We start from the raw sequence: 55,152 nt of genomic DNA on the forward strand, positions 1-55,152 counted from the left end.
ATGGGAATTATTTACAAAAGAGATAGATTGATGTATTATGAAAAGGAGAAAATGGGAAGATAATTATATAAGGATGGAGAGCGAAAGCGCAAACCAGAACAAACAATTACAACATAGAAAAGTTGAGAAGGAAGAAAGTTATATGTAGGAGAAATGGTAATGGGGAAGAAAAAGAAAAGAGAGAGAGAGAGAGAAAAGAAAAAGTACAATGGAGCAAAACAGAACAAAACGAGTTTGCTAATAAATGAAGAAATGTTGGTAAGGTAAGGGCCAACCTGGAAAAGAGAAGAAGACAAGAAATTAAGCATGTGACATAATATATGAGAGTAAAAATGAACACTTCAGCTTCAAAATGGTGCAGGTTATTATTTAGTTTAGATGTTGCGTGATAGTTTTAAAAACATCAAAATTCTCTTAGACTACTGTCAGCCGACACGTGCAAATTTTTCTTTTTCCTTTTCAGTTGTACGAGTTGGAGATACTATAGCCTCCATTATTGGCAGCTAGCTTTTTCCTTTTTGGTAGCCGGCTTATTCGTCGCCAGTTTTAAGGGGCGAATCGAGACCAAACGAACGTCAATGAATGAAAACAACTCTCGCTCATCTCAGGGAAGGAAAAAAAAAGACTTGGAACCATTGATACTTTCTTAGGCCGAAAGTATTTTGAAGGTATTGAACTGGCGTGGAAATATCTGGGGATTCAGTGTTATTTTGAGAAGCCATTATGATCGTAATGAGTGATGTGAAAATTTGTGACATTATGATTATTTGACCGGCCGATGAGGTGATCTGAGCCTGAGCTAAAGTTGCATGACTTGTTGACGTTTATAATGTGTTGTGTGCAAGTACCGGTACAGTAGAATGCGATTTTATTTGACTGACTCGGCTCAGCTCACGAGTTGCCAGTGCAGTGTAGGCTAATGCTACAGAATGAGAATGAAGAAAAATACTGTGTTTTATTGATAAGAAGATTGAAAAATAGCCCAGTCAGTGTTATATTGCATAGATCTATGCTAAGCTTGAGCTGGCATTGTTGAATGGTGGATAAATAGCTTTCATTACTTCGTTCACAGACATTGCCATTGCATTGGCATTGCTGGGAGGGGGGGGGGGGGGGGAGCTAGTAGGGGATAACCTGGCCAGACTTGCTGAGAGATGTCAGATATGTGTGTGTACTGGGGGGAGGTGAATGTCGTTGGATCAGATCGGTTTTTGGAATTTGCTGACATTTTCCCAAGAACATGGATCAGAAATTCTTACTGTGCCCTGTGGGCATCTCAACCCCCCCCCCCCCACACACACACACAAAAAGTTTCTGTCATGTGGAAGATTCTGGTTTTACATTAGATGAACGTGACATAGATCTAAGCACAATTAACTTGTTGTTTTCTTGCCTGAGACTCTGAAAACCTCTCTTTTCCAAGTGATGTAACAGTAAAAAAATGTCTTGCATAAAAGGAGCAATTTGCCCCATAAAGAAGAGTCTTTATCTAAATCTAGGACAGGTATCGTAGGTAACCATGTTTTTATCATCAATTTATTTTCTTCACTGTTTCAGGAAGGAGCACCTAGAAGTTTGTTAATTGAGCAAATCCGAAAGAGCTCCAACAGAGGCATAATGGACACAAAGAATACCTAGTCCTTACTCCACTGATCTTACTTTATTTGAGGCAGGATAAACCCCTCTCATTCAAGATGGAGATGGCCGATAAATTCCGTCGTCCAGGAGAGACGAAGCAGCAGGCGGCTGCCCGCTTCCAGAGAGACCTACAGAGGGAGCTGTTGCCTCAGCAACGAGAATTGCGACGAGAAACCAACCACAAGGAGTTCACAAACCTTTTGAACCTACTGACCGATCCCGAGCGACCCCTAGAAGACGTGGATCATCTCGAGTGGCTACGTCTTCTCATCTCCGGTGGGAGGCCGTTCGAGGAGTTTGCCAGCGATGTCCGGGAGTTTGATGATGCAACGGCGTGCGGGTTGGTGTGGACGGCTAACTTTGTGGCGTATCGTTGCAGGACGTGCGGGATCACGCCGTGCATGTCAATCTGTGCTGATTGCTTCCATGGTGGGAATCACGAGGGCCATGACTTCAATATGTTCAGGAGTCTGGCAGGAGGAGCTTGTGACTGTGGCGATACCAGCGTTATGAAGGCATCTGGGTGAGTTCCAATTTCTTTGTGATCCTGGCTCAGGGAAAAAAATATCTAACAATATTTTCTGGGGCTACTTTTCAAGTTTGCTTGCATTAAAATTACACTCTTTAAGTTGTTTTGCATTGAACTCTATGCAAATTTAGGGGGGCTCTTTTATGACTTTCGAGGGCTCTTTTTGGCATTTCCGGGGCTAATTTGCCCCGAGTCCCGTGTATTTTTTCCCTGTCCTGGCTATATATAAAACTTAGGATTAGAGTCGGCTATTATTGATCCTTGGCCAAAATAAAGAACAGGATGTTTTTAATTGGTGTGCCAAAATTGAGGACAATTTGTCAATTCCTTCACAGACCAAAAATGAAAAATTATATCTGACAACCTGTTTGTGGTTTTGCGATGATAATTGATCATTTCTTTATGCTCTTTATAGATTCTGCAATCGCCATGGAGATGATCCTCCTGAGAGGAAGGAGGCCCCGCCCACCCTGCTTTTCATGGCTCGGGAGATCATCCCAGCGCTCCTCGGACGTCTGCTTCTACATATGAGACTAAACTATACATGCATACCAAGTAAATGATTCACTTTCATACTAAATTAAAGATAAAAGCAGTCTAGATGGTATTCTTTAGATATACATGTAAAAAGTTCAGAGCACTTCCCTTATAATCATTCTAATTAATCGCAAATCCTGCAATTGTTTGCAAACTCAAGGCTTGTTTAGATAAGCAGCAGTAAACCGCATGGTTTTTATTATTTGTTTTGTTTGCAAATGTGTGCGTAACAAGGTCCTACGCATATTCACTACGATACAGAAATATGATACAGCAAAGTTAAGCTTACCATATTACATTAACAGTGTTTTACCACGGCATATTTGAACAAGGTTTTACAATCTCCTATTGAAGTACACAGTTGCAGTTGACTTGTGATAAATGTGAATCAATCTGAAATTATAAGACAGGGCCCTGTCAGCTACAGGTTTGAAATTTTGATTTGTACAGTTTTGAAAATCAGCTACAGTTTAATATTCATTCTCAACTAAAATTATTTATGAAATATTAGTCCAAAAAAATTCCTTTGAAATGTTTCAAAATATGGTTCAGATTGCTCCAGAGTGCATCTAAGAAGTGCATCTGAGCAACAAGGGACTCTGTCCTTTGCGTGTATTTCGTACTCCTTCCATGTTTCAATTTTACATGTTTGAATTTTTTGTTTGTGGACCACTCTGTACTCATTGTATAACATGCTTTATTCTTCTTTTTTTATTTGTGTGTTTGCTTCCCTCATCTTCCCCTCACAGCAGATCGGTATATGAGAACGGGAGATGTCTTTATCTCGGCCATGAGGGAAGCAGACGCCTTCCTTGACCTCCTGCATGACCTTTGCAAAATGGGCGGGGCCATGAGACACGTACTCACCAAGGCTCTCATGGACAAAGACTTCTACGCAAAGATTCTGGAAGGTGAGTTCATTGAAATTAGGAATCCTTTACGACATATGCATAGCTGCCAACTATTCCTATTTTGGAGGAATGATTCCTATTATATGGCCTTCAAGCTGTAGTTTTGATCAGTAGATTCCTCTTTTTTCTCTGAAATATTCTGTGTGAAAAAGTATACAAAAGTCAATCTTAGTCTTTGTGAAACACACCCCAGAAGCACCATTTTTCAATCGATAATCAATATATCAAGAGATATCTTCATTTTTGGATGAAATATGTGGAAAAAGGAGAAACGTGTCAAATTTCAAGAGGCCATAGAGTTGTCATCTCAAGGCTCGTCTACATTCCTGACCCCTGTTATTGCTGAGCCTAGACTTCGGAATTATAACTTCTAGACTAAAAAAAATAACAGTAAAGTATGTTGAATAAAAAGTTGATGCCAGATACAAAAAAAAATTGTTTTTGTTTTTGTTTTTTTAAATTTAAGTCTTAGACTTAGAATCTTCCAGGGCAACTCCAGTCATGAAATACATTTGCTTTACGGTGGCCGTGGCATATGTGATTTACAAGATTTTGTACTCTTTCCCTTTGTCTAGATATACGCAGTAATCCAGGCAGCAAGACCAATGAGAGCCAAGATCTCTACAAGCATGCCCTCAACGCGCTGCCTTCACCAGATCAACATGTTGTGATTGGTGGTAAGTCAAAGTGCAATTTAAATTGGCAACACCATTTGTTTCTATAGTGGCGAACTATTCTTAATTTCCTGTACTTTCCGCACACCCAGGCTATACAGTCGGCATATTCCTGAGGGAGAGGAGATAGTGCACATATTGTGTATGAATGAGTCCAGTGATCATGATATTAACTTAGAAACATTAAAATAATCCTCCATGTTATACTTCCTGTCCGTGTATGTTGATTAAACCTTACTTTTCCATACAAAGGATTGTGAAATCTTGTCGGAAATATTTTCTTATTTTGAAAAAAAGAGAACAGATTTTGAGGTTGTTGGTTTGTTTTCAAGCTACCGCATATTCAGGTATGACTTAAGACCTTGCTCACCTAGATGATGATTTATCAAGATAACAAATTTTTTTAAAGTTTTTGTTTTTGATTTTACCAAACTTAATGATAATTATGATGATAATGGTATGTCTATTTATAAAGCGTAGCTACTTAATCAAATTATGACCGAAGGCTTGGACCACACTTCCGGAGTGTTGGCTCAGTCAATAGAGCGTCCGCCTCACAACCGGGAGGTCATGGGTTTGAACCCCGGCCGCGTCATACCAAAAGACGTTAAAAGATGGGAGTTGTTGCTACCTTGTTTGGCGTTTAACAATAAGGGATAGAGCAACGTCGATCTGGCGCTGCTCAGTGGCTGCCGGGCTCACGATCAATTGGGCAAAAAGAATTTCCGTTTCAGTTTAATGAAATTTGGAGTGGACTATTAGGATATTATTATTATTATTATTATTATCATTATCTTTTTTGTTTCTCAAACGATCTCTCGTTTTGAAAAGAGAAGTTATTTTGAGGGTTTTTGTTTTTGTTTTTCAAGCCACCACATACCCTGGTATGACCAAAGATTTGAACCATCTTACGCTTCTGGAGGAGCTCATATTCTGGACGGTGATCTATCGCTTCCCTCAGAAGATGGTCACGTTCCTACTCAACATGCTGCCTGAGAACGACTACAAGGTAAGGTCTGCTTCTTGTACGCCACAATTTTGGCGTTTATTCCAGACAAGGGGGGTGTTTCACAAAGATTCTAAGTTGGACTTAAATATTATGGAGAGCCATTTGTAGCCTTATAACGAAATATATTCAAAGGCGAAAATTGAAGTATTTTAGACTTTTCATAAATTCCACATCAAGAATATGAAATCTCCCATGATAATTGAAAATATGAATGATTTAAATCAACATTTTAATGCCTTTTAAATTAACTTTTACAAAATATTTTCAAGGATGCTAACGGCTTTCCATAACTGTTAAGTCCAAAGGGATATGTTCAACTTAGGATCTTTGTGAAACACCCTCAGACCTGATAGGACAGACTTCAAGAAGAGCTTCCAATTTCTTGGGCAGGGTTTGCTGCCCTTGGGTACAAATGGGATTAGGGACTAATGCCCTACCCAATTCAAGCACTTGTGCATTGATATTGTTTTGAACCTGGGAGCCATAATTTAAAGACCTCTGCTGTTACCACCAAGCCACTGTGTCTTCCTTAATCTTGTAGAGGTGGTGTGGTCTAGTGGATGAGTCTCTGGACTGTGAACCACAGCATACTGGATTGAATCCCTGCCACTAATGTCCTTTGGCAAGACATTAATCTATATTTGCCACACTCGACCCAGGTGAAGTTAATGGGGTACCGGTAGGAAGAAATTCATTGTATGCTTCATTTACATGTATCTTACCTGTTAGGTAGGTTAGAGTTGATTTAATAAATCCAAAGGTCTTTGAAGTGTATAGAGACATTATTAAATAGGTGGTATGCGCCATACAACAATATAATTTTATTATTAAAGGTATAGACCAGTTATGGTCATGCGATTGCATTGTGAAAAAACGTTGTGGAATCGATCAGAAAAGGTTAGTCATCTAGCATATAAGTATTGGTGTGTACTGCAAGGTTCAGGAATCATCAAAATGATAAAAAATTTAGCCCAGTCTTGGTAAAGTTACAAGCACTGTACACAGAAAGATGTATGTGGGACTACGCGATATCTATCCAGGCAGGATCGATATGATAATTTACCAAATATATCAATTAGTAGGCAGTTTCCCGGCAAAATTTGTATCATCAGGTATTAGTCAAAACATATTCTTTCTCATGATTGGTAATAAGAGCTTCCGTTTCAGTTTTTGAGAGGGGGGCATTTCCAAAACTGGTTTATACCTTTAATCTTGTTGCTGTTTTTGTTGTATCCTAGGAGCTCTTCACCAGGACGTTCGTGCAGCACTATGGCTGCATCGCCATGTTCCTTGCCGAGGAGCGAGCCCCGAACCTGCTGGCCAACCGGGTGGTCCACATCAGCGTACAGCTCTTCAGCAACGAGGACCTGGCGCTGCGCATGGCCGACGAGATGCGCCTGCTGGAGATTCTCATCAAGTGTGCCCTTAACCAGGTCATGAAGACAGCCATGACGTGCCCCATGACAGGTTTGTGGTTTAAATTGTACTTTCAAGAGATCAAGAGGTCAAATGTTGCAGAGTCATGAAAATGAAGAAAAAAAGACCTGAAAATATCTTGCTACCTTGATAACTTGATAGCAATTCACTGAATCATGGACGAAATAGGATTCAGTGGGTTTATTCATAAAATGATGAACTGATTAGATTTTTGGTGCAAGTGATCAATAGTGGTCACACACCAATCCTAATTTTTTTTTTTAAGTAGATGTTTAATTCAGGTGATAATTAAATTACTATGAGTATACGTGGAGACTCATTAGAGATGCGGTCACATTTATCTAATCTACCACTGAGAATTATCCGAGCATTCATTTTTCATTGCCTTTTTTAAATAATCTTGTTCGATTCTAGGTCAAAGAGGCAAGAGCCGGAACCGACACCAGGTGGTCAACTGCGACAACAGGATCCTGAAGGGACAATGTTACTGGCCAATCATCAGCGATCTGACCAACATCATATCGCATCGGTCAGTCGCAGAGCGGTTCTTTGGTAGTCCAGATCTTATGGCTCTGTGGGCTCGTTTTCTAAGATACTTCATGTGTAAGTGCTCCAAGGATTGATGATGATCATAATGATGATGATGACGATGATGATTATGATGATAAGGATGATGATGATGACGACAATATTGATAATGATGAGTATGATGATGATGACGACGATGATGGTGATGATGATGATGACGATGATGATGAGGATGATGATGACAATGAAGTTGACGAGGAAGATGATGATGACGATGCTAATGATGATGAGGATGATGATGATTAAGATGCTTATGATGATGAGGATGATGAAGATGATGAGGATGAGGATGATGATGGCAATGAAGTTGACGATGAGGATGATGACGATGAAGATGACGATGATGATGATAACGATGATGAAGACGACAACGATGATGATGGTGATGATGATGATGACTATGATGATGATGATGAAAATGACAACGATGATGATAATAATCATAATTGATATCTGTATACCCTGCAAAAGCAAAACTGAAAATTGACTCTGGATCACTTGCAAATAATTCAGGAAACTCTCTTGCACACTAAAGTAATGCAGTCACGATAGAATCACAAACTCTTTTCCCCATACAGGTATGAATCTGAATATCAGAGAGCTAAGCCAGCATGTTGAGTTCGAGTCCAACACATACTCCACTGCTTTCTCTGCGGAAATCGAGGCCTGTGCTGCCCCCATGTGGCAGATGACTGTCCATTGCAAAGATCTTGTGAGTAGATAATATTTAATATTGTTTTTAGTTTTTTTAGATTGGTCAGTCAAGTCATTCATATGATATTCTGACTAGTAAAGATGTTCATGCGTGGGTATATAGTCGTTCGTGAAGAAGGCAACTTGGCGATCACTACATAACACTGAGCCGACAAGTTTTACGTTCCTGTGCATACGTCCGTGTGCTGCTTGAGCAACTTTAATATGTTTTATAATTTTTTGGGTAGATCGATTGAGTGATTCATATATTTAAAATTCTGACTATCAAAATTTCTTGTATCCAGTACCGTATTTGTAATTATCTTTATGTTTCATGATCTATAAGTTCATCTTTTTATCCCCTTTTTATTTTCTATATTTATTCCCTTTTTATTTTCTATATTTATTCATCAATTTTATGTTATTACATTGCAGTGTCTTTAATGTTCTGTTAACACTTCTAAATTTAAATGAACTAGGGTGAAGTACATGTAGGATAATATTTTCCAGATTGGCTTGGTAAAAGTTGTCACTACAGATTGTTAGCCTTTAACTCTTTACATACCACACAAATAATCTCCCTATGCCTCATTGTATTAATCGGGGGATAGATATACCAAAACTTCAAGACATTTAACTTTTTTCAGCACAAGATTAATCTACCGGTGTTAAAAGATTGTCATGGAGGTAATCAAGACTAGAAATGGGTAATTTTCCAAAGCCCATGGGTTGCATAAACCGATCCTTCCGTCAATTGGTGCCTATTGTTTTGTACAAAACTGCATTGGGGCAAACAAGCGACTGTTGAGAAAGCCAAGGAGAGCAATCAAAATGTTAATTCTGGACAGGGCTTGCAATACATATATTTCCTGTGAAATTGAGATGACATGTAGAGTGTAGAAGAGTGGTCGAAAAACAGAGATGGCCACCAAGTCGCGGTTAACTACATCGCATAGAGGTGTTGTGGTCTAGTGGATAAGTCGATGGACTGTGGATCACAGTGTCTGCGGTTCGAGTCCCGCCACAGCACTAATGTACTTTGGCAAGATACTAATCTATATTTGCCACTCTCCACTCAGGTGTTAAATGGGTATCGGTAGGAAGGAATTCCTTGAATGCCGTGAGCGCCGAAATCGGCTGACTAGCAGAGCCGGGGTAATAGTTGGAGCACCTTGAGCACCAAACATGGTGGATATGACGCTATATGAATATCTGATATTATTATTATTATTATCCTGTTTATTTTCTTCTTGTTCAAACAGAAAGCCTCAAGCTACACCATGGGTATGCTGTTAGCTTGTCTGAAGGAGCTTTGTCATTGGTTGGCCGATTGCAGACTACTGAGGGAGCTACACCCCCTCCAGGTGTCCTTCCACCTGCCTCTCCTCCGATACTTCTCAAACTTCCTCAGCCAGGTCAGTAACCTCAAATAACCCATGACTCTCCTGTTGGCGGCAGCCTTTAAAGCCCCACTGCACTACTTATAGCTACTTGCGCCCTCTACAGCCAACAATGCCTAAGCGGTACTCGTTGTTTCCCCCATGATGCCCTTTTTCTTATGTTAATTGAGAGCTGATTTGATGAGATAACCACCTGCCAGTGACCTTGCAGGGAGGTCTAATTCCTCCTGGCTAAAGTAGTGCAGTGGGGCTTTAAGTCTGGCTTAAAGAGGCATAGTAGCGGATTTTCATGGGGATTTTGACAGTATTCTGGTGTTTACCATAACATATGTTGTTGGTCACCAAGAGTGGACTTCACGACAGACAAGTCTTGTGTAATCCAATGATCACCAGTATTGTCTTTCATTAAGTATCAACTTATTCACTTTGGTAGGCCATCAATCTGCAAGGCCTGGACTTTGAGAAGATCAAACTGGACAAGGGGCTCCTGACAAGACTCATGGTCTTCCCACTACAGATACAGGTAAAGCGCCCTCTGTTGTTCATTCTATTGCAACGCCAAAGGTGACATTTAGCACTGAGGGGTGTTTCACAAAACCTTCATCAGTGACAAATGACAGTTCTCGTTATAAGCTACTGAAATCCTTGCTTCTGATCAGCAGATTTGTCACTGATTTTTGTAATTTGTCACTGAAAAAAGGCTTTATGAAACACCCCCAGGTCATTCCATTGCACAGTGATTGAAACTGTCTAGAATTTATTCTAAATGGTCGATTGTATAATAAACAGGGAATAATGGTGTATACTGAAGTTTGGATTCATCAAATTGACAATCTTGTGAAAATCAAAAGCAGTAAAAATGAGTTTCAGAAAACAATATCTGCATAGTGATTGAAACTGCCTAGAATTTATTCTAAATGATTGATTGAATAATAAACGGGGAAACATTCTGTATTATAAAGTTCGGATTGATCAGGGAAGATCAAAAGCAGTGAAAATGAGTTTCAGAAAACAATATCTGCATAGTGATTGAAACTGTCTAGAATTTATTCTAAATGGTTGATTGTATGATGAACTGGGTATAATTATCTACTATGAAGTTCGGATTCATCAAATTGACAATCTTGTGAAAATCAAAAGCAGTGAAAATTAGTTTCAGAAAACAATATAGCACAATTTATATTATTGTAATCTATCATGTTCCCATCTCATCTGTAGTTGCCTTAGTACATTGATAATACAATTTTAATGAAATACATTTGGAAGATATCAATTACTTGGGGATGTAATTCTTAAAGATAAAGTTGAGTTCTGGTCATGCGATTGCATTGTGAAATAAACATTGTAGAATCGGTTCAGAAAAGGTTGATCGACTAGCATATAAGTGGTGTGTACTGCAAGGTTCTAGAATCATCAAAATGATAAGAAATTTGGCCCAGTCTTGGTAAAGTTACAAGCACTGTACACAGAAAGATGTATATGGGACTACACAAACATGTGACAATAGTATCAGTCCCGATTTGTATGATGTTACATGCCATATTTAAAATATTAAGGCATTTGAAGATCCATGCTTTCAGGGAACGTTTTTTATCTGATGTTCTTGTACACTTGCATAATGCTTGCAAATTATTTTCACCTCTTCCCAGAATTCAACCTTCTCTTTAAGGACATTTATACAAACCTTCCTTTCAAAATATAAATATGATGAATGCCCCATTTGAGGTTGAATGTAATTTGAAATTCTTTATTGTATTTTCCTTATTGTATCACTTAACAGGCCAAGCTGAGTGAGATCTTTTGTGGTATGTGGGTGCGCAATGGTGTTCAGATGAAGTGTCAAGCGATGACCTATCTGCAGTGTCACTTTTGTGCTTCCATGGGTGATCTAGATCTATACTTTCTTCAGGTAGGTATTTCTCCCAGCCCCCCACTCTGGGTTCGGAGGGACTGCATTCATGTTCCCCAAAACTCTGGTAAAGGGGTACTTTTCACGCAACAAAATCTGGTCCGTAATACACAAAAATCTGGCCCCCTTATTGACTTTACACACCAGATATAGGGGGGGGGGTGCTTTCAAAGGGAGGGAACATGCATGCGCGTACCCTTATTAACACTGAGTGGGGGGGGGGGGGGGGAGGCGGCCAGGGTCTTTCCTAGATCTTTACTTTCTTCAAGTAGGTCTTTCGTAGATGCTTTAAGACCACAACCGTAACATTTGGTGACTTTCCCGAGAATGAAACCTATGAGAGGAGAATGCAACTAAAACTTGTTCTGATATGCCTTTGTTCACAAGAAAGCACTTTGCATATCCTTGAACCAGATGGTCTCTGTATTAAGCCTATGGGGACGAGAGGATTTAGAATTCATCATGTTCAATGCTTTTTTTTGGTATCATTTGATGTCCATTCATTAAAAGTGACTTCATGCTTTGAACGATTTCTCTGTTTTATTTTCAGGTGTGTGCTTCTCTCTTAGAATCAGACTATGTAGTGGAGACCATTTTCAAGAGGTAGGTTAGAATGAGCATTTATGCAAAATTTATTCTTCTCGAAGGGGGGGGGGGGGGGTGTTATCATCAACTCACTGCCCGGCCAGCAGTAGATGGTAAGTTCAAATCCCACTGGTTCAAAGACCTTTCCTGACTTCTTTTTTTAATACACCAGTTTACAGTTGTGTGCGCCATTTTAAACAAAGCCAATGACCTAGAGGTCATGTATTTATGCGTATTAGGATTGCGCCTATGCAAATTTTGATGATATCACTGCCCTACGCGCTGCGTTGTGCGCGCACATCATCATTTGCATGGGCGCAATCTTAATTTACGCATAAATACTAGAGGTCAGAGGTTATTGGCCCCGGAACCGGGTTATTGGCCCCGTTCCGGGGCCAATGACCCGAGGTCAACTGTCTGCGCATGCGCACTGATACAACTGTAAACTGGTGTATTACAAGATCAAACATGTGATCTCTATTTACTTGGTGCAAGCCGGCGTTTTTTTACAAATTGAATAATTTGAATAATTAATATTGAAGCCCTAACAAAATTGCCTCAAAGTGCCTCAAAAAAGTTAAAAATCTTTGAGTGACCGGTTTTACCATACTCATTTTCTCCAATAGACTGTAGTGTTATCAAAACCCATAGGAAAACGAAAAATTATATTTTGATTTCAAATCATAAATATCTTGCTAATCAGACAGCTGATCGGCTTGTAAAAGTCATGGGATTCCTGACTGACCTAAAGGTTTATAATTATGATCGCAGCATGAGCTAAAACCAGGACTTTGTATCGTAATCTGAGACAATGTTACCGAGTCACTTTAATGCATCTTCTTTCAGATTTCATGTGCTTGAATGGCTAGTGGTGGACCCTAACAAACCAGCCGGTCTGCTGGATCCAGAGAGAGTCATGCCGATGTTAGAGGGCGCCCTTCAACACATCGCAATGCTCGTCAGCATCAGGACGCATCTAGGTAAGTGAAAATTTGGTTATTCTGTAAAGCTAAGGTCACAAAGGTTCGTGCGAATCTCCCTGTTTTTCCATTGTCTTCCCGAATTTCCATTGTCTGAAAATTGTTCGTACGGCGTTCGTAGCAGTTGGTAATGGCATTTGTGACCGAGGCTTTACTCTCCAAATGTCAAAAACTGTCAATTTGTTAACCAATTCAAAACTTGTCAAGACACATTTATTCAAGATTGCTTTTGATGATTAACTTGCTCTGTTCACATTGATGTGTATTTCATATGTATTGTAATTTGTAGGATTATTTGCATTGTTTTGTTTAATATATAATTGTTTATCATTGTATTTTGTTTGTTATAGTGCTTAAAAACTTTGGTGATAAGCGCTTTATAATCACCGTTTTTATTATTATTATTATTCAATCTGGTTCTATTTTGTGAGCAGTTTGAATTACAGTAAGTACACTATTAAATAATAATCAGTGTGTTTGAAATATTATGGATTTGTTAATAATCGTAACTATTTACCGGTACATCCCCAAATTTGCCATTAAATTGAAATTTTCGAGATGTGTATTACTGGATGGTAATATCAGTATCTGTTTTCTCTTTCATTTCACCCAAGTAGTTATGGTAATCCCTTTGTAAAATTTTTCTTCCAATATTGCAATAATGAAAGTCGTCATGGAGTATCCTTAATTTGATGATCTAATAGGTACCCTGGAAATATTTTTGTCATGCTTTATTTTGTCAAAGATATTGGTTTAGGGTTATGGTTAGCTATTGTGTTAGGTTTAAGGTTGAGGTTTTGAATTTGGTCAGTGTTTGAAATTGATCATGGAGTAATTGTAGCTAGAGCGTGTGATATACAACCCTTGATTTGTTTTCTCACCAGGAATGTCAGAGATCGAGCTGATGCGGGATGAGATCGTCACTCTACTTTGTATGCAGGACAGAACACATAGTCATCTACAAGATAAAATATCCTTTTCTTAGTTAACCTCAATTCAAAACACCTTCAAAATAGAGCCAGGTTGCTTTAATTTTTCTCTTTTTCCCTTTAGAGGGACATATTTTGTTTTCTGTGTTACTGGTGCATTGCTACAGTGTATGTATACATTTATTGTTGCTACATGTAATTCCAGTTACATCATTCATCTTATGATAGCATTGCACACATATCCTCTTTAATACTTTGAACTTCAAAATTAAACCATAAGGAGAATTCTTAATGTATTCAACATGCTTTATGTTTCAGCCTGACATGGTCTCAATTTAATTCCTAACTTATCAAATTGAACAATAGAAATCTAAGAGAATTAAACAAAAAAGAAGTACTAAGATTTATTTTTATCCAAGATCCACCACTGTCATCTCTGTTGATGGTATGTACTGGGGAAGTACCGGTGCTTGTAAAAAGTAAATGTACTTCAGCATAAATAGTTCATTCCCTTAACTCAGTATAAATCACATTCCAGAGAAAACCGGCCTAATCAACTCGAATGGCAGGTTTGATGATATACTGAATGAGGTTAGTGCGTTAATGGCATTCTTTAACATTTTATTCTATTATTACGAACCTTATACATGTATATATTTTCGTGCAAAAGTACACACGCTAATTGTTATGCCTACTGTACGATGCACATTGCATGCACACACGATAGCTTATTGTATTTGTGTAGAGCGTTTATTGTTGTTTCCAAATTTGCAAAATATACAATATAAAAAAACATAAGAATATCCCATGTCTAAGTCTATTGTTCTCTCTGTCTCTCCTTCTTTCTCTCTACCCCGCCCTCTCCCTCTTTCTCTCTCCCCCTCTCTCTCTACGTCTCCCTCCCTCCTTCCCTCTCTCTCTTCTTATTACCTCTTTTTATTTAATATTATGTACATAACTACTTAATCACATTTGTAAGACCCTTGCTCTTCCTCATCTTTCATCTTGCCCTATGATGTAATACTGTTTTCCAACTGCTTACCGTCTTCCTTGCAGGTTGCAGACTACAGGGATCCACAGACGGAGGTAGATGGAGTACAGCAGGGCCAGTACTCCCCCAAGCCATCCGTCTGGCAGACAGAGTTTGATCCCCTGAGGACGATGCTCAGGTCCATGCAGCGCAAAGACTTCCAGAGCTCCCTGGATAGATACACTGATCAGTAAGGTCTCAATTGTGATTATTAATAATAGTAATAATACTTGGTTCTTTTATAGCGCATAACACATTACAAGATAGCATTCTTCTATGCGCTTTGAATAGACAGGAAATGATTATATAAGAAGAAGTCATACAAATTAGAAAATCCATTTAGAAGCAAAAAAGTACATGTAGTGTTGGACGCCGAGTTCATGGTGTTGTTCTTGAGTTAAAATTGTTGTTAGAAGTAGAAGTTGTGGTGATAGTGGTGCTGGAGGTTGCAGAGTTCCCTGGATAAATACACTGATCAGTAAGATCCCGGTTGTGATTATTGTTGTCGTCCTCGAGTTGAAATGGTTGTTAGAAGTAGTAGCGGTGGTGATATTGGTGCAGGAGATTGCAGGGATAGTAACTAGTGGTGTTCCCAGCGTTGGTTGAAGAGGAAGAGGAAGATGGAAGAAAACAAGGGGGAGAGAGAGAGAGAGAAGATAAAGAGGAAGAGGACAGTAGTTGTTCTAGCTCTGTTAGTAATGTAGTTATCTTTGATTAATATGGTTTTATTCTGTCATTATGGACAAAAACCAAATCTATTTTTCCATACAGTCCTGTTCAATCAGTGAAACTACGTGAATTTGAACAAACCTGATTTAATTTCTTCCCTTCATTTCCACCCACTAGATTGAAGCAATCTGGTCGGTATAAGGGTAGCACCCACCCCTGGCCCCCTTACCAGCCCCTCAAACCAATCAAACCAATCTACCAGGGGGTCAGAAGACTTCTCCACTCCAGATCCATGCATGCTGCTATCTTCAACATCCTCCATAAAGTAAGTATGGTAGCATGCAGGGGCATAGCAACAGGGGGTAGGGGGTGTGCTCGTCAATCATTTATTAAAAGGGGGATAGTAGAAGAGGGAGAAAGAAAGGGTGAGAGGGAAAGAAAAGTAAATAAGAAATTCTAGTGCCCCTCAAAAAAAAAAAAAATATATATATATATATATACCCTTAGGGTCAGAAGGGTTTTCCTCTCCAGAACCCTGCATGCTGCTATTTGAACCATACTAGCTACAGTGGGAAAGGGCTCATGCCCCTCAAAATGAAAAGAGAGAGAGAGAGAGAGAAGGAGAAAAGAAAGGGGAAAGGGAAAGGTGAGTACAAAGGGTAATGACCCCTCCCTCCCCCTTCCCCTCCCAGCTTTATCAAGCTACAGGATTTGAGAGTGTTTTAACGCATGAAGTACAGTTTTAGATTTATTTTAAAATGTTCTTTTGATTTTCGTTTCTTTCTTATCTTGTAGGCAATCCAAGACAAGAATATAAGTGACTCTGTTCTCTGCCTGTGTGTGGCGCTGCTCAACCTTGGACTGCAGTGTTCAGCAGATTTTCAGGTAATTGAATTTTATTTAGTTTTGTACAGTGTTAACCTGTAGGAACACTAAGCCTGATATAAATCAGAATACACATGTATCGGTATTTGTAATATTGTCTCTTATGGGTAAATATATTTTAAAGACAGTCTGTCCCTTTTGCAGGCAGAAAATATATAATTATGTAAATCCTATGGTAAACAAGAGATAACACCAACTAAAAACTCCTCTTTAAAAATTAGAACTGGTAATTGCCTCTATGTGGAATTATATCAACCATTTGGAATTTTCAAAACGCGTTGCAAAAAATAGGCTTAGAAGGTAGTCTGATTTTCAGACCCTCGTGCCGCATAGTCGTACATGTAGGTACGATCACAAAATTCTAGTTGCATAATTGCAATGTCATATTGAATGAAATAGTACATTATCAAAGGAAAGATGTATTGATATATTTCTGTGCCTGAATTTGTTTAACTTGTGCAGGTTTCTGATTCAACGCCCCCTGAGAGACTGCGCACCCCCATAGGATCCGATCTCTCCTCTTGGTATGATTCATCATTCCTCGTCACCAATATGACAAGGACCATCGACAGTCTCACGATCGGCTCCGGAGACCAGCAGGAACAGAGTTCCAGCAAGGTACAGTGATATCTGCTTTAATGAGCGAACACCTGGGGAGTGTTTCACAAAGACCGAGATTGACGTTAAGTTGGACTTGACTATGGCAGGCTGTTCATGCCGCTATTTTCTCTCATCATTCGCTGGCATCGGTTTCTCAAGGGACGTACCAATCTTGGTCACAAATCTACAGAATTTACATTTTTTGATAGTTCATTATTGAAGAAAAAAATAACCTAACGATCATAATTAAGAGACCAATGGTGAGAGCAACCAGTGGCATGAACGGCCTGCCATAGTTAAGTCCAACTTAAAGTCGATCTTAGTCTTCGTGAAGCACTCCCCTAAAGAAGGACAACCTGTCTACCAAAGGCTTTGAGCTCTAAGACTTATTCTTTGATGCAGACATGTTTATTGTCTTTCAGTTGGCTCAGTCGTAAAGCATCTGCTTGTCGAACCAAAGTTCTTGGGTTCGAATCCAACCCAGACGGATGACTGAAGTGTATTTTGCCCCTCCCTTTTTTAATAGACGCAGGCTATGTTAAGTGGAAAATACTCCGTCCCTCGGATAGGAAGTTAAATGGAGGCCCTGTGTAGAGGAGAGTCACCACCTTCGCACGTTAAGAACCCACTGCACTATTTGTATAAGAGTAGGGGGAAACCCCCGGTGTAGTGGTCCACCTGCATACCCCCAATCAGTTATACCGGGAGGAGAGACCAGAGGGTTACAGCGATTCAGTTTGCTTTTCGCCTCCCAGGCACAGGTGACACCAAATTAATAATAATGCTCTATGTGCAGGATCCTGCTAGTGACCTAGTCTTTGATGCAGACACCATGCTGCAGCAGATGTTGAACCAGGAGCTCTCCTCTGTCCTGGAGACCTGGGATCAGTCCAACGCAGCAGCGGTCAGTGCGGTCACCCAAGCTGGTCAAGATGTGGAGATGGCCGAGGATGATACAGCAGACGAGGAGGAGGAGATTGAGGAAGAAGAAGAAGAAGACGAGGAGGAGGAGGAGGTGATGGTCGCACATCATTATTTTGAAGAAGGTACACTCAACTCATTTAATTAACCCATTGCTTATGGCTGGCATATTAAATCCTCTGGGAATAAAAGAGTTCAGTACTGGATGGGTGAAAAATTTAAAACAATATACTTCGCCATGAAAGTCTTTATAATTTCTGAGTTTCTTCAGAAATAATCTTAATATATCTTAATATTTATTTAATTATATATTTTTTTCCTCATCAATTTCTTGTTGCTGCCTGAAGGGGTTATTGTTCAGAGTCGCATTGTATATACATTATATTTATTCCCATTCTTATGTCTTTATTTCTTGCTAGATATGAGTGATGATGATGAGGAGGAGGAGGGGCTTGGAGCAGCTGCAGGGGGCGTTGGTCTCCCAGACAACGAGGTCCTACATGAAGGAAGTCAGAGCGTACAAAGTGCAATAGAGTCAGTCATGGAGGAGGTCATCGAGCATAGCATGGTGCATCCTGTCGATGATGACGACGATGATGATGTCGGTGGGAAAAATGTCCCAGGCACGTGTATGCCTATTCTAAGCTTCTTTTGGCATCAAGACCAGGAGGATGTTTCACAAAGATCCTAAGTTGAACTTATCTCTAATTTGGACTGAACAATTATGGAAAGCTGTTAGCATCTTTGAAAATATTTTGTGAAATTTATTTTAAAAGGCATTAAATGTTAATTCAAATCATTCTTATTTTCTATTATCAAGGAGATTTCATGTTCTTTGATGTGAAATTTATGAAAAGTCTACAATGCTAGAATTTTTGCTTTTGAATATATTTTATTTTAAGGCTACAAATGGCTCTCCATAATGTTTAAGTCCTACTTAGAGTTAAGTTTGACTCAGGATCTTTGTGAAACACCCCCTAAACAGTACGCTGGTAGGCAAAGAATATTCTGTAGTGAGGATGAATTATCAAAACAAGCTACATGTACCTGTTATCAAGTTATCAATAACAAATTATGATAATTGTTATAAGATACTGAAATCCTGGCATTTGATCGGCTGTGAGCGGATTTGTCATAGATCTATGGCAGTTGTACCATTGTATTTTTCTTCTTCATTTATTCCCCTTTCCTTCTATCTTTCCTGTTCGATCTAGGTGATTAAATAGCCAGTCATTAGAAGATGCAAATGACCAGTCAATAGCACTTAAAAGGAGTGGGTCATCAGTTTCCATGTGCAGAAGGTCATAATTCGCTGACACCAGACTTAGTGGAAATACCATTAATAGGAGTACAAATCTGCACCCAGCAAACCTGTAGGCCCATCAAGATTTACCCCCTAATCTCTCGGAGAGTCTTCGGGTGAGGGAAAAAGCAAAGCATTACATAAGGTCTAATGGTCATAAAACTGAAGGCTAACCCTGGTGATTGACAACACCCCCTAGTGGGTAAACACCCGAACGGTGTTGAATTCCCCATGAGAGCTGGCTTCTATGTGTCTTTAATTGTCATTTTCTTGTCTACCATAGGAACGAGTAAGGGCAAGGCCAGTAAACAGCCGATAACCTGGCCGTCCACCGAGGAGTCTTACAGCATACCGGTAGGTGAGAGTCTGATCTCACTACTCATTAAGCTGCATAGCAAGCAGACAGGGAGAGAGGGGTCGTACATACCCATCAGCAAGAGAACACCTGGGATGGAACAAAAGGTATTTCATCTTTATTTCAGTCTTATATTAGGAGTATCTTTATCTTTTTTGGTCTCTTGACTGTCTAATTTCTCAGTTGAGCTTGTTATATATGTCGGTGTTGCTTTCTTATTTCTCTCTCTCTCTCTCTCTCTCTCTCTCTAACTCTCTCTCCATTTCTGCCTTTCTATCTCATCTGCACTCTTGTTTCTCTCCTTCCCTTTATCACACTTCTCCCCTCCCCTTCTCTCTCTCTCTCTCTCTCTCTCTCTTTCACTTTATCTCTCTTTCCCTCTTTATATTTTTAACTTTCATTTCCTCCTTAGCTTTCCTTGTAGCAAAGTTACTGATCCATCTACATTTGCCTATGCCTTACCTTCTGTCTTGTTCTAACAAATTTGAAATATTAGACATATGTGTGAATTCATTGCCTCTACAAGACATCATTTTGTAAACAATAATTTTGAATTTATTTCCAGGACTGTTTTGGCAGTGGACCCTACTACATCCAGGCTCTTCTGGACCGGTTCTGTTCCATGAACGAGGCTCAGAGCCTGGCTGTGGAGGCTTCGTGTTACAAGCAGGACAAGGAACAGGCCCAGAGCAGTTCCAAGTCTCCTGTAGACTCGGCTGCAGAGAGGTAGGTCCTCATGAGAACACAGCTCTTTAACCCATTGGCAACTAGAGATTTTGTAAAAATGGCCTATTACTCACTGGAAGATAGCATAATATCATGATTTTGACATTGTTCTGAACAATATTAAACAAGCGCTATTTTTCTATGCAGAATCCTACTGTAGACATTGAAAGGATTACGCGCGTATATAGTTATTATCGCGGTAGACCCTATAGAACGGGTACTACAGTGCGTTCAGTGAGGTAAAGGAGGGGCGGTTTTGGGCTGTCTAGTTGCCAGTTGCCAGTTGCTACTTTACATTTGATCTATTAATTAGTACATTTATGTTTGTAGACTTCTTGTGGTCTAGTGGATAAGTCATCAGACTCCAGATCACAAGGTTCTGGTTTCATGTCCCTTCCACTTCATTCACATCCTATGGCAAGACATCAATCTACATTTTCCACTCTCAACCCAGGTTTAGTGAGTGGATATTCAGTAGCCTTTTCCCTTGAAATGAAATGTGCTTAGAAATAGTTTCTAGAGCTTAAGGCACTAAAACAATTTCCAAAGCTCTTTCGGAGCATGCACAAATGTTATACCATAATGTGAAATATGCTATACAAGAATAGATTATATATTGTCAAATTATTGACATTTTGTTTGAATTCCTTTTTGTAGTGACAGGACAGTGGTATGATATATACTATAGAAAAGTTATAATGTACATGTATCATGGTGTGTGACAATGTACAGTATAGACATTTGTGAATATAGTCAAAAGAAAAGTAGTAACTTCTAGGCTCATGGCAACACAAATTTTGACCACGTTTTCTTTTCTTCTCTCTTTTCATTGGCATTGCAGGAGAAAAAAGGCTCAGGAAGCTCAGAAAAAACTTGTTGCAAATTTTGCATCCCAGCAAAAGAGGTTTTTGGAGAAGACCCTCGAAAAACAAGGTATAGAACCTGTCAATGTATCTGTTTGACTTCTGATGTGCACACTGTGCTTTATTAGTTTGTCACTATATTTGATTTATCAAGTTGCGTTTAGAAATCACTTTAGACTTTCACCAGTAATCACCTTCACCAAAGATTTACCGGTATATATACATCCCATTAACATCTTTTTGTGTACAGTGCTTGTAACTTTACCAAGACTAGGCAAATTTCTTAGCATTTTGATGATTCCAGAACCTTGCAGTACACACCAATACTTCTGCTCGATTCCACATCGTTCTTTCACAATGCAATCGCATGACCATAACTCAATTTTAACTTTCTTTTCTTCTCTGCAATTTCAGATGATGATGAGAGCATGGATCAGCATGATCCTGGCAAGAGTGCAGCTGAAGCTACTACCTCAGAGATAGAATATGAGTGTGTGATATGTGGACAAACAAGCCCTTCAACAGCAACTAAACCAATCGGACAAGTGGTACTCATGCAAGCAACTAATGGTAAGTGATGATGGTATGGTGATGGTAACGGTGGTAGTAGGGTTAGTGGTGACGATGGTAGTTGCGTTGATGTTGATGATGGTTGTGTCAGTGATAATGGTGGTGGTTGTGTTTGTGGTGGTGGCAGTAGTATTAGGGGTGAAGATGGTGGTTGCGTTGATGTTGATTGTGGTTGTGTCATTAATGATGGTGGTGGTGGTGGCAAACAAGCCCTTCAACAGCAACTAAACCAATCGGACAAGTGGTACTCATGCAAGCAATTAATGGTAAGTGATGATGGTATGGTGGTGATAACGGTGGTGGTAGTATTAGTGGTGACGATGGTGGTTGCGTTGGTGTTGATTGTGTCAGTGATAATGGTTGTGGTTGTGTTTGTGGTGGTGGCAGTAGTATTAGTGGTGACGATGGTGGTTGATGTTGATGATGATTGTGGTTGTGGTGGTGGCAGTGGTGGTGACAGAAGCTGTAGTGGTAGTTGTGGTGATTCTGGGTCTCCCTCTCGGTCTAGTTCCTTCCACTCTTCCCTCCAACACATCCCTTAAGAAGCTTTGGTATTTGACTTTTCTCTCCTTGACTAATCCTACCAGTGTAATTTGTTTACGACCTGTCGTACTAGGCCATAGATGCCTCAATGATCAGAGGATCCCACTACCTACCTGTACGACACCTCTCTGACTACATTGATGTTGATGATGGTGGTGGTATTAGTAGTCATAAGCTTGTGTCACCTCCTTGACCCTTGTTATGAGAAGATGTCTTTGCTTCCATTTGTCCTGCAGTACTAGGCCATAGATGCCTCAATGATCAGAGGATCCCGCTACCTGTAGGAGAGGACACCTCTCTGACTAGCATGGGGAGATGCTGGAGAGAGGAGATGCAGAGGCTTTCGACGCTCCTTGACAGCTTTGGAAAGGTGAAAAAAAGATAAATTATTCAAATTTATGACTTGTATATTGAGCACTAAAGATACATGTGTAGGTATGTAATGAGTGCTATTGCAAGTAGTTTACTTTAATGTGATGTTTAATTTGTCAGTTTATGACATCCATTGGACTTGTAGAGTCATAACCAAAATGTGAAATCTTTCTGCAATGTCCATATTCTGACAAATATTGAATGCTGATGTGGCAAGTTTATTTTAATAGCTCAGTTGTTAAAGCATCTGCCTGTCGAACCAAAGATCATGGGATCAAATCCAACCCAGATGGATGACTGAAGCCTTCGTTGTGTGTTAACGCGCCCCTCCCGTTTCATAGACGCAAGCTATCTTAAGTGAAAAACACTCCGTCCTTCGGATAGGATGTTAAATGGAGGCCCTGTGTGGAGGAGAGTCACAACCTTTGCATGTTGGAAACCAACTGCACTATTCATATGAAACCCAAGTGTAGTGGTCCACCTGTACACCCCCAATCAGTTATACCGGAAGGAGAATCCTGAGGGTTACATTGATATAGATCGCTTTTCGCCTCCCAGGCACAGGTGACACCAACATAATAATGATAATATCTAAAGCTAATATTTTGATTCTCATGACATTATTTGAGTTTTCAAAAAAATTATATATTTATATGCATCAGTATACATAGTGGAGGAGTTTAACATCACTATTTTGAATGTTGGTTTAACCACCTAGAATGTTTATCTGCTTTACAGGAGAGATCATGGGAAGCAGCTGGTACTGGCTGGGAGGGCGGGGTCCACATCCAGACGTGTGGGCACTCACTTCATCTAGACTGTCACCAAGCATACCTCACATCACTCAGGGTAAGTATATCCATTCCTCTTTCACTTGACCCCTTCCTCCTTGCCCCCCCCCCCCCACCTCGTGCGATCCTAGTAAAGGTGACCTAATAGGGGGTAGGGTCCATATGTAGACATGTTGACTCTCCCTTCATCTAGACTGTCACCAGGCATACCTTTCTTTATTTTATCTCTTTCATCTTGCCCTCAACTTGGCTCAAATGAATAGATACTCCGCAATTGAAGAAAAACAGTACTCGATATTCTATTACGGCTTTAACCCAGCTTGAAAACTCTAAAGTGCATATAGATAATACTACTATGTGAATAGATAATTATTGATGGGCTGTGTTTTCCCCTTCCCTCAGGGTCATAACTACCAAGCGCACGATCTGGACGTACGAAGGCGAGGAGAGTTCCAGTGCCCTTTATGTCGGCAGCTGGCCAACTCTGTCCTGCCGTTCATCCCTATCAGACCCTCCAAGGTCACTTCGCTGGAGCGGAAGAAGACGTCCCTGAACCGAGTCACCCATATTCTGAGTGGAAAAACACCCCGGTCAGATCCAATGGTAAGTCTGAATTTTAATAAATTTGGTAGGATGAATTAGACACCTTTGTCATAGGAAGCTACTATCTACCAATCTACTACAATACCATAAAGTTTTGCGAGCTTACATGAATTGTTGAACAGCCAAATGTCTATGTATCAAATAATTTGATACATAAACTGTAAAATGAAACAGTTTTATGTGCATTAAACTTCCACAAATTTGTTGAGTGGTCCAAATTCATGCCTCAAACTGATAGATATATAACACTGAAGTTTAACAGTTTGTGGAAGTTTCTTGCCACTAAAATGGCTGCTGGTAACAGTTCGTTAAAGTTTCAAGTCACAAAAGTTTCTGGTTTTGCACTATGTGAAGGTCAATTGTTACCATGGTGAAATGTCGGGAAGAGCTGAGGACAACATGGTCAATTAATTTCTATTTCTAGTGACCTTAATCTGCCGAACATTGAACCTGAAAATTACCTCTTATCTGGGAGTCAGTGAGCTAATTGATATTGTTAGGATGCATGTGTTCTCTCCCATTTGAAGATATTGAATGGTTATTATGCCGGGGTAATGATATGATTTCAGGGCTCTCAGGGAGAACAGTATGTATACTAATGAGGCTACCCTGGGTAAACAAGACATATTATTATTATTATTATTATTATTATTATTATTATTATTATGTTGTCACTTTTTTTATAGTTTTCTGTTGAGATGAGTCCAGAGCAGAGTGGTGCTATCCAGACGTTCATCAATGATGTTTGGAGAGAGAATGAATGTGACGACCTGGAGGATATGAAGGCAAGCCCTGATGGACTCTACCCAAGAATCTGCTCAATAGCAAGGTAAAGATCTTAAAGGCATCGTTTAACAATGTTAAATCTGAGATGCACGGCCCTACATGTTATCAATGTCTGTGTTATGGTGTAATTGAAGCCCTTAAAAAATTGCACTTCAAAATTATCATGAAGTGCCTCAAAAAAGTTTTAAAATCTTTGAGTGACCGGTTTTACCATACTCATTTTCCCAATAGACTGTAGTGTTATAAAAACTGTTAGGAAAGCGAAAAATTAAATTTAAATATCCAATCATAAATATCTTGATAATCAGACAGGCGATAGGCTTGTAAAAGTCATGGGATTCCTGACTGACGTACAGGTTTATAATCATGATTGCAGCATGAGCTAAATTCGAATTTTGTTTCAAAATCTGAGGTAATGTTACAGAGTCACTTTAACTTCAGTCAACCCTCAACCATGTCGCTAATGCCTGTTCTATGCGAGGCATCATTTCAATTGAGTTATTCCTTCTGCCAGTCAAGCATATGAAGGCTTTATCATGCCAAGATGCAAGTAATTCAGCACCATGGTTTTTCACTGTTCATTTTGCTATTTTGTCATTATGGAACCTTGCATGGCATGTCAAAGGCCACACCAGTTGCTGATGCACAGTCCTACGTCGGGCAATCTCCTGTCCCTATTCATGTATCTCTCTCCCTCTCTCTTTCTCTTCCTCTCCCTATTCATCTCTCTTCCCCCTTCTCTCTCACACCCTCTCTCTCTCTCTCTCTCTCTCTCTCTCTCTCCCCCCCCCCCCCCCCCTTTCTCACCCTCTCTATCTCTCTTCCTCTCCAGGTTCATCTCTCCCCCCTCTCTCTCTCTCACCCTCTCTCACTCTCACCCTCTCTCTCTTTTGCCAACCCTCCCCTATCCCCTCCCCTCTTCCCTTGCTCCTCTTGCAGTCTCCCCTTCTTTCTCTTCCTTCCCTCCACTCTTTCCTTAGCTGATAAACATAATAAATGTTTCCTTCTTTTCTCTTCAGAATCAACCTAGAATTGGAGATAGTGTCTGCAGGGGGCAATCTGCTCAACCACGCTAACACAGCACAGAAACGCAGCTGCATCAGTAAGTTCATTTCAAAGTCAGTTGTATTCTATACCTGGAGCACCAAATACAGTCAAACCTGCTTTAGTGACCACCTGTCTACAAAGGCCACATTTGTTGTTTCCCTTGAAAATGGGTTTCTCATTGAATCATGTACTAAATGAACCTGTCTACAAAGGCCTTTTTTTTGTTTCCCTTGGGCGATCGCTATAGATAGATTTGACTGTATATACATTACTGGTAACTTAAACTTCAGCAGAGGTGTTTCAATATTCCCAATAATCTTTTTGATATTTTTCCAAGCATTGATCACCCTATACATTGTGCAGAACATATTACATCTTATTTGAATTTTGCCCTTTGAATAATTGTGTGACAAATATGTCACAGGATATTAGTAAGACCTTGACATCTTCCACGAAGTACATTCATTAGCAAACACATGTCCAACTTAAGAGTTAAGTTTGACTTAGGATCTTTGTGAAACACCCCCCTAATGGGCCACAATTATCACCCCAGCTTTAGCTTGGCTGCCAATCCCGTGCTCTAGCATTTCAAGGAATTAATTTCTGCCAGGAACCCATTTACATCACCTGGGTCGAGTGTGGCAAATGAAGATTAACGTCTTGCCAAAGGACATTAGTGCCGCGGCAGGACTCAAACCGCAGACCTTATGAGCCAACAGTCTGGTGACGTATCCACTGGACCACGACACCTCTACAATGTGACAAAACAATCTACCAATCATTATGGTTTCCTAAATAATTTTGCTCGTATGAATGGAGCTGAAAGCGGTCTTTGTTTTAACATTGTAGAACCATTGCTACGGATACTAGACATACATGCAAGGCAGCTCACGAGAGGGGCACACGTCGCTAAGATGTGGACTAAGCTGGTCACTGGAGCATATGCAAATGTGTAAGTATAAATCATTCATTCTCTGACAAGTTCCACATATAATTATAATGAATGAATTTGTTATGGTGCCTTACCACTCAGAAGTAATAGAGTATTCCACTCCACCCTGAGTATTACAGCCAGTCTCCAATCGCTTCATTTACATGTACAGTCCGACCTGCTTTAGTGACCACGGGTATAGAAAGACCACATTTTTTTGTTTCCTTTGCAACATGTACTAAAGGAACCTGTACATAAAGACCACCTGTTTATAGATACCACTTTTCTTGTCCCCCTTGGGTGGTCTTTATAGACCGGTTTTACATGTATTAGGAGGAGCAGGGAAGGGAGCTTTGTTCATGTTTATGTCGCATTTTGATATATTTTCAAATATTTCTTCTTTTTATGGGGGGAGATAGAGAATAATGTAATTATATGCTCTTGTTAGTAAAAAACAAGAGATCTGCTTGCATAGGATATGACAGAGTTACCAATTAATCTTCGCAATGGGGTCCAAATTAATTTAAAAACTAATCTGGTTATATTTCGAATATGACAGATTTTAAAAGCAATCACTTTCATGGGGGGGGGGGGGAGATATAGAATAAGGACATATTATACACCTTTTAGTACAAAACAAGAGATCTGCTTGCAGAGGAAATGACAGAGTAACCAATACGGTAAGTCTTTGAAATGGGGTCCAAATTAGATTTTTAACTAATCTAGTTATATTTTGAACATGAGGGCATTTTAAAAGCAATCACTTTCATGCGACATTGCGACTACACGTACATGTACAATATTCTAGCGCATAGAAATAAAAAAGGAAAGGGAGCTAAAGCCCACAAATCAACTCAACCTTCTCTTTGATATTAAATTTGTTGATTTGTATACAGTAGAATGGCTGCAGCTGACACTGGAGTTCCAGTACTGGTCTGTGACCCAGTGGCCTTATTTCTTCTCTTTGTCTTCAGTATACCACAACCTGTAGAGAAAGGTAAGGAGTATTGCAGGTGAACGAGAGCTAATCTTGACTTGTGGTAATGAAAGTGATTATTTTTAGGTATTTGGCTTAAAGGTAAAGACCAGTTCTGGTAATGCGATTGCATTGTAAAAGAAACATTGTGGAATCGATCAGAAAATGGTTGATCATCTAGCATATAAGTATTGGTGTGTGCTGCAAGGTTCTGGAATCATCAAAAAGATAATAAATTTGGCTCAGTCTTGGTAAAGTTACAAGCACTGTACACAAAAAGATGTATAGGGACTATGTGATATCTATTCAGTCCAGATAGATATGATAATTGACCAAATATATCAATTAGTAGGCGGTTTCCCGGCAAAATTTGTATCATCGCGTATTAGTCAAAACATATTCTTTCACATGATTGGTAGTAAGAGCTTCCATTCCATTTTTTGAGAGGGGGGCGTTTCCAAAACTGGTCTATACCTTTAAAGTAATTCTGAATATGGTATATCATGCATTAGATGGAATATTTAGACCATCAAAATATAAGCAAAGTAACGAAGGCTTGTTTGAAGTCATATTCAATTAAAGTAGACAACATTTTCTAGTGGTTGACATGTCATGACATGGCTACATGTATCTTGATTTCCTTATCTCTCTGTGCTCAGTATTTGGCTTTTTATATTCTTGAATTTATGAAACACAAGCATAAATAGGTTTCAAATGTCTTATTTAGAAAAATGCTCTCTGATTTTTTTAAAAATAAGATGCCCCAAAATTGCAAGTGCAAGCTGTTTTGTTCCAAAAGTTGCTGACCACGTTTATTAAAGTTGTTAGTAATCTGATTATTGTATAGAGTATATATCATTACTAGGGTTTGGATGAGACTAAATATGAAATAAAGTGTATGTAACTAAATAACACATATGATGTAGATTTATTCTCATTACTCTCTTTCTTTCTTCCTCTCCTTAGCATTGTTCCAGTGCATTGTGAGTACTGTATACCATCTGGTCTACGTCCAGGCCTTAGCCTCCCTGAGCTGCAGGCTACCAGAGTCGGAGAGGAGAGCCTGGCAGAGTAGCGGCAGACCACTCAAGGTAATGCAATACTTTGTACTTTCATCATGTGTAAATTCCATGAATATATTGAAGTTTGGACATGCAGTGATGCTTACAATGCAATTGGATAAAAACAAGAAAACAGTTGCATAAACAATGAATTTATTTTTCTAATGACTCAAGAGGAATATAAAAAGTGTATTGAAACAGTATGCACGTACATGTTGGAGTACATACATTCCAAACCCATTTCTTTTGTCAAAAGTATTACATCACACTGCTTGTTATTTTAAATAAGTGTTTTGTGCAAATTTTTTCAAACACATTTGTTTTGAAAATCCTTGCTTAAATGTGTCTTAATGACATCCTCTTTCACATTTTAAGTGAAAATTTTCCATCCAATTTTGGGGGCTCCCAACTCTTTAGAGGGGCTTTAAATTATATAAGTTAATGCCCTTCTGGCTCCAAACAGGCAATGTAGACTTTGATATAGATATCAAAGAATTCTATTAATGGGTTGATCCTCTATGCTGTATCGGTATACATTGGTACTTGAGGGTTTCAGGTTATTTCTCTCTCTATTTTTCAACCAACCATTAGTCTGAGAAGAAAGAGAAAGACATCGGGATGGCTTGGCTGTTAAGTGATGTCATCTCGCAGCTCAGTCAAACCAATCTCTACCAACATGCAGACTTTGTCACCAGCACTTCCTTTCAGGTAAGCATATCATCTGATTACCGGTAGAGACAGAAGGGCATTAGGTCTATGTGAAATGATATCAGTTGTGTCAATGCTATTCAAGGTGTCGTGGTTGAGTGGATATGTCACCGGACAATGGATCACACGGTCAGCGGTCCGAGTCCTGCCGTGGCACTGATCTTCTAAGGCAAGACATTAATCTACGTTTGCCACACTTGACCCAGGTGGTGTAAATGGGTATCTGGCAGGAATTATTTCCTTGAAATGCTAGAAGTGTGAAGTTTGACAGACATGAGCACTATGCATGAACCCACTATTTGCTGGCACCTTTCTGGCTTTCGATAAATGTAATTTATTTCATTTTCATTTTCAATTACCTTTGCCCTTGTACCTATTATTAACATGAGATTGGTTGGTAACTTTTAGTTTGGGCAATGATACAAAATGAAATGTTAATACAGAATCAAACAAAATTTAAATTGAAGGTTTCAGATTACAATTAAGTGATATCTATTAAAAGCGGTAACTCTCAATGAGCAAATATTGAAGTTTAGACTGAAAGCCGTAGGTCCATGAGTTGCACTATTTTTTGTATTTATTATCGAAAAGCCTATTCTTTCTTGGCAGTGAGGTAACATTAATATTAACTTCAACCTGCTTTGTTTACTTCTCTGACTCACTTCTTTCTTCCATTTCTTTCCTTGCTCCCTTCATGTAGCTGTACCAAGCTGTGTGGTCACCCCAGACCGTTGAGGCTGCCCTGGTGCACCAGTGCCTCCCATGGTTGAGGATCGTTGCTTTGGTCCAACACTACCTGTTTGAAGAAGACCTGCCAAAATGCGAGGTAAAATATCATATCAGCTACAAGCATGTCACAGTTTATATTCACCAGTAAGTTTGCTTACTAACTGGTTTAAGATGGTCAAGTGCCATTTGATGACTTCATAGAGACCAAATTTTTCTTTTTTAACTCAAGTCAATCATTTTTCAGAGACATCCAATAGGTAATCTGTTAATATGTCCATAATTCCTCTAAATTTGAAAACAAATGAACAAACAAACAAACAAAAAAAGGGTTATAGCTTACATTGTGCACCAGCTTCAAAACTTACATCTGAACATTAATCCTCTTTCTGTTCTTTTGTGGAGCAGTATCCCGAGGATGAATTCCGTACTCTGGCCGCATTCCTGTGCCTTACGGACCCTGACCAGGCCCAGAGTTCATCTGGTCTGGTGTCTGCCCAATGCTTCAAGCCCCCGGCTAGACGAGAACCAACCTCCATCGTAGCGGCCCTCTGCAATCCCTTCTGTGAGTTTGTGAAGAGGTCACACTCAGCGTCCAAGGTAAGTGAAATAGATGTGTGTTATGTATACACGTATGATGTTTATTTTTCAGATGTGTTTGTTCCTCTGTTTCTTTATCTTTCTCTTTTTAACACTCTCTTTTTCCCTCTCCTTCTCCCTCTCCTATCTTTCCCTCTCTTTCTCCCTCTCCTTCTCTCTTTCCCTCTCTTTCTCCCTCTTTCTCTCTCTCTCTCTCTCTATCTCTCTCTCTTTGTCTGTCTGTCTGTCTCTGTGTCCGTCTCTCTCTTTCTGTCTCTCTCTCTGTCTTTCTCTCTCTGTCTCTCTCTCTCTCTCTCTATGTCTGTCTATCTCTCTGTCTCTCTCTCTCTATCTCCTCTGTCTCTCTCTCTCTCTCTCTGTCTACCTCTCTCTCTCTCTCTCTTTGTCTGTCTGTCTTTCTCTCTATCTCTGTCTCTGTTTCTGTCTCTTTTTCTCTCTCTCTCTTTCTCTTTCTCTGAGTTTGTGAAGAAGTCCCACTCGATGGCCAAGGCGAGTAAGGGAGATGTGAAGAGACTCTCCTGTATGGTGATTACTTCTTCTATTGCATCTTTTTCTCCATACCTATTTCCTACAATTTTCTATCCCCTCCTATTCCCTATGTTTCTTGTCTCTTTCATATTCTCTCCTAGGCTCACTCTCTCTCCTAACTCAAGAAAAAGAAACTGAGTCCAAGGGTTTGGTTTTTTCTCACAAAATTTTGCAATGATTTGATCGTCCCACTTGTGCAGCTATAAACATTACATATTTCTATGCAATTCAGCAAGAGAGTAAAGAAAAGAAAAATCTCTGTCACAAATTTTATATGCTTTTGTTTATTTGTTCCTGATTTGCATGTAGGATCTTCTGATGGCCAGTCCCACGTACTGCCTTCCTCGTCTGCTCCAACTGCCTCCCGACTACAACTCCCTGTTCCAGCGGTACAACCAGCAAGTGTGCTTGATGTGCAAGAAGAAACCTGACAAGCCGCTGGTCTGCCTGATCTGCGGGAAGCTGGTCTGCTGGGGAGCCAACTGCTGCAAGGGGCAGGTGAAAGGCAGGGATGTCGGAGAAGGCATCACGGTAAGTGGTCTGGTCATAGTGTGGATGATTACGCAAGGAGGAGGAGGAGGATGAAGAAGGATGATGAGGGTGGTTGTGGTTTGAAGGTGATGCAGATGCCGATAAAAATGTTGGTGGTGATGGTGATGATGTGGGTAGTGGTGATGGTGGTGGAGGTGCTAGTGGCGGTTGTGGTAGTGGAAATGGTGGTGGTAGTGGTGGTGATGGTGGTGATAGTGATTTTTTTTTTTTTTTTTTTTTTTTAATGGTGTTGGTGTTGTTGATGACAACAATGACTGTAATAGTGGTTGCAATGAAGAGGATGATGTTAATGACATGGCAGTTCACACACATTCTGTTGTTTGTATCTTCATCATCTTTTATCATCTCTTATTATCATCAATCCACTTTTCCTGTCTATCCCTCTGCTGCTTCATCACCCCTACTTTTCAACAGATCACACAATTAAATTAATCTCGGACTTATCCCAGGACCACATTTTAGATTTCAATCAATTTTGCTTTTCCTCTCCTCTGCCTCTGCAGCATGCCAACTACTGTGGTAAAGGAACCGCTGTCTACTTGGACATCAACTCCTCCTCGATGCTGCTCATCAGAGGGGAGCGCAAATGCACCTGGGTTTCTCTCTACCTGGACAGTCATGGAGAAGAAGATATAGATCTCAAGTGAGTATTGGACAGTGGATTGCTTTTGCCCTTGAATTATCCAATAAGCATCAAGCTCTCAAAGTTCATGTGTAGTTGGAACCATGGTAAAGAAGAAATTGACCTCGAGTGAGTATTAGACAGTTGAATTTTTTTCCCCCTTGCATAAACATTTGTACAAAACTGTTAAAGCCGATATGTAGTTTGGGTAAGCCCCCAAATTTTGTATTGGATTTGAAAGGGGAACAGTCACTTTAAACAAAATAGTTGTATACAGGTACTATGTATACATTTTCAAACAGCAAATTTAGCAAACAGAGGTAAGTTTGAAAACAAAGAAAATAAAGGATAACATAGACATTCCATATACAGAAAATTTGGACCTCCCACTAATATATCTAGGATTGCGACGATGAAGACGATGCACTGTTGCCGTTCGAATAGAATACATCCCAATACCTAATTTTCCCTCCACTACTTTTCCTATAGGAGAGGCAAGCCGCTCTTCTTGTGCGAGCAGAGACATACCCTTCTGGAGAAGCTGTGGAGGAGCCACGCCCTGGACCACAACTGCAAAAAGTGGGAGTGGCACCATGGTGGTCTGGACAGGAGGAGGGGATTCCCCCTTAGTTTCCTCAACTAGACAAATGGAGAAGAGGAGTATTTCCCTCCTCGGGTGAAGTAGGAGGAGGGGATTCCCCTTGCAAAAAGTGGGAGTGGCAACCATGGTGGCCTAGACAGGAGGAGGGGATTCCCCCTTAGTTTCCTCAACTAGACAAATGGAGGAGAGGGGCATTGCCCTCCACGGGTGAAGTCTTCACTGAAGAATTGTTTGGAGGCTGTTCACACTTGGGGAGATTGACAGAATCTCATGGATTGAACCGCTGTCGCACGGTATGGTGCTGGCTTGGTGGCAGCGTAGACGTGATTAGGGGTTCCCCCCCCCCCCCCCCTTGGCTTCCTTAAGAAGATGTATGGTAGAGTGGACATTTCTAAAAAAATTGGGGAATCATTGGAGACACATCATCAGGGTAGATGGATAGAAACTGATAGATTGAAGCCCTGTACTGAAAGGAGTGAGCATGGCATGGGGATTGCTTGAAGGAGTTACCCCCTAGGACTCTTGTTGAACACGATAGATGGAAGTCTTCATTTTGGGAATTGTTTGGAGACTGTTTGTATCGTGAGGAAATGATGAAAGAATGAAATTGACCTTGATGATCAGGAGACGAAGTGACATTATGTTTAGAGAAGGGGTTTCCCCATTTTATATTCCTCTATATTATATATAAATGCCAGGAAGAGGTAGGAGACAATGTCCTTACAGGTCTAGAAAATATCTTCGTCTTGAAAGTGGTGACTTTTCAAACAGTTGAATTGTTCAGTAAACGAAAGGGGACTGGAGCTGAGTAGAACTGCAAGAGACGCACCATGCACCATGCCAACATAGCCAGGATAAGAGGTTTCCTTCTTCAGTTCATGAACTGGATGTATTAAGAAAGAGTAAGGAAGAGGGGACCGTTCGTTATGGTCTTTGAAGCGATGTCTGTGAAGTCTGTAGTTGGCTATTCAAGATGGAGAGGTTTTTATCTCTTTGTCTGCTTCCGTCAACTAATGTAACAAACAGTGGAGTGCCACGATCAACTTTTGTCACATGTACAAAGTGTATACATACATGTAATTCAAATAGTGGGCAGTCTCAGCTTGTCATCGTAGTCAGGAGTTCAAGCTGACCGTGTACTCTTTCATGTGGCAGCATGGTTTTTGTTGGTTACGGAGGAACGGCCATCCCTCCTTCAACATCGGAAATTATATTTTTTCCTCCTTTTTGAGTCTAGAGACTACGCAGCATGATGAATGAATTATATAGAGAATAGAGTATTTAAATATAGTTATGTTATCTTTTGTTGACTACTAGTTTGAGACTAGATGACTCCTGTTAATCTTTCCCCAACCATGAACGATGAAAGATAGCATTAAGATTTTGAAGACTGGAATAGAACTAAATTTTAAGACACAGAAAAGATAAGCAAAAGTTCAAAGAGTTTAACTATTTTTTTCATACTGGAAGAGATAATAAGAAGATAAAATCAGTTATTATCAATGTGTTGAATGGACTTAACACTTTCTTTTTCATTACCTTTTTTGTTTTAAATTTATACATCACACATGTAGTTTTGTAAAATGAAAAAGACTTCATGTACAATCAAGCCTGAGGAATACCTAATAGAATTAGCATTCTGACATGAGGTTCTCCACGTCTGCTGGTTAAAACATGGTTGGATGTGGGACTTTTATAGTAATTATACTACACTGTACCTATCTATTTGCCAATGTTGATTTTCATGTGGAAATTCATCCCTTGGAGAATCAAATGTATTGATAATTTATTACCTGAGATATATTTTGATAATTGTTATTTACTAGAGAGACATATATCCCCGATTGTTTATTTTATGTGAAAAAGAATCCCCTACATCTACATCTATGCATATAATGTATCAATATAGATAATATATCAACGAGACTAAGCGGACGTTATGATTATTATTGTTTAAACTTATTTGTGGCTTACACCCAGTAAACAAAGCCACAAATATGTTTAAACAATTTAAATTTCTCCCAGGAAGCATTACATTTATAACAAAATTATTATTATTGTTATTCATTGGAGGTACTTGTGATTTTTACGTGGAAAAAGAATCCTCTAGAATATACAATTATACACAGTTTATCACCTAAACACAATTATGGTAGAAGTACATACTACATTATAGATACTACAAATTGCAAGTGTTGAGCTTCATGTGGAAAAGAAACCCATTCAATATACATTTACATGTACGTGGATAGTAGATTCTTTGACAGATTGATCTTGAATTTTGCCATATCTGTCAATTTTATGTTATCATTTTTGTTTAAAATATATAAATACATGTACACTTCTATTGAGGTTAGTAAAAGGGAAATATTTTATTTCATCTTTTGACTTTGTATACAATCATATAAATGTTGACAAGGCATGTTGTTGACGGAACTAACGCAGTAAGCAAGTAAAGGGTTGTTGTCTTTCTGGGTAAGTATGATGTCAAGTCTTAAACACTTATTGTTTTGGAGAGCACCTCTTCCCAGGATCTCAAAAATAATTTTAATATACAGGTACATATGATGTACAAATAGTAGCAAAGATGCTTCCTTTGTAGCTGATCAGGGGTGGTATTCTGAACATTGTTGTAAGTTTTGTGTTATCTTTTGTTGTATCTCACAGAGATAACACAGCGCTAATATTGTTGTAAGTTGGTATTCTGAACATCATTTTATCCCTGTGTTATCTCTTGAAGGACCGCCTCTATCTTATCTTTGACCACTGATGACACGCCCATTTGTATGGTCCCTACCAATCAAAATCTGTTTTATATAAGCATGATAAGTAGTTCAACCAATAGGAATACTTTATGCCATATCTGAAGATGCACCTAGCGCATACTAATCTTGGGCGTAATTAGTTATTTGAGCGCTTATTACGCGCGTCATCATTATGCGCTGTTGAATGTGGATCATGAAGACAAATCATGCTTTCACTATATTGGTTAAGATGAGAGCATTAAAATCGTCCTATCCTAGCATGTAATTTCTTAGAAAGTTCTCATCTGTGATGTTTTCGGTCAACACAAAATCTTCTTCTACATGTAACTCGTCTATTGACACGAAGTTGGTTCTGGGCAAGAAATATTGCCGCCATTATGTCACCACGAAAGATACAACAACCCCCTACCTGTTGTAAATATTGTTGTAAATACCATGCAAGATAAGATAAGATAAAAGATACAACAACTTTCAGAATACCAATTATCTCGACATATTATCTCTCGTGCGCATATGCAAATGAGGATTAAACGCCACTTTATTAATAATACGCACAATTACAAGCGCACCAAACATATGAGCGCAGGCGCGGCCAATGAGATGAGAGAAAAGATACAACAAAAGATAACACAAAAGTTACAACAATGTTCAGAATACCAACTTTACATGTATCTTATCTCCAAAGATACAACAATATTAGAGATAACACAGGGTTCAGAATACCGCCCCTGAGCTACATAGTCTATACCCCGATCACTGAAATCAGTAATGATTGTGCCAGAGCCATCTATACACAGAGTTGGGCCAACTTGGTTTCACTGGGTGACGACATGGCGTGCACTCATCAGAACCATCTATACACAGAGTTTGGCCAACTTGGTTTCACTGGGTGACGACATGGCGTGCACTCATCAGAACCATCTATACACAGAGTTTGGCCAACTTGGTTTCTCTGGGTCACGACATTCGTATATTCTTCTGTTTTGTGCTTGCCCAACAAAGCAGTAGTCGCCATATCGTGTCCAACTTGAACAGGGTTGACCAAACTCTGTGTATAGATGGGTCTGGATTGTGCCCTCTGTAGTCCACTGAAGAGCAGTCCCCCGTTTAAAGGGGTACACATTTAACACCTGGGTCAGGAGCTGAGAAGCAATGTATGTTAAATGTCTTGCTTGAGAAAAACACGTGCAATGTTGGGAATCAAACCCCACAACTTCTCTCTTTAGCTATGTTATCAAAAATAATCCTTTTTATTTCAAAATATCTCCTCAAATGTTCATCAATGATATGGGATAAGAGTCGCAATTGAGTTTTTAGGTTAGGTGTAAAGGTTAGGGTCAGGGTTTGATCCATGGTTGATGTGGCAATCGTCACTGGAACACAAATTGAATAACCTACATTTGACCTGGTATTTTTTCCCCTCAGAAAGTAGCATATTAATTCATATAGATGGAGAAGCAAGCCTTATATGCACCATCATACATAGTTATTTTTTGCTTGACTTATATGCAACTCAACTGGATTGTCATGTGTCATGCGTGTGTGCGTTTGTATGGGAAGACGATTGTATAAATGCATTTGTGAATAGTTATCTACATCACAATTCACCTATAATTAATAATGGAATGTTAATTTATTTGATGTGCGACAAGAAATCCCTTGTCATCTGTTTTTTTTTTCTTTCTCCTCCTCTTTTTTTCCATTTCGGATCATTTGTTGTAAGAACACCACTTTCTTACAAAATTTTCTTGTAGAAATGTAGAAAATAAAGATTCTTTCCTTTGTTGAAAATATGTATTTAAAAATTGCAGGGAAATACAGAAAAAGATGAATGAAAAGAGGAAGTATGATATTCACATTTAAAAAAAAAAAAATTCGCTGTAAAATGTAATGGCCCGATTTTGTATTTCTTTTCTTTTTGTTGATTTTTTATATTCTGTAATCAATTCTGTAAGAAATTGTACAAGGCAGGATTTTTTTTAAAGAATTGCTTTCAAGTTCTATCTTGTTTTTCTTTACACTATGTCAAGTTTTGGAAAGTTCTTTGTGTTATTAGAAGAAAAAGAAACAAAAGTTTACAAATGGCAATATGTACTTTATAGAGAGAGAGGTCAGTTCACATATACTGTAGAGTGGCATTAATATGACATGTTCAAGAAATAAAAAAAAGTGATAAAGACACGTCAATAACCTTTCTCCGTGTAATGATTCCTTGTACAGTATATGGACTGGTAAAGGCCCGTTTAGATATGGCACTGTAAACCACCGCAAGAAAGTAGCGACAGTTCTTTTCCTTGTAAATAAATGACAATTGCTGGCGATTGTGTATTCACCTAGCTCTGTGTTATTTAAATACAGAAGTTAGAAGTGTATTACACTTTAAGTCATTATTTTTTTTTTTTATTTAACTGTGGTTTTAATATCGCTACATATCTGAGCAAGGCTTCAAGTCTGTGAGATGTGAAATAAATCAGTACTACATCAGCACTTTCATGATGATCATCGTTGTCTATCTTCTTATCATCGCCATAGTCACTATTATTAATATCAACATTTCATTATTATCATTAACTTCATCGTAATTATCATCATTGTTGTCTTCAGCATATCATCATCGTCATTATTACCGAATATCAACATTTTATTATCATCTTCATCATATCATCATCATCATATCTCTATTGTCATTGTCATTATTATTAATATCATCAACATTTGATTATTATCATCTTCATCATATCATCATCATTGTCTTCAGCATATCATCATCGTTGTCTTCAACACATCATCATCGTCATTATTGTTAATGTCAACATTTTATTATCTTCATCATCATCATATCACTATTGCCATTGTCTTTATCAATATCATCAACATTTAATTATTATCATCTTTAGTTGGTAGATATAAAAAGTTATAAAACAGAAACACATCATCTAGAAATTTAGTAACACCTCTTCTTTTATTGTATTTACCAAGTGTTGTTGATATTGTTACTTCTGCTGTTGATGGTGTGTTTACACGCGATTAGTTGGTTTGTTTTACCCGACTTACAAAAAAGCATGTGTATGCTTGTTTGTGAGTAAGCAGGGGACCAACAACTTTGAGTCTTCTCCGAGGGACTTGGGAATGAGGATCAATGCCCTACCAAAGGGCACTGGCGCATCAACTTGGTTTCATACCGGGATCTCCTGGTTACCAGACCACTGCTCTACCACTGAGCCATTGCGCATTGTATTTGTCTAACATAAGAAGTACTTAAAAAACCCAAAGCAGTTCAGATTTTAAAAAAGTCTAAATTAATCAGTTTTTCCTCCTCGAATTGGCACAAATTATTTGTATTTTTTATTCTATAATTCTATAAAATAAAGATGTATATTAAATGAGCCACTGTGAATTTAAATAACCTAAGATCAACAATTAAGTACGGTAATTGCCAATTTTACATGAAAATACTTATTAATTCAAAATTTCTCACATACAATGATTAATTCAGAGAATTCTAGGTTGTTTTTTTTTTATTTTTTGTTCAAAAGTCTTTAATACAAGCAGGTGACTCTAAACTTAACTGGTATGGGACATTTGTGGACTTGGTAAACTAAATTTACATGTGTTTTTAAGTCAATAAGAAAATGAGTAACAATTAAAAAATAACAATAAGTTCACATTTCAAAATGTAACTTTACAAATCATTCTTTTTATTGCATTCAGGTTTTAAGTGATATATTTCAAATTTGAATACATTGCATACTTCAAAAAGTGAAAATGTTATACCTGCAGCGTTCATTTCCTGATTTAAACGAAGAAAATTCTTCATGAAGAATATAGCTTTTAAATTACGGATAAAACTGATGGACAGTCAAGTTCGCAACAATCGTTTGTATTTTCCAATATTTCATACTTTTAAAACATCAAGATGTAGTAGTAGAAGTAGTAGCTGTCTGAAAGAGGTAGTGTATGAAAATTAGGTGCCAAAACATGGGTCAGTCGGTCCGATTTTTCAAATTTTGGTCGCCCTCTGTGTTTCAGAGTCATCATTCCATTCATGTCTTTTTCACCTCATAAATCGTAATAATCCATGGTTTGCAATGTTGTGTTGAGACAACACTCTGTGCTTTCCTGCTGACGAAGTTGGTTTTCAACTACCTGTAAAACTTGCTAGCAATGTGAAGATTGTTCGGAATAATTTGATTATATGCATTTATATCCTAAAACAAAAAGGGTTTTAAAAAAAATAATAATTAAATGCCGACCCTAGATTTTCAGATTTTTGGGTCAGTCGCAAAGGGCAATACAACAAGTTTTTATTTTAGGCCTAATTTATGTGTACATGTAGACATTTACATTGTGCATTTACATTGTGCCATCACAAAGTTTGGGCATACGGTACCAGAACTGAACTGAATTTCACTGTCGCCCACATTTTATATATCATCAGATTTCAGGCACTGTAGTAATTTCGTACCAAACTGAAAAATGGACATCCATATTCAAGTTGACACCAGTTAAACATTTGCAAAGCGTTTCAGGAGGCAATCATGCTTTAAAGCTTATCTGCCATAGTTTATAGGAGGGATTAGACTGCCCTGCAAGGTCACTGGACAGGTGGTTATCTCATCAACTCAGCTCTCAGTTAACATAAGAAAAAGAGGATCATGGGGGACCAATGGTCACCGATTAGGCATTGTTTGTTATATAGAGGGCGCAAGTAGCTACAAGTAGTGCAGTGGGCCTTTAACAAAGGCCACATATCCCTAATAGAATATCTTTAGTTGAGTGAGGTAGTCACTGTTTTTAGGAAATAGACAATAAGCATTCCTTTACTCATACAAAATACATGTACTGGTATTGTCATGTAAGAAACACAACAATATTTGGGAACACGTACTGGCTGGAATGCATGTTTTATTATTATTATTATTATTATTATTTATTATTATTATAAGATTGTATACGTTTCTATTTGTTGTATTGCTTTATAAGTTTTCTCCACTGTCCATAAAGGTCATTGACCTCTTGACCCCATAGGTCAAAGAGCACCTGCCAACCAACTTTCTGAGTGCTTAGCAGGTAATTATTCTGGGGCTGCAGAGAATGGGTGTACAGTCCCAGGACCAGCGACTGAGCGAAGCGTGCCGCTACGCAGTAGTACAGGGCTGCCCATTCATCGTCGGTGAGGGCATGCCTCGACAGGAAGCCGGCCAGCATGATACCCCCGCTCTCCAGGGGGTCCCGCTCCAGGTTGGTGCATTGCATGATGTACATGATCGCTATGGCGACGTCATAGACGATGCAGGAGTACATGATGTCATCAAAGTCCAGAACTCCCACGACATCCTTGTCATCTCCAGGGCACACCGTGCCGTTAGAAAGAGACGAGGACGGTTTTTCTCTAACTAGAATATTATAGTCATTGAAATCACCATGGATCATTCCTATGATACAAACAATAAAAGAGGAAGAAATTAATAAGAAAATATTGTAATTTTACCATTTTTGAATACCGGTACCTTTGACTAGCTGTCACAAAATAATTCCATCTACAATTAAGACTCATAAGAAATGTTATAAACTGTAGTGAAAAGTCATTCTTATCCCTGATAAATAAAATGTAATTAAAGAAAGATTAATCCACTACCAACATCAATTAGGATCAAATTTTGAACTTTTATTCTTGGATCGGCACATTCAGTTCAACAGTAAGAAGATCTGATTAAAAAAATGACAAAAATAGAGCAAGTAGTCATTTGAATATTTATGAACATGTGCATCTGTGAAACATTGTTTGATAATGTTCAACAATGAAAACAAAGAATGAGAAACAATGAGAAGGATCGATCGTGCTCTGGACGTCAACTGTAGTCTCAGGACTGCATGAGTATCATGATCAAGGTGCTTCTCCTTTCCACCCAAAATTTAAAAAAATAAAAAAGGGGGGGGGGGGTAGATTGAACATTAATCTATGTACTTCTATTCATCTATCTATGGGCCTGTTTTCATCAGCTCGAGATCGCCAAATAGCCCGCTATCCTGAAGTTACAAATTGCGTCTTTATTAGCTCGAGATTTGAGCTTGAAACTTGAAACTCCAGCTCAAGAAATTAGCTTGAGATGTTTTGCTCAGTGTTCGCGCATAGTGCGGGTCTTTGGGCTGGTGAAAAAGCACCGGACAAATAGCGGGCTATTTTGCCAAATAGTGCCATTTTGCAAACTAGCCCAAGATATCTCAAGATGATTATCTCGATCAAACATCCCGCTAATTGCAACTTCAGGCTAATAGATGCAAATTAACTGGATAATTTGCGATGGGGATAGTTCAAATAGCGGGATATTTGGCAATCTCGAGCTGATGAGGCTAGGCCTTATATCCCATATAGCTTAGAAGCTTGGATGCCATTGGGGGCAGTGATGACAAAGACCTTGAGAGACAGGTTCTCCATAACTTTCTGTCTTGAGCTGTTCTGGTTTAGCTGCACAAATGACATTCCCATCCACTGTTTAATGCTATCAGTCCAGAACTGTTCTGGTTAGCTGCTCAATTGACATTCCCATCCACTGTTTGATGTTATCAGACCTTGTCTTAGTGGGTCCGCCCCTCTTTCTTCTCCCATTAATTCCTCCTTGCAAGATGGTGTTTAATTTCCAAGCTATTCTTCCATCTTGTTACATGCCCAAACCACTGTGGCTGTCTCCTCTTCACAATTATGATGCGGTGATCATGTTCAAAATTTTGGTACAAATCAATTAATTGGTATTAGGGTATGAATAATTGAGTTGTAACCCATTTCCCACTGGAACCGAGTGGCTCATGTATAAAGCCTATGGAAAGGAATGAATTTAGAAGTCAGCAGGTTAACGAAGTATACTTACCTTTTGTCAAATTGTCTTTTTTCTTTATGACGTTCTCTTGAAATGCACTGAGGATTTCTCCAATCACTCTTCTCTGGGAGTCCTCTTTGAGTACCTGTAAGTGATTTCTTAGCCTAGGGGTATAGTTCAGAGACCAGGTATAGTTTTGACTCCTCTCTATGAATTGAGTTTTGTCACCCGAATAGCCCTGGAAAACAATAGAAAGATTAAAGCTTGATAACATTCATTTCAAATACATGCATATTAAAGGTACTATGTCCCTTTTGCAGCCAACCTCAAATGATGTAGAACTTTGCAAGAATTATGAATATGTCATGTATGTCCTATCTGTAAAATTTAAACGTAATTAGCAGTGTCCTCATATTCAAATTATGCAAGGAAACCCGTTCACTTGCTAGACTTCAATGTCAGACACTATTGAGTGACTGACTGGCTTTTTTTTCTTCTTTGGTAATAACATACATGAAACGAGTTGTAAAGGGTACATGAGCATTTGTCTACATCAATAACCCACTTCTTGTGATGGCCAAGATTAAACTGATTGAATCTTTGTGCAGCATAAAACGTATGACCATTCGGTGCAATTGTCTGAAAATCAAGACTATTACTTTTGGGCTCTATAGCCCTAAAGTCGATTTGACAACTAATAGTCGTTATTTTCCCACTTGAAGACATTTTCAAGCCCCACCTTTTTTAGGGAAGTTCTAAATTAGTATTATCTTTCAAATGCAGTTGGAATTTAACTTTTTCATTTTTTTGGCTTGCAAATGGGACATAGTACCTTTAATATTATTACATTAATATAAAATCGAAATTGGGTAAGAAAAGAAAAAGAGTTCATTGCAAAGGGAGGAAAAAAATCTTCAGTGGTACTGTGTAAAAAATGAAAGGTACAGTTGTGTTAGAAAGAATATCAGAACATAGGGATATTTTTGAGAAAACTAAGTTCTGATTCCTCTCTATGAATTGAGTTTTGTCACCGGAATAGTCCTGGAAGTCAATAGAAACTTTTCCATTATGGTTCCCAACCCTGTGAAATATATAGTGGGGAATGATCCATATGGTTTCAAGTAAACTCAAGGGTCCAATGTTCATGTTTGCATTGTATTCTTAATCATACTTAGGTACAAGCAGCACCCGGTGTTGCATAATGCACTATTGACCTGTTGTGCAAGTTCAGCCTTTTATCACCGGTACTGCACTTTACAATATTGCACATTAAAAATGCCTACATCTTCCCCTGCCAACCTTTCACAGCAAAAATTAGGAATCTCTACAGGGGGACTCAGAATACTGTACAGACTATTGTGTAGATTTTTCCGTCACACAGAATATTTCAGGGAAAAAAGGAATCTAGGGTTTACAATTAGCAGTACGGCATATTATCATTAACAATTAATGCCTACATCTTCCCCTGCCAACCTTTCACAGCAAAAATTAGGAATCTCTACAGGGGGACTCAGAATACTGTACAGACTATTGTGTAGATTTTTCCGTCACACAGAATATTTCAGGGAAAAAAGGAATCTAGGGTTTACAATTAGCAGTACGGCATTATCATTAACAATGCCTACATCTTCCCCTGCCAACCTTTCACAGAAAAAATAAGGAGACTTTCAAGGCAAAATTAGTCTATTTTGTGGATTTTTCACACAGAATATTTCAGAAAAAGAGAGGAATCTAGAGTTCAAAACAATAGCTTGAAGGCCCAAAAAAGGAATCATTCCTACAAACTAGACAGCTTGAGACTACGTGTACGATTAGACGTACAGTAGATAGAATTTTGTTTGACTACATCTTGTAAACCACTAGTACATGGATTAGTTTTCTTATAACTAGGTAAAATATAAAGGTCACTTTCTTCTATATTAATTATAATGCATCACAATACTTGATTACGAATACATATTCATGCAATATACATTGTAGCTCAAGGAGAACATCGTAATATACTGTATGCCCCACCTATCCCCTCTCCCTACTATTTATTACCTCAATCGACCTGGACCTAATTGTAAATAATTGAGTAAGGTCCTCCGCCCCCCCCCCCCCCCACGATCCAAAAATATTTTAAACAAGTTACTTTTGTAAAAGGGTGGATGGTATGGAAACTAATCTGAAGCATATTTACATTCACTTGTAAACACATCCCATGTTTATAGAAAAGCAAAAACTTACTTGTAATGCAGTTGATAGATCGCCAAGCAGCTGTCCAGCTTCGTAGCACATTTTAGCAGTAAGCAGTGGTGCGCCCCCAATGAACTGACCTGGTATGTAGGTCATGATCCGGGTCAAGAATTCGGCCGTCATGATTTCCTCCCTATCTGTAAGCAAACAAAAGCTGACTTCAGCATAGACAGAAACAACCGTCTGGTATGGGACATTTGTCAATTTCCCCATACACATGTATAGAGGCGGTCAGAGGAGCCAGATGCAATCTCAGCGGAACAACCGTCGATATCAGAGACTGAAGCTTTCGGCCTACTTTGAGCACTGAGTTTTTCCAATCGAACCATGCAGCTGGGCTTGACACGAACAGGCGCCGGGGAAACATAGGGGCCCAAAATCTCGGTTTGGACGACAAAATGTAAACATTTTCTACATAGGACCATCAACAAAAAGAGTTCATTATTAGGGAGCTGGCCTGCATAAAGTGCCACAATGATGGTAAATTTCCTTTTGATCTCGTGCCAATTAGTCCAATCACAACTATGCCTTTTTTTAAGTAGCCTACTGACTACGCAACTCGGAAAATAACTGATTGAAACAATTTTTGTGATCAGTACATACAGTATATACCTGAAAGTAGGGCTCGCCCCTAACAGGAGCCCGAAACACATACCGGTAGGTACCAAAAATCCATTTCTTAGAGCGGTGGAAGACGTACACTTCGGGTGGTGGAAGGGGTATACTTAGGGCAGGGGAAGGGGTATACTATACTTAGGGTGGCGGAAGAGGTATGCTTAAGGTGGTGGAAGAGTAATACATTATCAGAGGTTTACACTTGATCTTCCATTACCACTGGACTATAATAAGCCAGTCTACATAAGCTATTAGGATAAATGTGCTATTGTTATTTGAGCTACCTTTGTGTTTGAAAGACAGTCTCTCCAACGTTAAATCCTTGCCGCTTGCATTCTGGATTGGCCAGCAGCATTGTATGCCCCTCCCTCTCAACAGCAACAAGATTTCATTCAACTGCTGGTACAACTCAAAGTGTTCTGAATCTTTAGAGTTAGTTAATTTCAATACAAATTTTTCCAACCGTCTCCCAGGTTCGCTGTCGGGTCGACGAGCCTCAATCAGCAAGTTCTGGTTGTCGTAGCTAATGAATTCCTGCAATAAAGGAAGATAAAGAATTTATAACTTCTTTTTAAAAGAACATACTGGTACTTTTAAATGCATACCGGTAATAGAACTATAACTGAAGAAGTGTTGAGTTCTAGAGGATAATTAGTGAACAAACTATGGAACCCATGGTACAGGTTTAAGTCTGGGCCACAATCCTGACGTCCGGCCATAGGCATTTACTGGCAAGGTATTCATCTATATTTTCAACCCTCCGCCCAGAAGAGAAGAAGAAGAAGAAGAAGAAAGAAAAAAAAGAAAAAAAGAAGAAGAATACAGAAAAAGAAGAAGAAAAAAAGAAGGAAAAAAATAAGGAGAGGGGAAGGGGGAGGGGAAGGAGAGGGGAGGGGGAAGGGGAAGGAGAGAGGAGGGGGAAGGAGGAGGAGGGGGAGGGGGAGGGGCGGAGAAAAAAATATTACAGTTAATATCAAAATGGCACATTGTCTTGCATTATATCTGGAATATTCCAATTTTTATTTGTCCTTATTTTTTGTTAGATCTACTGGTAGATCTATAGTCTGACCACAAGGTAGTTTATGAAAATGAAAAAGTATAGTATGGCACTTAATATTTTTCTTTTTACCTTTAAGCACTTAACATCCTGAAGTGTATAGAGTCTGCAAACAAGACCAACTCCCTCTTCAAATGTGAGATTGGGTTTAATTGGCCCATCCTGCGCCATTATTTTGGCACTAGGTTACCTGTTGGTGAAGAATACATTAAGATATCTCAGATGTGACTACAAAGAAATTATAACATTAATATCAGATACAGAACTTAAGGCTTAAAAAAAATAACATTTATATAAAAAAATATAAGTCTAAGAGTTTTCAAATGATTTAATTGTAACTTCTGGGTTGCATCAATCCATGTAATTTTTAAAACCAGAATCTAAAACATGTCTCAAGAATCAAAATGGGGGTTCTATAATAGGGGTTGTTGTTGCTGGAGCAATCAAGAGCTGATATTTTTAATCTAGCTAGGGCTTACGCGCTCTGGATTTTTCTTGTACATGCAAATTATACCCTAATCAGTGCTTAAAGGTACATACAGTACATGTATGTTATAAGAATTAAAAATAATGACAAATGCTTTTTAATGATCTGCTTATTGCTATTAACCTTTTAACAAGTGAAGTTATTACTCTAATAAAATATGCCTTTTAGCATTTGCATATAATCAAGTCCTGTTCATTTCAAAGATGTGCATCAACGACTGACTGATGAATAGAACACAAAATAAAGGGCAAGACCACTCCAGCAATAACTTAATTTAAATAGAAGCAGGAAAATCAGACAAACCAATCAAAAACAGTTGAGCAAAATCAGATCACTAATAAGAAAGTTATGAATTTTTAATGAAATGAAAAACTTTGAAAATCACAAACAAATTGACAACTCTCTCATGAGTCTGTGACGTCCTTGCCTCACTATCCACTAATTGTTTTCTTTATATTGATATTGATAATTTCCAATTTTCCCCCTTAAAATCTTATTTCCTCACACCAGCATCCAAATAAATTTGTTTCGGTTAAATCATGGAAAATGTGAATTTGATAAGCTATTTTAAATAAAAATCAATGATTATGAATATGCAATATTCAGAAAAAAGTATTGATTCTTCTAAGTTCATAAAAGATTATGTGAAATATGTCATGCAAGTTTTGGGGGATAAAAAGGAAAATTAATGGGATAAAAATATCAAGCAATTGATAAATAGTGAGGCAAAGACGTCACAAACTGATAACCAAATTTGCAAATGGCAATAGTATAATATTATATAATAGTAGCTAAATCCAATTTTACTCAATTTTTTTTGCTCTGTTTCTCTTCTTTTTCTTCATCTAGAAAATCTAAAATCAAATTATTTTTGGAGTGGACTTTAATTACTTTCACCTAAGTAGTTCACCCAATTTCTTTTTTAAAGACAAATGCTTTAATTATAAAAATGATACACTCTTGATTTTAAAAAATCTTTAAAATAAAATAAAAACAAAATTTAAAAAAAATACATTTGCATAAATTTGCATAGAAATAACTTCAATGATAGTAGGCCTACCATTGAATACATTTTCAAAATAAAACATTTATTTCATGCTATTAAACATCTATATTAATCACTAAGGTGCTGTAAAATTGCAATATCTTCATTTTGTATAAATTTGCATACTAATGAAGCCCAGGCTTTTTAAGCCTCATTGTAGTAAAAACGTAAGTTTTATGTTTGGCCACATTCATATTTGAATTCAGCACCAAACGTTACAGATAGGGCGAAGAAGTTGACCACAAAAATCGAAAACAAGCGCGCCCATGCACTAGTTGCTACTCCAGGAAGCTCCAACCCCGGCGCCTGTGTTGGAGCAAAAAGCTTGTCTCCCAAGTCCCTGGTTGGAGCTTCCTGGAGTTTAATAGCACGTTTCTTACTCAGTATTTACAGGGAAATCTATGGGAGGAAAGGGGTGGAATCTTTATCCTACGATCCCTTCCAGAGGTACTATTAAGAAAGCTTCCTCACATCTCTCTGCTATTTATAATAAAATGACAACTTACATGTATACTCAGACAACTGAAGCTCCCGTTTTGTTCCGTTTCGTGTTTGTTCGTCCAGCAGGTGATAAAGGTTGCTCGGGGCACGTTGACGTATACGTTATACTAAGGCTTTACAGTATAGTAAATACATTCACAATGTAGGCGTATTCATGCCAAGCTCCAACGCTATCGACTGCAGCCCATTCATGACCGGCGGTCATTCAAGTTCGCTAGCTGTGGCCTCGACCTCGTAAGGCGACTAGGGGACATGAACCGACCTCTTTACCCCATGACAATGCCCCAATGCAAATAGTGCTTTCGATCCGGAAGCTTCTTTCTTCCTTATTAAAATCGCAACTGAACTTATGGGAGACTGCTTAAACTTCCGATTGACTGGAGGACTTGTGATTGAACTTCTACCACGGATTTGTTTCATTATTCACTCTTATTCTTGACTTATTTTCTGTTGTATGTTGCTACGTTAATATGAATTGATGTTTTCGATGATGGGGGGGGGGGGGGGGGGGGGGTAGTAGTCACATTTTTTTTTGGCCCTCGAAAATTTGAAAATGTGCACCCCCCCCCAAAAAAAAAGGTAAAAATCACGTTTTTCCCACGTTTTTTCCAAGGGGCAGGCCCCCCCCCCCCCCCCCCAGATCCGCCACCGCTGTGATTACTGACGGGCCCGGCCCCCCCCCCCCCCCACTCAGTGCTATTTAGGGTACGCATATGCGTGTTCATAACCGACCCCCCCCCCTCTTTTCAGCAAAAGTCCGGTGTGTAAAGTCAATACGGCTCGACCTTTTTCTTTTGTATACGAGCCTTTTTCAGCACCCCCCCCCCCCTTTCAGCAAAAGTCTGGTGTGTAAAGTCAATACGGGTCGACCTTTTTCTTTTGTTACGAAAAGGACATTTTGGCAACACGCATGGGGTCTGTCCGTTCTCGGAGTGGGGGGGGGGGGCGGGCTGACGGGGCTACCCTGTTTAAATAAAACGGAATAAATAAATAAATAATTAGATCGATCGCAACTCTTCAAATTTAGACGGGGCCCAGATGAGTCGGGCACGGATTAGGGTAGGGTGATTATTTCAAAAATAATAACATGTACAGAAAACTATATATTATGCAACTTGGTAACATAATGTTCACATGAGAGAAAATGGTGCTAAGGTAGTGACTGCAATGCTAAATGTACAATATCTGAAATTTTGAGCGAAAACGGACCATAAAAAGTTGTGAAAAATTCAAAATACCGAGTCACAAACGTATGCAAGTTATTTTGAGCCCGCCCATCGACGATCTTTTTTTTATGAATTATTACAAATAAATAGCGCCACTTTTCTGTGAATAGAATTGCAGCCGTCTTTTTATTTATATCAGTATTTTGGTGGTTGTTTTGCTGTTGTCATTATTGTTATTGTTTCTGTTGATGTTGTTGTAGATGTTGTATGTGTTGGTGGTGGTGGTGGTGGTGGTGGTGGTGGTGGCGGCGGTGGTGATGGTGATGATGATGGTGGTGGTGGTGTCGGTTGGTGGTGGTGTTTCAAATGCAGTAAACGTCGATCACTTCATCTACTTTGACTAGGTTTCATGCTGACGCCCTCTATAGTACTCTTTCGAGTATAATTTATATTCAAAACAAAAGGCTTATTTAGTTTATTATCTGCTGTTGTTGTTGTTGATTTTTGTTTGTTTCGTCACTCTGTTACATTTTTTGGATTGGTTATTGTTTTTGTTTTTTAGTGTCTTGCCTCTCTGTCTGTTTTGCCTGTACTTTATACATCCTAGTCCAAGTTGATTTGTTTGTCTTTACATAGGTGATGGTATTTTTTTTTTTTAGAAAGGGGGCAATCTTCCCTCTGACAGATTTTTGTTTTATATAGACCTACCCCGGGTCATTATTAGCATCATTATTATAAATTACAACGAATATTTTATTTATAACTTCAGTATTCAAAAAGCCAATCACAGAAGGTCTCATTTTTAATTACACATCATTCGCTGAACTTCCAACCAATCACAACACTCGAATATGCACATTGTTCACAGCAAGGTTAAGTTACATGCGCAGAGGTTACACGTCGTATAAGCGACTTCTTTTTAAAGTAATAATCACTTTTGCATGATTATGTTGAGTTGTAATGTCTACAGCTTATTTTGATATAGCGAAACTCCTACCTTTTATTAATCAGGAATGTCTTTTCATGTCGATAAAACAGACCATAAAAATATGCACTGATACCCCATTCACAGTGGCCTCAAACACCGCTACAGCAGCGGGACTGTCCCGCTGCTGTCGCGGTGTTGTCTTCAGTGTGAAGGCTCGGACCCGTTATAAACTATCGCGGGATAACACCGCCTCGCGATAACGCCGCGACAAACTATCGCTAGGTTCGCCTAGCTACAGCAGCGGGACAGTCCCGCTGCTGTCGCGGTGTTTACTCAGTGTGAAGGCTCTCCGCTATAACACCGCGACAAACACGTGTGATTTGTTTACTTACCTATCACTGACCTCTTTTCTCCAGCAATGGGGAACATAAAGTGAAATAGAAATAAAGTAACCAGTGGATTCAAATTGATTTTATTATTATGTAGATATTATAATTATCCAAATAAAAATATTTCACACTTCAAAAAATTAAAATATTCTGACTGGAAGCAATAAAAATGCTAGTTTTTTAAAAAGTAATATGATAAAACCCCGCGCTGAAGTATTTCCGGTCATATCGGGGTCACTCGCGGGTCATGAGCCATGCATACACGTGTTTGTTACGGAGGTAATAAAAATCACCCGCTGCAGCGTGAATGGGTACATGATATTTATCCCGCTGCTGCAGCGGGATAACTTTTCTACTGTGAATGCATTTGTAGCGGTGTTATGGCGGTGTCGCCGCTCCGCTACAACGCCGCTACAAATTTCAAAACCACTGTGAATGGGGTATTAGAAATGCAAAAAGCTCTGGGAGGCCCCACCCCTCCCGCTCGCTTAACCCCGCCCAGATACGCCACTGCTTGATGATCTGAGAATATAACTACCCTGTACCCAACAAAAAAATATAAACCTACTTACGAATCAAACATCTGCCAGGGCGGAAATTCCCGAATAACAAAGAGCTATAAAGCACAATGGTCCATTTCAATGGTACATGTATTACGCGGGGACCATTATTATTCCGATTCGACCAGCCTATATAGGATGTTACTCGAAGTAGTTTTGCAGTCTCAGCTGGACATTATCACTAATAATTAGGGCAATGGAGATAAGCGACTGTGAATGGGGGAAAGGGAGAGAGACAGATATAGACAGAGAGACAGGCTGAAGTTCGGCCTAAAGTGCTAAACAGAGGAAAGAGAGAAAGGCAATAGAAAGTGAGAGGGAGTGGAGTGGGAGAAGAGAATGCACTAATTTTTTGCTTCTTCAAAGGAACTCTTCAAAAACGGGAAAATTATTCATTCAAAAGGCCATCTGCGTAAAGGGGGCAGTATAGGATAAAACCGTGAAAAGAGTCAGAGCATTTTGTTAGTCCACTATTAAAAGTAGATACATCATAAGTTATACTAATAAGAATGTTCTTAAATATGAAGGATGTAACGTTAGTATCAACCATTGATATATTTAAACAGAACATAATATGCCCGTTCGCTATGTCAACAAACAAACGCAGCGGCCGGGAGGGCTCAATTTTGGTACTTTGGGTTCACGCAGCTCAGGTGGTGTTTGGCAAAATGCTGTCAGATTTGTTAAATCGTAATTATATTATTTGTGATATAGCAGCGCAGGGGTTTGTTTGGAAAAGAATGGAAGAGTAAGTACATTACAGCATACCCATATTGGGGGAAACTCTCACCCCCCCCCCCCTCACCCGATTGACGCCCCCGGCACGTGTCGTCGTTTTTGCGCCCTTTTAAGCCAGCATCTTAATTTATTTTCTAGTTGAGCATAATAATGATCAATTTTTTACAGCATAAACAAGCTGTGTAATCTTTCTATCTAAAAGAGAAAATGTTGTGAATGTTCCTCTTTCTTTGGAATGGACTATTACCATTGCTACTATGAGCCTTACCGCCAACCCCCCCCCCCCCCAGGAGGACGATGGGGGGGGGGGGGGGAGAGAGAGAGAGAGAGAGAGAGATACGAACAAATGGAGAATTTGAGATGACCTACAACAAATTTAGAATTAATAGCATTGCTTCGCGTACAGGCAATTAAACGTTTCATACGTTTCCCAACCTCCAGCTGGGTCTCTTTTCTCTGTACAGTGCGTCCCAGAAAAAAACGAAACCGAGAATTATCGATGTTTTATCATAAATTAATCTCAATTATAATTAATAAATGACACATATGTGTAAATTGATGCTTGCATTTCCATAATTTTATTAAAAGAATTAATTTTCTCTGGCTGCCTGCCGTAGCAACACAGAGTTGACAAAAAACTTTATGCATGGCTGATCGTGAAGTCTACATGAAGTCTTTCGTCTTCTTTGTTTTTAGGGCAGGCAGCCAGTGGAATGGATTTTATGAATTAAATTTGGAAATGCAAGCATTATTTAAACAAACAGAACTTTGTTATTCCTGGCTCATTTTTCCTGATTGAGGTGTCATTATGAAAGGGCAGGAACTGAACTTTCTGGAACTGTGATTTTCTCTTTGAAATTCAGATACCGTCCGCGAAATGACTTTTTGGTACCCTTTCTTCAAATTGTTTTTGATCACTCATGCGTGATATATGCATCATTATGAGTTGCATCAAAATGAAAGAGGAGGATCTAGGCTGTAAAAATATGTGTTATTTATTAATTATAATTGTGATTGAGTTACGATAAAACATCGATAATTCCAGGTTTCGTTTTTTTCTGGGACGCACTGTATAATCCGCTCTCTTCTCATTGGATGACGGTTTGGTGAGAATTACGTCACTGCTGCTTCGTCCAAGTTTTTATATTTCATGCCAAACTAACATGCAGAATCTGTATTCTGGCTCGTAATTCCAAATTATGATCGTCGCACTTTATTATTATTGCGGATAAGTTGTTACAATTTTATTATGAGACATAGGGCGTGGCTATATACTCACATTCATTTTGACAGTAAATGAACAAAATATAACATTGGATTTTCACTGAGGATGATCCTATCAACTTATGTTACAATAAAATTGAATACGTATATGATTATAAAATAATAAGTCCATTGATGGCTCATAATTATTATTTTCTTGCAGAATATTGAGATGGTATTAATTTGCATTACAAAATACGGGTAGTGAGATGGTAGATAAATCGATGAATCTATTATTCAGGTTAAAATGGAACCATGCAAATCATGATAAGATGTGCAATCAGTAAATTGGTTTCAATATTTATCGAGGAGGCACTGTTCAGCGTATAGGGGGCGACCAACCCGGGCGCCGGGCGGGAGCAAATAGGGGTTTTCAAGAGATCGAGTGGGAAACATTATAAGGGGTAGGATGTAATGTCCATCTTGTAAGTCTCTTTTTCCATCTCTCTCTTTAAAATCTTAACTTATAGCGGACTTTTGTTTATGTGTAAACAATATTCCAACAATTAATTGGAAATGAAAAGCCGTATAATACAGTCATGACAGAGGAGTGAACACCGATGTCCCGGTTATTCAGGGACCTTAGGCCAGCCTGAATTTTGGGGGTGCTACCCTCGGTTCTATCACTGAGTGGTGGTTGGAAAAGGCCTTGATGCTTTATTATAAGTAATATACAAACTATGAAACTAGGTACATAACAGGGTAATAATCGGGAGCGCCAGGAGGGTCAAACCTGACTGACATGGGCGTTATACAAGAACCCACTATTATTATTATTATTATTATTTTATACATTATTAACAAAAGTCAAAATATATTATCATGTCATTAAATCAATTGAGAAAAAAACACATCTAGTGGACAAATCATTTAAAAATTGAAAATGCAAGGTATGGAGGGGAACTTGAGGGAATAGTACATGAACGAAATTATGAGGGCCCAGTGCCCAGTGCCCTCAACCAGGCGCATACGCAGGGGGGGGGGGGGGTGTTTGGGGGTTTAACTCCCCCTTTGGTATTTTTATGTGTATAAACCCCCCCTAAAAAAAACCAAACCCCCCCCCCCCCCTTTGGGTTAAAAAAAAAAAAAAAATTAATAAAAAAAATAAAAATAAAAAATAAAATAAATTATTACCATGGCTGACCTAAAAAAGGTGACCTTACCCCCCCCCCCCCAACGGAGCAAAATGTCAAATTTTCAAATTTCGAGACCAAAAAAGTATCCTCTTACCCCCCCCCCCCCCCCCCCCCCCCCCCCCCGCTTATTCAGCGGCTGGCTGAGTCGAGTGCGAAATTATCGGCCCGATTTGAAAATGTTAACCCCCCCCCCCCCCCTTGAAAAAATCCTGCATACGCGCCTGCCCTCAACGAGACCAGTGCCCCTTCAATGGTTGG

At 39.0% G+C, this 55,152-nt stretch overlaps 2 protein-coding genes across 3 annotated transcripts; one reads left to right on the forward strand and one right to left on the reverse strand.

Moving 5' to 3' along the window:
- Positions 1-544: 544 nt before the first annotated feature.
- On the forward strand, positions 545-38,140 carry LOC583034 (E3 ubiquitin-protein ligase ubr3). Its single transcript, XM_030990840.1, has 41 exons — positions 545-668; positions 1,558-2,161; positions 2,583-2,722; positions 3,454-3,615; positions 4,191-4,292; positions 5,159-5,298; positions 6,537-6,765; positions 7,150-7,338; positions 7,902-8,035; positions 9,279-9,431; positions 9,850-9,939; positions 11,197-11,325; positions 11,876-11,928; positions 12,757-12,890; positions 13,775-13,874; positions 14,341-14,410; positions 14,876-15,039; positions 15,696-15,843; positions 16,314-16,403; positions 16,866-17,021; positions 17,800-18,049; positions 18,344-18,547; positions 19,511-19,689; positions 20,148-20,308; positions 21,150-21,241; positions 21,586-21,741; positions 22,521-22,654; positions 23,395-23,505; positions 23,850-24,050; positions 24,737-24,879; positions 25,856-25,938; positions 26,733-26,835; positions 27,711-27,811; positions 28,757-28,881; positions 29,443-29,559; positions 30,260-30,385; positions 30,694-30,885; positions 31,723-31,944; positions 32,469-32,608; positions 33,077-35,800; positions 36,687-38,140. Exons 2-40 carry the CDS (start codon positions 1,695-1,697, stop codon positions 33,228-33,230), a joined length of 5,844 nt encoding a protein of 1,947 aa, XP_030846700.1. The 5' UTR covers positions 545-668; positions 1,558-1,694; the 3' UTR covers positions 33,231-35,800; positions 36,687-38,140.
- LOC583471 (hydroxylysine kinase) lies at positions 24,676-48,871 on the reverse strand. 2 transcript variants are annotated; one of them, XR_004064912.1, is made up of 7 exons: positions 48,720-48,871; positions 46,754-46,871; positions 45,909-46,158; positions 45,001-45,146; positions 42,823-43,009; positions 40,863-41,388; positions 24,676-24,717 (listed from the first exon to the last, which is right to left on the reverse strand). XR_004064912.1 is itself a non-coding variant. In XM_783378.5 (6 exons), exons 2-6 carry the CDS (start codon positions 46,850-46,852, stop codon positions 40,913-40,915), a joined length of 1,158 nt encoding a protein of 385 aa, XP_788471.1. In that variant the 5' UTR covers positions 46,853-46,871; positions 48,720-48,871; the 3' UTR covers positions 40,326-40,912. The 2 variants fall into 2 exon arrangements, 1 of the variants encoding a protein (XP_788471.1); XM_783378.5 differs by lacking the exon at positions 24,676-24,717 and having other exon boundaries at positions 40,326-41,388.
- Between the last annotated feature and the right edge of the window lie 6,281 nt (positions 48,872-55,152).

The sequence above is a fragment of the Strongylocentrotus purpuratus genome, unplaced genomic scaffold (genome assembly GCF_000002235.5).
Source record: "Strongylocentrotus purpuratus isolate Spur 01 unplaced genomic scaffold, Spur_5.0 spur5_scaffold_19, whole genome shotgun sequence".
Classification (NCBI taxonomy): domain Eukaryota; kingdom Metazoa; phylum Echinodermata; class Echinoidea; order Camarodonta; family Strongylocentrotidae; genus Strongylocentrotus; species Strongylocentrotus purpuratus.

Excerpts from the sequence above, each read along its gene's own strand:
- LOC583471 (XM_783378.5), bottom strand. The coding sequence starts at position 46,852 with ATGGCGCAGGATGGGCCAATTAAACCCAATCTCACATTTGAAGAGGGA. Across the intron at positions 45,147-45,908 it reads ACTGTCTTTCAAACACAAAG|ATAGGGAGGAAATCATGACG; the intron begins GTAGCTCAAATA and ends GTTTGCTTACAG. Across the intron at positions 43,010-45,000 it reads ATCTATCAACTGCATTACAA|GGCTATTCGGGTGACAAAAC; the intron begins GTAAGTTTTTGC and ends ATTGTTTTCCAG.
- LOC583034 (XM_030990840.1), top strand. The coding sequence starts at position 1,695 with ATGGAGATGGCCGATAAATTCCGTCGTCCAGGAGAGACGAAGCAGCAG. Across the intron at positions 8,036-9,278 it reads CTGTCCATTGCAAAGATCTT|AAAGCCTCAAGCTACACCAT; the intron begins GTGAGTAGATAA and ends TTGTTCAAACAG. Across the intron at positions 12,891-13,774 it reads CAGCATCAGGACGCATCTAG|GAATGTCAGAGATCGAGCTG; the intron begins GTAAGTGAAAAT and ends TTTTCTCACCAG.